Genomic DNA, 71,082 nt, shown 5'->3' with positions numbered 1-71,082 from the left:
ATGGGTCAGTGTGCTTACTAGGGGCCAAGATCTAATTTTGAGTAAGTCGCCATCTTTCCTTGCCGGAGCCCTGCGGACAGAAAAACTGTTACTTGACCATCTAAGTGAGTAGTTAGGTTTTCTGTAATTTCTCCTTTTTATTTTATCTGTTGGTGTAAATAATCTGTTTATCATCTTTTTTGTATGCACTGTGATTTTTTTATTCATAATAAATATTCCTTTATTAAGTTCTGCGTTTGTCTGGTAAAGACTCACGTTACCTGAAGAGACCGTTTTATTGGTAATTTTGAATCACATAATTATTGTGTTAAAATATACTGTGTGGGTTTTTATAGTCTGATTCATTTGGGGTACCAAGACACCCCATTTCTAAATTGTCTTGGTGGTGGCAGCGTTATTTTGATATTTGCTATATCATTATAGTTAATCGCGGGTGGTATTAAGGGTGGATATTGGTATTTTTATCGCTATTTCCGGTCTAGTGCAGACAGATAGTGAATTTTAGCCCTTTTACCACCAGAACCAAGTCACGCGCACGCTTGGAGTAGAGTGCGTTCGTGACAGATGCGACCTGAAAAATTGGCGTCCCATCTCTCTCCTGAACGTGGACTACAAGATCCTCGCCAAGGTACTAGCCACCAGGTTGAAGAAAGTCATCGGGCAGATCGTCCACCCCGACCAGACCTGCGGCATCCCAGGGCGCCGGATCGCGGACAGCCTGGCCCTCATCAGGGACACGATCTACTACATCAAGGACCGCAACGTCCGTGCCGCTCTGGTCACCCTAGACCAGGAGAAGGCATTTGATCGGCTGTCTCATGGTTTTATGGGTCAGGTACTGCGGAGGTTTGGGCTGGGGGAGATGTTCTGCTCTTACGCTAACCTGATGTACCTTGATATCCGCAGCTCGGTGCTGGTGAACGGCTGGAAGACTGACCCCTTCCCTGTCCTCTCTGGGGTCAGACAAGGCTGCCCTCTCTCACCTCTTCTTTTTGTCTGTTGTATAGAGCTCTTCGCCGAGTGCATCAGACGGAATCCAGAGATCAGAGGGATCACCGCGCCGGGCAGAGACAAGAAAGAGATAAAGTGCTCGCTCTACATGGACGACGTGACCATCTTCTGCGCGGATCGCCGGTCGGTGAGAGCGCTCGTCCAGACGTGCGAGGACTTCAGCCGAGCTTCAGGCGCAAAGGTCAACTGCGGGAAGTCGGAGACCATGCTGTTCGGGCAGTGGGACCTGACTTCTGAGCCGATACCGTTTCCCGTCAAAACCGACTTCCTAAAGATCCTGGGAGTCTGGTTCGGCAGAGATGGCGCGGCCCTGAAAATCTGGGAGGAGAGACTCAACAAGGTAAAGCAGAAATTTGGGCTGTGGAGCCTCAGAGACCTTACCATCGAAGGGAAAGTGCTGGTGCTGCGCAACGAGATTCTTCCCGTGCTGCAGTACGTGGCTCAGGCATGGCCCCTGCTGGTCACCATCCACCGAGCCATCAACCGAGCGGTTTTCCACTTCATCTGGGGCTCCAAAATGGGCAGAGTAAAGCGCGCAGTGATGTACAAGGAACCCGGCAAGGGAGGCAAAGGAGTGCCTGACATCCCTACCATGCTGAGGACCTTCTTTGTGTGCAACTGCGTGCGCAGGACTCTCAGAGACGTAGTGAAAGGCTCTGCTGGAAACTCCATGTCTCGCTTCTTCCTGCTGCCCCTGTGGAGGCAGCTCAAGTGGGAAAAGTGGGACAGCTCCATCCCTTACAATTGGACCATGCCCTGGTTCTACTCGGACGTGGGCAAATTTGTAAGGGAGCACCAACTGGAGGGAGTTAAACCAGACTTGTGGTTACCCCGTGTGATCCACAAGCTCAGAGCCAAAGACACTATCGAGAACATCCCAGGGCTCCCCGACGCCACAGCCAAGACTGTCTGGGCTAACGTGTCGTCGAGCAGGCTAACCAACAGGCATAAAGACATTGCATGGATGGCCATTCAGGGAGGCCTCCCCCTAAGGACATTTATGCATGCCAGGGGGCTGTGCAGATATAGACACTGCCCACAGTGCATTGTGGAGGAGGAGACTTCCCTTCACTTGTTCTGGCAGTGCCCGTTTGCACAGGCCTTATTCAGAGCCCTGGAGCTGGATCTCAAGGACTCTATCGAGAGAAAGTACCTGTCCTACCACTCTGTACTTTACGGACTTTTCCCAGGAACACACACGGAGAGCGCCGTTGAGGATGCTTGGCGCCTCATGTGCTGCGTAAAGGACGCTTTATGGTTTGCCAGGAACCGCCTGGTGCTGAGGAGGGAGCAGGTCACAGTCCGTGACTGCCGCAGGCTTATCCACAGCCTGCTGAGAGACTACTCTCTCAAGGACAGTCTAGAGGCTGAAGACTAGCCCCGTTCTCCTCGGCCCCCTCCCCCCCCCCATTTCCCCAGGTTATGTTCCACTAAAGTGCTAACCATATGTGCCACGTCTGGGAATGTAATTGTACACTGCTTCTACTGAGCTTTCCATAAACTGAAGTCGTACTGTAACGTGTATTGCCCTGCGCTGCGTCGCAGTACTGCTTATCGTCTATCTGTACCAATATTACCGATCTTTGTACTCCTGCTAAAACAGGTTGATGTCTGTTTTATCATAATCAGTTTTGTATAATAAACTTAAATACAAAAAAATGATTGAGGGAAGTGCTGGTCTGTGACTGCTTTCTTCGGACAGCCACAGAGTGTCCGCTTTCTGGGAGAGTGAAGGAGCTGACGGGCGGATGTGTCCAGTCTGGGGCACAGGACGATCCGTCACAGTGTTTATTTGTGTGTACTTTGTTCTGCCTCATGTCCTACCCTATCCCTGCCCCTGGACTTTTAACCCCGTATAGCCCGGACATCATCGGCCCGACCACAGCAAGGTTGCACGGAGATACCCAACGGGTGGTGGAGGCACGGACCAGGGGTGGTTCAGGGAAGAACCCTCCTATAGATTCCCAGCCGCTGGGGCTGCCAGGAGAGCTCTCCTGGCAGCCCCAGCAGCCGGGAATCTATAGGAGGTATCTCACGGTCCATCACGGGGAAACTTTGAACTGCTGCCGCTCGGGGTCCCTTTGACCGATCGCCTTACCTTTTGGACAGGATATCCTCCGGACCCTGAGCTATATATCGGCACCCCATAGTCACCGGACATACAAGACTTGGATCAACAGGTTGAAATGTTGCCGACGACAACGGGATATACAGCCTCTCAGGAACCTCGGCGGCACTGTAGTATACGGAAGTATAACTGTAATGATTAACTCATATAATGTAGTGGATACATGGAAAGATAATCCAGCAGAGGTGGTTAATTCCTTTGTGTTAGCATTCAATGGGTTAATCTAATGTTGATCTAACTCAGTTTCTTTGTACATGCCCTCCTTATCTGTTCTGGCAAGAGGTGTCATCTTCCCAGGACCCCTGTGGTGATTCATGGCCTAACTGATAAGGATCCTTAGTTATAGGAATTCCATATCTACCGTATTTGCTCGATTATTAGACGACCCTGATTATAAGACGACCCCCCCAAAATCTGAATATTAACTTAGAAAAAAAAAGAAAAAGCCTGAATATAAGACGACCCCAAAGGAAAAAAGTTTTACCAGTAAATGTTAATTCATGTAAACTATTTTTTTTAATAAAAGCTATGATTGAGAAAAATATTTTTTTTGTTTTTATTTCTTGTATTTTCCAACCTGTCCCCCAGTTACGCACATCTGCCCCCAGGCTTGCCACTCCAATATGGCACTGTGGCCCATGATATGCCTTTTAACCCTCTATATGCCACTGTGCCCCATGGTATGCCTTTTGACCCCCTATGTGCCACTCTGCCTCCAGAAATGCCTTATACCCCTATATCCCATTCTGGCATTTAGGGGGTTAAAATGCATATTATGGGGCAGAGTGGCATATAGGGAGGTATAAGGCATTTCAGGAGGCAGAGTGGCATTAAGGGAGTTAAAAGGCATTGTATAGAGCACTCTGCCTCAAGAAATGCCTTATACCCCTATATGCCACTCTGCCATTTAGGGGGTTAAAAGGCATATTAAGGGGCAGAGTGGCATATAGGGAGGTATAAGGCATTTCAGGAGGCAGAGTGCTCTATTAAATGCCCCCTTAACGCCACTCCAGAAATGCCCTATGCCCCCATTTAACACACACCCTATACCCCCATTTAACTAACACACACACACACTCACTCTCTCTCTCTCGTGAGTGAGGGTCCTGTGTTTAAGTCCCATCGTTTTAAGAACTGTTTGCCATTTTGTTTTTCTTTTGTACGTCTTGTTTTTTTTGTAATTGTGGCACTGTGTAATCTTTGTCTTTTTGTTATTAAAATATTCATAATCCAAGTCTGTCTTTGGGCTCTAGTATCGATATCCACAAACCCGAAGAGAGGATAACACGTTACCGTATTGTTATTAAGTTCTAGAGAATATATATATTATTATTATTATTATTATTATTATCCTTTATTTATATAGCGCCAACAGTTTACGCAGCGCTTAATACAATACATAAATTCAAGGGGTATGACAAGACAAGAATTGACAGACTCAGACAAACCGATACATTTGGTGGAGAGAGCCCTGCTCGCAAGCTTACAGTCTAGAGGGAAATGGGGTGACAAACATAAGGCACAGAGAAAGGGTGAGAGGTATTGTGGTGGTTGTATCGATGACAAGGAAGTTCTAGCAGCTAAGATGGTATATGCTTCTCTGAAGAAGTGGGTTTTTAGATGTTTCTTGAATGTTGGGAGGGAGGGTGAATGCTGAAGGTTCTTTGGGAGTAGATTCCAGAGATATGGGGCAGCTCGAGTGAAATCTTGTAGACGGGAAAAGGAAGAAGTGATGAGAGCCTTAGCCCATGGGAGGAACGTAGGGATCGAGTAGGAGAGTATTTGCTAATGAGGTCAGAAATGTACGGAGGAGCAGTATTATGGATGGCCTTATATGTCAGTACCAGGATCTTAAATTTAATTCTAAAGGTAATTGGAAGCCAGTGGAGGGTTTCACAGAGGGGGGAAGCAGAAGAGGAGCGACGTGCAAGGAAGATGAGCCTAGCAGCGGCATTTAGGATAGACTGTAGAGGAGAGAGTCGAGACAGTGGAGTGCCAACCAGAAGAGTGTTGCAGTAGTCAAGACGGGAAATGATAAGGGAATGAACCAGGGCTTTTGTGGATTCTTGGGTGAGGAATGGGCGGATACGAGAGATGTTTTTTAGGTGCAAGCGGCAGGATCTGGCGAGGGACTGAATGTGAGGGATGAAGGAGAGGTTTGAGTCAAGGATGACCCCAAGGCATCGGGCCCAGTTAGTAGGAGAGATAGTCGTGTTGTTAATGGTGATAGAGAATTCAGGTAGTGGAGTGGAGATGGAGCGAGGGAAGATAATGAGTTCAGTTTTGGAAAGATTAAGTTTCAGGTAGTGTTGTGACATCCATGAAGAAACAGCAGACAAGCAATTGGTAATACAGGACAGGAGAGATGGAGAGAGATCAGGAGAAGACAGGTAGATTTTGGTATCATCTGTGTGACGGCCCCGGGTTAATCGGTGCCGTCTGTGATAGTTCTTGTTTGTGATACCTGCATTTCCCAGTATATGTTGTGATTATGGTGTGTGCTTTTGTTCCCCTTGTTTGCTACCCTGTCCAGGTGCCACATGCCCTGCCCCCTCCCTCCTTACACAGACTACAGTAGAGACCCCCTACTGGGCTGAGTGCTAATACTCAGTCATATGCAAAGGAGGGCAGGATGTAATTCCCTTGTGTCTATTGGACGCAATTCCCTTGTGTCTATTGGACGCAATTCCCTTGTGCCTATAGGACGCAATTCCCTTGTGTGTCTATTGGACGTAACTCAATCCTTTGTACTGTTTAAATACCCGTGTTCCCAAATAAAGAGAGTTCCTGTTTTCACCTCAACATGAGTGTTGCCTGATGCTTGGGGTGGGCTGATATGATCCTGTATTGTCCTTTTCAGGACAATAACCACGCTGTGTAGCTAAGCTTCGGCTAGCCACAGTGCCAAGGTAGCTCCGGTGCAGCGAAGCCCCCCTTCTATCTACAACGCTGGTTCTGCCTGGCGCTGAAGGGGCTAATTGTTGGTGTCCCGGCAGGAGGAAGCAACGTTAGGCGGGAGTACCCAGTCGGGGTACAGGTCGGTCCCGTCACATTGGTGGCAGCGGTGGGATGCTTCCTCAGAACCGGGAGTAACCACCGAGGGCACCCCGGTTATACAGTATGTCTTAAAGTTCCGGGAGCGGCTGAAGGCACTCGCCGGAATGGTTCGGGAGAACCTTCAAGCCGCGCAGGGGCGGCAAAAACGGTGGTACGATCGCACCGCCCGAGACCGCACTCTGCAAGTTGGGCAAAAAGTTCTTGTCCTCAAGCCGGCTAAGTCCGATAAATTACAAGCTGCCTGGCAGGGTCCCTACCAGGTAGTGAAACAACTGTGTGACACTACCTACCTGGTAACCAAATGCTCCGATCGGAGGATTCAACGAGCCTTCCATGTAAACATGCTTAAGGCTTACCAGGAACGGCCCGACGAGGTGGCCGCTATCTGTGCCCCTGCCGCAGAGGATTCAGAGGATCTTCCGCTACCAGAGTTACCCCAACGGGGCGCAGGGCAAGCGGGCATAGAGGCTATCCGAATTGCGGATCAATTAGGGGCGACCCAGCGGGAACAGGCCCGGCATGTACTGTCTAAGCGCCATCAAATGTTCTCCACTGCCCCTGGGTACACTACTGTAGCAGTGCACCAGGTGGAGACCCCGGGGCAGCCTCCCATGCGGCAAGCAGCTTACCGGGTACCCGAGACTGTACGGGAAGGTATGCGGTCCGAAATACGAGAAATGTTAGATCTAGGAGTTATTGAGCCCTCCAGCAGCCCTTGGGCTTCCCCGGTAGTGCTAGTGCCGAAGCGGGACGGCACGACCCGCTTCTGTGTGGACTACCGTAAGTTAAACGACCGGACTACAACCGACGCTTACCCCATGCCCCGAGTAGACGAACTCTTGGACCGCATTGCTAGGGGAAATTTTCTCACTACCCTAGACCTGTGTAAGGGTTACTGGCAGATCCCCCTGGCCCCAGAAGCCATTCCGAAGTCGGCCTTCATCACCCCTTTCGGTTTATACCAGTTTAAGGTTATGCCGTTTGGGATGAAGAACGCCCCAGCGACTTTCCAACGGATGATTGACCGGCTGCTCGATGGCCTCCAGGACTTTGCGTGTGCATACCTGGACGACATCGCGATATATAGCGACAACTGGGACGAACACCTCGTTCACCTGGGAGTTGTATTAGATCGCATCAGGTCTGCGGGTCTCACCTTGAAACCAGACAAGTGTACGATAGGGGTTTCTGAGGTATCTTATCTAGGCCACCGGGTGGGCAGCGGGCGACAACGACCTGAACCTGCGAAGATAGAGGCAGTGGCTAACTGGCCCACCCCTACAACCAAGACACAGGTCTTAGCCTTTTTGGGTACAGCGGGTTACTACCGACGGTTCGTCCCCAACTACAGCGCCATTGCCAAACCCCTGACGGACCTAACCAAAAAAAAGTTACCCCGACAGGTCCTGTGGTCTCCAGAGTGCGAAGCCGCCTTCCAGCAGTTAAAGAGTGCCTTGACCTCCGCCCCAGTACTAGCCGCGCCTGACCCGTCCAAGCGTTTTTCTGTCCACACAGATGCCTCCACATTCGGGCTGGGAGCAGTTCTAAGCCAAGTAGGAACTGACGGCAGTGAGCACCCCGTAGCCTACATCAGCCGAAAGCTGCTACCCAGGGAAGTCGGGTACGCCGCCGTTGAAAAAGAGTGCCTAGCGCTGGTGTGGGCTCTAAAGAAACTCCAACCCTACCTGTACGGGCAATCTTTTACAGTGCTTACCGACCACAATCCCCTCATTTGGCTGAACCGTGTCTCCGGGGACAATGGACGCCTGCTGCGATGGAGCCTAGCCCTACAACCCTACAACTTCACGGTTCAGTATCGTCCAGGCAAACAAAACGGGAACGCTGATGGACTCTCACGGCAAACCGATCTCGTGCCCACCTAACTTCCCCGGACAGCCACACTCCAAAGACTGGGAGCAGAGACTACCTAATGCCCACCTATCTTTCCCGGACAGCCCCAAGCCAACCCGTTAAGGGTCTAGCCGGGTCTGCCGGACTATGGGTCGGGGGGGGAGATGTGACGGCCCCGGGTTAATCGGTGCCGCCTGTGATAGTTCTTGTTTGTGATACCTGCATTTCCCAGTATATGTTGTGATTATGGTGTGTGCTTTTGTTCCCCTTGTTTGCTACCCTGTCCAGGTGCCACATGCCCTGCCCCCTCCCTCCTTACACAGACTACAGTAGAGACCCCCTACTGGGCTGAGTGCTAATACTCAGTCATATGCAAAGGAGGGCAGGATGTAATTCCCTTGTGTCTATTGGACGCAATTCCCTTGTGTCTATTGGACGCAATTCCCTTGTGCCTATTGGACGCAATTCCCTTGTGTGTCTATTGGACGTAACTCAATCCTTTGTACTGTTTAAATACCCCTGTGTTCCCAAATAAAGAGAGTTCCTGTTTTCACCTCAACATGAGTGTTGCCTGATGCTTGGGGTGGGCTGATATGATCCTGTATTGTCCTTTTCAGGACAATAACCACGCTGTGTAGCTAAGCTTCGGCTAGCCACAGTGCCAAGGTAGCTCCGGTGCAGCGAAGCCCCCCTTCTATCTACAACGCTGGTTCTGCCTGGCGCTGAAGGGGCTAATTGTTGGTGTCCCGGCAGGAGGAAGCAACGTTAGGCGGGAGTACCCAGTCGGGGTACAGATCGGTCCCGTCACAATCTGCATATAGGTGATACTGGAGGCCAAATGAGTTGATTAGTTTGCCAAGAGAGGAAGTATAAAGAGAGAACAGCAGAGGGCCAAGGACTGAACCTTGGGGGACACCAACCGAAAGTGGAAGGGGTGATGAAGTCTCGCCAGAGAAGTTGACAGAGAAGGAACGGCTAGACAGATATGAAGAGATCAAGGAGAGAGCTGTACCTCGAATGCCCATAGAAGCAAGTGAGTCAAGAAGAAGGTGGTGATCAACAGTATCGAAAGCAGCAGAGAGATCCAGTAGAATTAGAATAGAGTAGTGACCTTTTGCTTTGGCAGAGAGCAAGTCATTAGAGACTTTTGTTAGAGCTGTTTCAGTAGAGTGAAGGGGTTTGAAACCAGACTGTAGAGGGTCAAGGAGGGAATTAGAGGAGAGGAAGTTAGTGAGGCGATTGTACACAATCCGTTCAAGCAGCTTAGAGGTAAAAGGAAGCAGAGAGATAGGGCGGTAGTTAGTCAAACAGACGGGATCTGAGGAAGGATTCTTTAGAATTGGTGTGATTAGAACATGCTTGAAGGCAGATGGTACAGTTCCAGAAGATAGAGAAAGATTAAATAGGTGGGTAAGTGATGGACCAAGGGATGGACATAGAGACTTTGTGAGGTGTGAAGGGATGGGGTCGAAGGGACAGGTTGTTGGGTGAGAGGAAGAAAGAAGAGTGACTATCTCTTCTTCGGTTGTAGGGGAAAAGGCAGTTAGTATAGTAGGAGTGGAGAGAGTGGTGTTGAGTGGTGTAGGAGGGAGTTGTAAGGAAGAGAGGTCTTTTCTAATAGTCTCGATCTTCTCTTTGAAGTGGGTAACAAGATCTTGGGCAGTGAGAGAGGTTTGTGGAGTGGGTGTGGAGGGACAGAGAAGGGAGTTGAAAGTAGAAAAAAGGCGTTGTGGGTTGGAAGAAAGAGAGGATATGAGAGTGGAGAAGTAGAGCTGTTTGGTGAGAGAGAGGGCAGAGGTGTAGGTGTGGAGCATGAATTTATAGTGAGTAAAGTCTTCGCTGGATTTGGATTTTCTGAAGTAGCGCTCAGCCGTGTGGCAGCACTTCTGAAGAAACCGTGTGGTTTTGGTATGCCATGGTTGGCGTTTAAATTGTGGGGGGTAACTTGTAGCAATTGGAGCTATGGTGTCGAGGGATGAAGCAAGTGTGTTGTTATAAAAAGAGGCTGCTGTGTCTGGGCAGGAAAGGGTTAACATGGAAGGTAAGAGAGGTTCAAGTGAGGCTGACAGTTGGGTAATGGTATTTTCTGGTAATGGCCTACAAGTATGAGGTGAGCGCTGTAAGTTTGTCCTGTTAGGGGTTAGCACTGGAGAAAAGGATAGAAGGTGGTGGTCAGACAGAGGGAACGGGTAGATGGAGAAGTCTGAAAGGGAGCATGATCTGGAGAAAACCAGATCAAGTGAGTGTCCCTCGGTGTGCGTAGGGGAATTGGTCCATTGAGAGAGACCAGAGGAAGATGTCAGGGAGAGGAGTTTGGAGCTAGCAGAGTTGTTAGATATATCTAGAGGAATGTTAAAGTCACCCAGAATAAGACAGGGGATATTAGGAGAGAGGAAGAAAGGGAGCCAGGCAGAAAGGTGGTCAAAGAACTGTGAGGTAAGACCTGGAGGGCGATATATAAAGAGAGAGTGGCGAGAAAAGACGGATTGTGTGAGCTTCAAAGGAACAGAATGAGAGGGAGGGAGGGCTTGGTATATTCTGGAAGGTGCAGTGAGGTGAGAGAAGGATGCCTACACCACCACCCTTTCTGCCATCAGGCCTAGGAGTGTGGCTGAAGTGTAGTCCTCCGAAGGAGAGTGCAGCAGAAGCGGTAGTGTCATGGGAGGGGATCCAGGTTTCAGTAAGAGCTAGGAGGTTAAAAGCGTGGGATAGAAAAAGGTCCTGTATACAAGCAAGTTTGTTGCATACCGAGCGGGCATTCCATAGGGCACAGTTAAAGACGGGAGGTAGCTTATGTTTGGAGATGATAGGAATAAGATTGGTTAGGTTGCGCATGTTGATTGAGTTTGCTGGTTTAGAGTGATAGGAATAGGGGGGACTATGTGGGGGCAGGGGAGGGCTGGCAGCCTAAGGCCTGGGGGGCAAGTCTAGTCAACTGGCCCATTGCACCATCAAAGCGGCTGCGAGCGACATTGAAAGCGGCCGTCGCGCGGCAGTCACTCCACCAGCGCCTAATGAAATTAAAGTGGCCGGCGTGCACACACCACATGCCTTTGGGTCTGACAGCCGCATGATGCAGGGGCGTACCTAGAGTATTTGGCACCTGTGGCAGACCCTGTATGTGGCACCCCCCCCACACACACACTTTAAAACTGCATAGTTTCTATGGTTAGGCAAACATTGACAGGGGTACAGCATATTTGTTATCATTATATACTTAGGGATTACGCAGCACCACCGTCAATGTGTGCCTATACATTGAGCCAGACACTGACAACCCCTATCACTATATACTAGGCCAAACATTGATGTGGTGTAGGCTTACCACTTTAGTGACTGGCATAGTATATAGTAGTGATGCACTGAAACTGAAAATTCAGCATTCACTTGGCCAAAACTGAAAAAAAAAACAAAAAAAAAAAACAACTTTAAAATACCGTATTTATCGGCGTATAACACACACTTTTTTAACTAAAATATGAAGCTGAAACCCTACCTGCGTGTTATACGCCGATAAATCCTAGAGCCAGTGGTCGCAGGGGTCGCAACTGCGACCGGGCCCTGGAGTTCTGCCAGTCAGGGGGGGCCCAAGGGGTGCCGAGCGGTTGCTGAAGACGCTCGGCAACTCTCGGGCCCCCCTGACTGACAGAAATCCAGGACTCCTCTGCTGGCCGCCGCCTGCCTCAGCCGCCGCCTGCCTCCGCCTGCCTCAGCGCTTCAACTCCTGTGTTGGAAGCGTGAGGCGTTTGTCTCGGGTGCCGGCGCTTCACGCTGGGCGCCGGCATATGACGTCAGACGCCGGCGCTCAGCAGTGAAGCGCCGGCACCCGAGACAAACGCCTCACGCTTCCAACACAGGAGTTGAAGGTAAGTGACCGGGGTGGGGTTAGGGAGAGAGAGGGGAGATCCTGAGAAGGGGGGTTAGGGAATGAGAGAGGAGATCCTGAGAAGGGGGGTTAGGGAGGGAGAGGGGAGATCCTGAGAAGGGGGGTTAGGGAATGAGAGAGGAGATCCTGAGAAGGGGGGTTAGGGAGGAAGAGGGGAGATCCTGAGAAGGGGGGTTAGGGAGTGTGTGTCTGAGTGTGTGTGTCTGGGTGTGTGTGTGTCTGAGTGTGTGTGTGTGTGTGTCTGAGTGTGTTTGTGTGTGTCTCTGTGTCTAAGTGTGTGTCTAAGTGTGTGTCTTAGTGTGTGTGTATGTCTTAGTGTGTGTGTGTGTCAGTGTGTGTGTTTTACTGTGTGTGTCTTAGTGTGTGTGTCTGAGTGTGAGTGTGTCTTACTGTGTGTGTGTCTGAGTTTGTGTGTGTCTGAGTGTGTGTGTGTCTTACTGTGTGTCTGAGTGTGTGTGTCTTAGCGTGTGTGTCTGAGTGTGAGTGTGTCTTACTGTGTGAGTGTGTGAGTGTGTGTGTGTGTGAGTGTGTGTCTTACTGTGTGTGTGTGTGTGGTTTCCCAGATAGCAGTGATTCTGATGAAGTTTTTTTTGTTCAGTTTTTTTATTCAAAAATGGGGGTGCGTGTTATACACCAGTGCGTGTTATATGCCGATAAATACGGTACTTTATTAAAAGTAACACCAAAATTAGACAAAAAAATCAATAACAATATTAACATATATATATATATATATATATATATATATATATATATATATATATATATATATATATATATATATATATATATATATATATATATATATATATATATATATATATATATATATATATATATATACACACACACATATATATAACAACAATCACGATCCTATCATGCCCAGGTTCTAGCATGTGCTGGCTGACTTAGCATGATAGGAGTGTGATTGCTGTTTGCAATTATATATATATATATATATATATATATATATATATTAATACTGTCATTGAATTATTTTGTCCAATAAAAGTGTTAACACACCAAAGTTGGACCAAAAAATTATTTATAACAGCAATCACACTCCTATCATGCCTAGGCAGCCACTACATGCTGGAATCTGGGCATGAAAGGAATGTGATTACGGACTCCCTATGCCAAGCTATCCCCCAACACTTACACATCCATGCAATCTGAAACCCTCATTCACAAACATTCAGCATAACACCCATCACTCTCACAAACTTACATTCAGCATAACACCCATCACTCTCACACACTTACATTAGGCATAACACCCATCACTCTCACACACTTATATTCAGCATAACACCCATCACTCTCACACACTTACATTCAGCATAACACCCATCACTCTCACACACTTACATTCAGCATAACACCCATCACTCTCACACACTTACTAATCCACTCTCTCCTACCTTTTCTTCTTTCACTCTCACTTTTCCTCCTCTTCTTCTTCTTCTTCTTCCTGTCCTGTGCACTGAGCGCGGAAGACGGTGGGCGTGGCTTCAGTGTTGTGCGCCGGCATTTGACATCAAGTCCCGGCGCACAGCCACAGTTGCTGCGCGCATCGTTTCTGAAGGCGTGCCGGCATGGTGGCAGCCCTCAGATGAGCGACAGCCGGGGCGGACCGCCCCCCCCCCCCCGCCAGGTACGCATGACAGCCGCATTCAATCCTGCTCGCGACCGCGTAGTTTTTAACTTTGCGGCCGCAGCCGCATTGAATGCTCGTCTGCCGGTCGTCCGTCTGGCCCACTGGATTTAGGGCGGCCTGGGGGGCAATTGCCCACTGGCCCAGCCCGCCCCTGTGTGGGGGACAGGAGTAGTAGAGCAAATATAGGTAGGTTTCACATATAAAGGTTTAGTGTAGAGGTACTGGGATAGCTTTGACGGCAGAGAGATGGGGAGGGATAGGATCCTGAATGCTTTAATGGGGAGTAGTGGGTAGTAAAGGGAGCTACAGTTTGGTGCCCTCTACTGGCGTGTTCCAATAGAGCTGGTACTTAACTGTCTATATATTGGAACACCACTGGGGCGGGTGGGAGAGGGGCAAGGAGCGCGGGCAAAAAACCCCAGTTGATTGTGGGGAACATGAAGGTGGGTATTGCAGAATCTTACAAGGATCCGAATCTTATAGAGATTCGAATCATTCAGAAAATATTACTGATACCATACTTTTATAAATAAATACATTAATAATGTTCACACTGCCCCCCAGGATTTAGATTCCCCTGAGTTTGCCCCCCCCTTCACCTATAACTGCACCTACAGTTAACTTTATTAAATTAATTAAATTAACCCTCAGTCATCAGCATAAAATTAACCCTTATAACCCATCAACCATAACTGCCCCTGAAATTAACCGTAAAGATCCCATTAACCATAACGGCCCCTGAAATTAACCCTAAAGACCCCATTAACCATAACGGCCCCTGAAATTAACCCTAAATACTCCATTAACCATAACTGCCCCTAAATTAATTGCATGTACTCCAGATAAATTACCTAATAAATTGGTATGGTTGATGGGGTCTTTAGTGTTAATTTAGGGGCAGTTATGCTTAATGGGGTGTTTAGGGATAATTTAGGACCTGGGAGATGGCACAGCTGGTCAGTCTCCCCAGCGGCAGCTCACAGACCCGGGAGCGGAGGAACCGGTCCTCGCTCCCCAGCGGCTGATCCCAATGATGGGAGCTGAAAGTATCGTCCCTCCTCCCCAGCGGCTGGCAGATATCCCGGGAGATGCGGCAGCCGGCCCATCTCCCCAGCGGCAGAAGGAGCACCAGGGAGGGGGTGCAGGTGGCACTCTTCCCCAGCGGCTGAGTGAGGACCCGGGAGATTGACGCTAATGAAAGGGGCGGGGCCAATCGTTAGTTTGACTGCAGGGAGGGACTGGGGAAACAGTAACTTCTATGAGTCACACTGAGTGATCCGAAGATTCGGATCACGAATCGGATCATTTCAATGATTGACTCGAAATGATCCGATTCACTTTACTGATCCGAACTTTGCATCACTACTTTGGGGTATAGGAAGGGTTAATCCCTTCTTAGCAATTAAGCTTTCAGAGGCAAGGGAGATGTCTACAGTGGAGCTACTCACGGCTCTCTCTCAGAATGATTATCAAATTCATTAATACGCTCCCCAGACCATTGCCAGCTACACGATCATCACACAGCTGAGGGATTCCCCGGCTTCTGCCACATTAATTTGCGGTAAACCACAATTTCCTATGCAATGCTGCCACCGTGTGGTAACACTTCTCCACCCACCTTTCTTGAGAACCATATTTATCCGTGTAAGTGCTGGCAGCTTTGCCTCGAATTTTAGCCCTGAAACGGGGTATGGTGTATGATGTAGCTTGTATGAATGGTGTTTAGCCACCGTTAAGCTCAGCAACTAAACATCGGGCTGAAAAACTGCAGTGGAAAGCAGTTGCCTTTAGGAAAGTTTGCAGCAAATTTATAGCAAAACAGATATAGCTTGTTCCAGAGATTATGGATGGCTCTGAAAAGAGCCTTTGGTGGTGTTGGCTAATTGCCCTGCGGTTACCGATTACCGCACTCACTTGCTCTTGGCAGGCTTGTGGCTCTCGGTCTTCTTGGGCAAGAGCACCGCCTGGATGTTGGGTAGAACACCTCCCTGAGCAATGGTGACCCCTCCGAGCAGCTTATTGAGCTCCTCGTCGTTACGAACGGCAAGTTGCAGGTGGCGAGGAATGATACGGGTCTTTTTGTTGTCGCGTGCAGCGTTACCAGCCAACTCCAATATCTCAGCAGTCAGATACTCCAACACCGCTGCCAGATACACGGGTGCGCCGGCCCCTACTCTCTCGGCATAATTACCCTTGCGAAGAAGCCTATGCACACGGCCGACAGGGAACTGCAGACCAGCTCGGGAAGAACGTGTCTTCGCCTTGGCACGAACTTTTCCGCCTTGTTTGCCTCTGCCAGACATGATATCTCTCGACAAACCACCAACCTAATAACCGACTAAGAAGCACGTTAAAATGAAACGCCGCACACTTACCCAGCTATTTGTAGCTTCACCCCGTGACGCTCTTCGTCACTGATTGGTTCCTTTTCAAAACATCCAATCGGGTGGACATAGTCTGAGACACCAATCGGTGTAGGCACTGCGGTTCATGGGCGGCCGCATCTGCACACGTGACAACCTCATCGAATCGGACGCGAGACAGCAGAACGGCCTTATTTACATGCGGTGCCTATAAAGGGAAGGGCCCAGCGCACTAACGCTTCAGTATTCATCGCTTTCTCCTGCGTTGCGGGTTGAGAGGAAAACAGACGCGATGCCTGATCCAGCGAAATCTGCACCTGCTCCGAAGAAAGGCTCTAAGAAAGCTGTTACGAAGACTCAGAAAAAAGACGGGAAGAAGCGCAAGAAGAGCAGAAAGGAAAGCTACGCGATCTATGTCTACAAGGTACTAAAGCAGGTGCATCCAGACACTGGCATTTCCTCCAAGGCCATGGGCATCATGAACTCGTTTGTCAACGATATCTTTGAGCGCATTGCCGGGGAAGCTTCACGCCTAGCCCATTACAACAAGCGCTCCACTATCACTTCTCGGGAGATTCAGACTGCTGTACGCCTCCTTCTTCCTGGAGAGCTGGCCAAGCACGCTGTGTCAGAGGGCACCAAGGCTGTTACCAAGTACACCAGCGCCAAGTAAAGTTCTCTTTGTTCTCTCTCTATAAACAAAGGCTCTTTTGAGAGCCACCCACACGGTCTGTCTCAGAGCTATGTGAATTATGTAGCCCCTTTTGTTGGACTGCTAGCTCTGGGAAGAGCATTTGTGAGCATTGAAATGTGCTCCTCACTTCTCCAGATCAGCTGGGGTATTGTGCCCATCGACCAGACTGCTTGGCAAGAGGAGCCCAAGGTGAAGGGGCTCCTGTAATGGCAACGATCTGTACTCTGATTGGGTATTCCAGCTAATCGCTGATTTCTCCTGCTGGGACCCAAGAGATGAACCCCTTCACCGTCAGACAGAACCAGCGTTGCAGAGAGAAGGGGCTGCTTTACCACTGCGGCTAGCCCAAGCTGAGCTACATCGTGGGTCTATTGTCCTGAAAACAGGATAAGACAGGAGGGGACGACAAAGTTGTAATAACAATCACACACATACTGGGACATACAGAATTCAGATAACTACCACAGACGGCGCCTATTACCCCTGGGACTTGTCAGCCCCCATTCAAGCGAGGCCAGCCTTTGGAGGACACCAGCTGCCGATCTCAGCACATGTTCTGCCAGTAGCTCAATCTATAGCCAGACCCAGACACTGTTAAGCTGGTTATTTCAAGGTGTGCATAGAAAAGCGCGGGCAGACTCTGGGACAGCATGATCATAGCCTAAGAGAGGGTGTGGGTGGCTCTGAAAAGAGCCGTTGGGTGTTTCAGGGTCACGAGTCAACAAGCTTAACCTCCGAAACCGTACAGAGTACGGCCTTGGCGTTTCAAGGCATACACCACGTCCATAGCGGTAACGGTTTTCCTCTTGGCATGCTCAGTATAAGTGACTGCGTCACGAATCACATTCTCCAAAAACACCTTGAGCACACCACGGGTCTCCTCATAGATCAGCCCAGAGATACGCTTTACACCTCCTCTGCGAGCCAAACGGCGTATAGCAGGCTTGGTGATTCCCTGAATATTATCCCGAAGCACCTTCCTGTGCCTCTTTGCACCACCTTTCCCGAGTCCCTTACCTCCTTTGCCACGGCCAGACATGCTCGCGTTTACTCCACGAGTTCCACAGCACAATACTCGCCTACGGCCGGCCCGCTTTCTTTTATGCGTACTGGACGGACCTGATGGGGAACCGCACCATGCTGCCTCAAGGGGGTGTTGCTTTTTGAATATATGCTTATCGTTGGTTGGCTGGAGAAGCTTCCAAACGTGCCTCAGCCACCGATTGGCTATTTAGGAATATCAAAAGCCCGCCCGCGGGAAACCTTAATGCTTTTGCCTCCCTCACCGCCACGTGATTGCTTTCGACGATCCCTCATTTACCACTAGGTGGCAGCATTTCGCTGTAAATAAACGCCAAACGGAGACCAAGATAAAGGCGGGCTTTTAGCTTTCGCCGTATCGCTGTTAACGGTCACCCAGTACACAACTTCACTAGGTAGGAGGCTAACCAAAAAAGAGGAGAAGAACTAAATAAAAAAAGAACCGCAGCTAACGAGCATTTAATTTAAATAAATAAAAAAAAAGATAACTCTCCACACCGAAGTCTCTTGATCAAAGGCTGGGTTTTTCAAACCATCGTCCTAGCCTATGAAAAAGAGGGGCGTGATTAAGCGTATCCAATCACATTCACCGCTACTCTATAAAGGGCTTGAGTTGGCCACAGAATCGTTACAGTTACGTTGGATTTGACGTTAAAGCAGATCTACACGCACCAGCATGGCTCGCACCAAACAGACAGCCCGTAAGTCCACCGGAGGAAAAGCTCCTCGGAAGCAGCTGGCGACCAAAGCTGCGAGGAAAAGCGCTCCAGCTACCGGCGGCGTGAAGAAGCCACATCGCTACCGCCCGGGCACCGTAGCTCTTAGGGAAATCCGCCGTTACCAGAAGTCTACGGAGTTGCTTATCCGAAAGCTGCCTTTCCAGCGGCTGGTCCGTGAGATTGCTCAAGATTTCAAAACCGATCTACGTTTCCAGAGTTCTGCTGTTATGGCTCTCCAGGAAGCCAGCGAGGCTTACCTCGTGGGGCTTTTCGAAGACACTAATTTGTGCGCTATTCACGCTAAGCGGGTTACTATCATGCCAAAAGACATTCAGCTGGCTCGTAGGATCAGAGGTGAACGTGCTTAAATAAACGTGGTGTGGGCGAACGCGATTTTCCCCTCACCCTCCCACAAAGGCTCTTTTAAGAGCCACCACATTGTCACTCTAATGAGCTTGTGTTTCCCTTCGCATGCATGAAATTAACCCTGTTCTTCGCGGCCAAGCTTGAAATATCTCACACCGTTATCCCACTACCGAGCGGGCCCTTGAGCGGCCGAGTCCCCAGCTGGGCATAACGAGTAACGGCAAAGCACAATCTTCAAGCCCGCCCTTATCTCTATTATGTTACGGACAGAGCTCCGAGCGAGCGCGCTGGCCGAATATGTGAATCCATGCACAACACACAAGTATGGGGCTAGGCTTTCAGCGGGTGGCCCACATAGCCGCGGCCGGTGATTAACCGCTTTTTCTTTTTTCGGAGGATATGATGGTTCTGAAAAGAACCTTTTGTGTGAGGAATTAAGTGGGAAAGCACACACCAGAGGCGCTGCAAAACCCACGCCCCCCCTTCTCACTTTTTGGGGGCTGCCTTTTTAGCCTTGGGCTTAGCGGGGCTTTTGGCAGGCTTGGGCTTAGCGGGGCTTTTGGCAGCCTTGGGCTTTGTGGCCTTCTTAGCTGGGCTCTTGCCAGCTTTCTTCGCTTTAACAACCTTAGGCTTCTTGGGACTCTTGGCAGCGGCCGACGGTTTCTTGATCTTTTTTGGGCTTTTCTTCACTCCTGCAGGGGCTTTCTTGGGCGACTTCACAACCTTCTTAGGGGCTACTTTTTTAGGCTTTACGGGAATTTCCTTCTTCTTTGATGTCTTCTCTCTGCTCTCCAGCTGCTTCTTGTTCAGCTTGAAAGAGCCAGAGGCACCGCTTCCTTTCAGCTGGATCAGGGTCTCTTTAGACACCAGACCCTTGAGAGCGAGCTTCAGGCGGCTGTTATTCTTTTCTACGTCGTAGCCGCCAGCAGTGAGTGCTTTTTTAAGAGCTGCGAGAGACACTCCGCTGCGCTCCTTGGACGCAGAGACCGCTTTCACAATCAGCTCGGAGACACTGGGACCGGACTTCACAGGACGGCTTTTTGCAGCTGCCGGCTTTTTCGGCTGTTTCTTCTTGGAAGAGGTTTCTGCCGGCGGAGGCGCCGGGGAAGGAGCTGTCTCGGCCATCTCACTGCCTGGATCACACCACACAACACTGGAAACCGCACGTAAACACGGGGTTAAACCGCCAGAAGTTTGGCTTTTATAGACGAGCTGCCGCACATTCATTGGTTCATGAGAGGTAGCCTGCGAGCCTATGATTGGACGCCGTTTCTGAAACCTCCCCATGCTGCCGATCGCCGGGGCATCGCTGGATTTGCATTCAGGGAGAGGGGGGTTTGAAAGGAAAATATATTTACCGTTTGCGGTAAGATCCTAACTCCAAAGCAGTTGAATGTCCTACACCGTGCAGCCCCCCCCAAAAAAAAAGAAAGAAAAAAAAAACTGCCAAGGAACAGCACCCAAGAGGTGTGAAATAATAAATAAATAAAATAATGAATACAGATAATAAAATAAATTCTTTAATACGGTATCACCTATTAAAGATTAATTTACCCTTAAACTTAATCTATAAATTTATATAACCCAATCATTTATTATTATTTAAGAATAGCCTAATATTTATACATTAAAGAATAACATTAAAAATGATGGATATTTTTAACTAATAATAATCAATTAAATAATTTAAAATAAATTGTATTTCTACTGCTAGTGCCTGGCTGCCTGCCGGTCTGATGATTGTCTTAGGACTCGTAGCTGACAAGAGTTTACTTAGGGGTTATTTATTATTAACGTATTATATTATTTATTTATTATTCAAAATAATAAAAGTAATTATTAAGATTAGGTTTAGTCTTATCAGGACGTTTTATGTGCGAGAGTGTGTTTGTGTGTATTAGCGCGTGAGCATACGTTAGTGAGGAAAGGGTTAAGCGTGAGAATGTGTTTGTGTGCATGCACCACTGTGTATTAATGATGTATATACTATTTCTTTAACGTGAGTGCGAGTGTATAGAACTAGAAAGGGAAAATAACAGGAAAGATCCTTGTGAATTGTGTGTGTGTGTGAACTCTGTAAAACACAGCTTTACATCTATGATCATATAGACTGACCTCTGTATAATAACACACAGCCTGACTTCTATACAAAAAACCCTGACCTCTGTATAAAACCACACACCATGACCTCTGTATAGTAACACACAGACTGACTTATGACTATACGTTAATATTGGGGGCCCAGAGCAGCAGAGTTGACAAGGACTAGCGTGCCCCCCTCCCCCTGCCCTGTAATCAGCCCTTCGAAGCCTGTATATTTGTGACAGGGGGAGGCGGCACCAGACTTACTTAAGAGGGCGGGGCTTCCTCTTCAGCAGCCGGCACCAATACAGAGACAGGGGAGGGACTATCTAGCCGTCTACTACCTCTCTCATTCTCCTAGCCCCTCCCCCGAGTGTCTGTTTGGATCAACCCCTTCCTTTCTTGTGTCTTCTGGAGATCCCAGATCTGCTCAAGGCAAGAAAAAGTTGGAGGAGGGAGAGAGCGGATGGACGTGAAATTACATTTTTAATATATTTTTTAAATAACATTTTAAATGGATTCCTGCCTTGAATAGGGAGCCGAGTCCCGCTCCTTAGGTATTGAGGTTCTTGTTGAGTACTTTGATGGTTTTGGCAGCAGTCCCGGTGTTCTTGTTGCGGTTTGGCAGCAGTCCCGGTGTTCTTGTTGCGGTTTGGCAGCAGTCCCGGTGTATTGATTGGTTGCGGTTTGGCAGCTGTCCAGGCGTTCATTGACTTGGTGTTGTGATAAAAGAATGCTGGCGAAGAGAGGGTGCCGAATGTTAGGTTAATTCGTACGTGTTTGTTTTATATTAAATATATAAAGAAAAATACGTTATTTTTGCAGTTGTAAAACCTTTTTTTTCTCAAGCATAATTAAGACATTCAGAACGAAAAAAATACGTTGCGAACGTTTCTTTAATTGTCACGTAACAGGAGGGGGCCCTTCTCCGTACGGATTGAGAAAGCTCGCACAGCTTCCTGACTGCCACGCGGGGGCCACTCTCCCACAGCTTCCTGACGGCCACTCGCCCCCCCCCTCCAGAAGGCCACTCGCCCCCCCCTCCAGAAGGCCACTCGGGAGCCCCCACCCACAGCTTCCAGACTGCCATTTGGGGGCCCACATCCAGGGGACCACCCCTTCAAACTGCTTCCGGACTGCCACTCGGGGCCCCCCTCCCAAGGATTCCAGACTGCCACTTGGGAGCCCCCCTCCCACAGCTTCCGGACTGCCACTCAGGGGCCCCCCTCCCACAGCTTCTGAACAGCCACTCGGGGGCCCCCTCCCACAGTTTCCTGACGGTCACTCAGGGGCCCCCCTCCCAAGGATTCCAGACTGCCACGCGGGGGCCCACCTCCCAAGGATTCCAGACTGCCACGCGGGGGCCCACCTCCCAAGGATTCCAGACTGCCACGCGGGGGCCCACCTCCCAAGGATTCCAGACTGCCACGCGGGGGCCCAACTCCCAAGGATTCAAGACTGCCACTCTGGGGGGCCCCCTCCCAAGGATTCCAGACTGCCACTGGGGGACCTCCTCCCACAGCTTCTGGACTGCCACTCATGGGCCCCCCTCCCACTGCTTCTGAACGGCCACTCGGGGGCCCCCTCCCAAGGATTCCAGACTGCCACTGGGGGACCCCCTCCCACAGCTTCCGGACTGCCACTCGGGAGGCCCCCTCCCACAGTTTCCGGACTGCCACTTGGGGTCCCCCATCCGAAACTTTTTTACACTGCCTCTCGGGGGGCCCCCCTCCCAAGGATTCCGGACTGCCACTTGGGGTTCCCCCTTCCGAAACCTTCCAGACTGCCTCTCAGGGGCCCCCCTCCCAAGGATTCCAGACTGCCACTTGGGGTCCCCCCTTCCGAAACCTTCCAGACTGCCTCTCGGGGGCCCCCCTCCCAAGGATTCTGGACTGCCACTCAGGGGCCCCCTTCCCACCGCTTCCTGGCCTCATAATGTGTATTTATACCAGCAATGTATTATATATATAAATAAAGTAAGTTCCATTTATATGTGATGGCTCAGAGTAGTAGTATTGTTCGACAACTAAGTAATGGATAATAAATTACACTGACATACTATATACAGTGCTGCAGAGTATGTTAATGTATTCTGTTACAGTATTATATAATTGTGGCATATTTGTCATATATATATTCATTGTCGCTTCCCAATGGTATTTCTTTGATTTACTGTAAAAGTTATGCCATAGTTAGTAAAGGCAGACAGATGCCCAGACTATTCTTTAATTCTCTGATCAGGCCCCAGTTACCCCTGCATTCCTGTGAAAATATTTTGTCGTTCCATGTCAGTAATGTCACAGAGCTGGCTAGTACGACCGACTACCTCCGCTGACTTGTGCTCCCTTAGCCTTGGACAACACGCCCTTCCCAGATTCCCCAGTCACTAGCAGTGTAGGGTATATAAAAATGAAGAACACTTTATTTTTTACACACATGGCTAGATATAGCCAACAAAGCGAACATTAACATAAACAGTCAGGTATTGGATTACAACGGCTACAGAACCGCCCCCTTAATCTGGGTAATTTGGACTCCCAGGGGCAATACGGCCATTAAAGTGATTAACAATACAATGGGGTCTCCACCTCCACTATATATTACTGGCCAACATTTCCAGGGAAAAGAATGGTTTGGCCGGTGTCAGACAATTTTTGCGTGGAAAGAGTTAAAATGCTAGCATGTTAAATGTCCATGGGTTGTCTAGTGTTTTTTTCAAAATGTATGATTCGATGGGTAAATTGAATTGGCCGGGTTCAACAATGTCCCAGATAACACGGGGGGCAGGGACCACACGTCACATTTCCAATATGAAAAATGCACACCTCTCAAATGTGGCCTTTTAACACCCCAGACGAGGACAACAGTCCCACTCGCCAGGGGAGGGAGGCAGGGTCCATAATCTGTGGGTAGCACTCCATCACACTGTTGAGGTGTAAATATACTAAGTATGCACTGAGTTCAGCCTTTGGAAATTGAGAAACAATTTCTTTTTAGTGCCTGGATTAACTAGCAAATCGGGTGTGACGGCCCCGGGTTAATCGGTGCCGTCTGTGATAGTTCTTGTTTGTGATACCTGCATTTCCCAGTATATGTTGTGATTATGGTGTGTGCTTTTGTTCCCCTTGTTTGCTACCCTGTCCAGGTGCCACATGTCCTGCCCCCTCCCTCCTTACACAGACTACAGTAGAGACCCCCTACTGGGCTGAGTGCTAATACTCAGTCATATGCAAAGGAGGGCAGGATGTAATTCCCTTGTGTCTATTGGACGCAATTCCCTTGTGTCTATTGGACGCAATTCCCTTGTGTGTCGATTGGACGTAACTCAATCCTTTGTACTGTTTAAATACCCCTGTGTTCCCAAATAAAGGGAGTTCCTGTTTTCACCTCAACATGAGTGTTGCCTGATGCTTGGGGTGGGCTGATATGATCCTGTATTGTCCTTTTCAGGACAATAACCACGCTGTGTAGCTAAGCTTCGGCTAGCCACAGTGCCAAGGTAGCTCCGGTGCAGCGAAGCCCCCCTTCTATCTACAACGCTGGTTCTGCCTGGCGCTGAAGGGGCTAATTGTTGGTGTCCCGGCAGGAGGAAGCAACGTTAGGCGGGAGTACCCAGTGGGGGTACAGGTCGGTCCCGTCACATTGGTGGCAGCGGTGGGATGCTTCCTCAGAACCGGGAGATCCAAACCACCACCGGGACTACACTCCAGTGAATGGAGCATCGTTACGAGGGCTTGAAGAGGCAGACGCTGAAAGACTTATTGGAAGCCCGTGGGCAGACGGCCAGCAACAAGTCAAAGGCTACCTTGATCGCGGAGCTAATGGAGGGAGACCGGAACAGCCTCGCCTCATCGGAGGGCACTGAAACTTCAGAGCTCCAGCGAGAAATCCGGTGGCGTATCAGCCTCCTGGGATCAGAACCACCACAGGCGCTCATCGCCCAGATAGTCAGCGAGGCCACCCAGCTTCGCATCACAGAGCTCCAGAGAGATAAAGAACGGGCGCCCACGACAGATCGGATTGGCCCTTCGAACAAAGCTAAACTACCCTACGACGCCATTCCCCGATTTCAAGATGGCGTAGATGAGATAGATAGATACCTTCAGATCTTTGAGCGACAATGCGATTTGCAGGGCGTGGAAGCGGCAGACTGGGTGACATTACTGGTGAGTCGGCTGTCGGGACGAGCCTTGGAGGCTTATGAGGCCACCCCAGATGCGGACAGTACCAATTACTATCGGGTAAAGGAACGCTTACTAGCTCGATATGGTATCACCCCCGAGGCCCACAGGCTGAAATTTCGGAGCCTCCGACGCGCAGATGGGCAGCCCTTCACCGAGTGGGTGCATCGCATGACCCGGGCAGCCGAAGGGTGGATCCACGGGTGCCAAGCCTCCTCCGTCACAGATGTCCTCCAGCTGATCATACTGGAGCAATTCTATGACTTGACCCCCCCTGCAGTAAGAGACTGGGTACGTGACCGACGACCCCACACAGTAGACCAGGCCGCAGTTCTAGCTGACCAGTATATTGACTCCCGGAGGACTACCCCACTGGAAGACCGATCAGGGGCCCGCTATGTACCACCCCCACTTCGGCCACCTCAGGCTCACCGCACCGCACCTCGACCCCCGGCACAACAGCGGCCCACTACCTTCCGGGACAGTCGACCTTCGGGTGTCCGGTGCTTCGGATGCAATCGAGTCGGGCACATGCATAGGGAATGCCCCGCTAACCACGCTGCTAGACCGGGAGGGTGTCTACCAGCTGGGCCCATCCGGGCAGCTGCTAATTGTCTGGAGGCTCCATCATCCTCCCCACACCACGACTGGGTCGAAGAGGATTTCGGGGTACTATACGAGGCCGACCCGGTGCAGGCCGCCGCCTCGGACAATCGACATCATCACCGACAAGTCGTATGGCTTAACGGTCGCCCTGCTCAAGGATTACGGGACAGTGGGGCTACCATTACCTTGGTACAGCCACAGATGGTCGCCGCGACCGAGCAGACCAGCCACTCGGTCGCTGTACGGGTGGCGGGAGGAAAGGTGCTCCGAATCCCAACCGCCCGGGTGCATTTGGATTGGGGAGCTGGCGCTCGCGAAGTAGTAGTAGGTGTCATGAAGAACCTACCCGCGGAAGTTCTACTGGGCAACGATCTGGGTCACCTAACTACCGCGTTTCACCCGGATGACACCGCCGAGCAGTGTGGAGCCATCACTCGCCAGCAGGCACGGAAGGCGGACCACGCCCTCGAGGACGAGACCCGGTTGAGTACTGCTAACCCTGACATCCCTCCCGACTATTCCCCGACGGCCCCTACTTTGCCCTGGGCCTCCCCCGCTGACTTTGCCCAGGAGACCTTACATGACCCGACCTTACAGGGCTATAGGGACCGGGCAGGGGCGGACCGGGCAGGGGCGGGTGGGGACAAGGAAGACAGAATTGAATGGCGCCAGGGGCTATTATACCGACTTACGGATGGGCAGGGAGAGACCCATGTGCCCAAACGCCAGCTGGTCGTGCCGCAAAAGTATCGGCAAGAGATCATGCGTATTGGACACGACATTCCCCTGGCAGGCCATTTGGGGAGGCGACGGACCCATCACCGAGTCACCCGGTCCTTTTTCTGGCCAGGGCTGTCCAAGGATATCCAGCAGTACTGTAGCACCTGCGACACCTGCCAGCGAATAGGGAAGGGGCGTGGCCAGACGAAAGCCACATTACGCCCGCTACCCATCATAGATGAACCCTTCAGCCGGATAGCGGTGGATATAGTAGGGCCCCTACCCCGGCCTAGCCCTTCGGGGAAAAGGTACATACTGACCGTGGTAGATTATGCTACCCGGTATCCCGAGGCCGTCCCCCTGTCCAATATACATGCGGAGACTGTAGCCGATGCCCTACTTCGAGTCTTTGCCAGGGTAGGCTTTCCACAGGAGATAATTTCCGACCAGGGGACCCAATTTACCGCGGAGATTACCCAGCAGCTGTGGAGGTTGTGCGGGATTAAGCCTGTGTATAGCGCCCCTTACCACCCCCAGACGAACGGGTTATGCGAGAGGTTCAATGGAACACTGAAGCAACTGCTTCGGACGTTCGCTACCTCTCACCGGGACTGGGAAAAGTACCTACCACACCTCCTGTTCGCGTACCGGGAGGTGCCCCAAGAGTCCACCGGGTATTCTCCTTTCGAGTTGGTGTACGGGAGGCAGGTACGGGGCCCCTTAGAGTTGATCCGGAGCCATTGGGAGGGGGGAGTAACCACCGAGGGGACCCCGGTTATACAGTATGTCTTAAAGTTCCGGGAGCGGCTGAAGGCACTCGCCGGAATGGTTCGGGAGAACCTTCAAGCCGCGCAGGGGCGGCAAAAACGGTGGTACGATCGCACCGCCCGAGACCGCACTCTGCAAGTTGGGCAAAAAGTTCTTGTCCTCAAGCCGGCTAAGTCCGATAAATTACAAGCTGCCTGGCAGGGTCCCTACCAGGTAGTGAAACAACTGTGTGACACTACCTACCTGGTAACCAAATGCTCCGATAGGAGGATTCAACGAGCCTTCCATGTAAACATGCTTAAGGCTTACCAGGAACGGCCCGACGAGGTGGCCGCTATCTGTGCCCCTGCCGCAGAGGATTCAGAGGATCTTCCGCTACCAGAGTTACCCCAACGGGGCGCAGGGCAAGCGGGCATAGAGGCTATCCGAATTGCGGATCAATTAGGGGCGACCCAGCGGGAACAGGCCCGGCATGTACTGTCTAAGCGCCATCAAATGTTCTCCACTGCCCCTGGGTACACTACTGTAGCAGTGCACCAGGTGGAGACCCCGGGGCAGCCTCCCATGCGGCAAGCAGCTTACCGGGTACCCGAGACTGTACGGGAAGGTATGCGGTCCGAAATACGAGAAATGTTAGATCTAGGAGTTATTGAGCCCTCCAGCAGCCCTTGGGCTTCCCCGGTAGTGCTAGTGCCGAAGCGGGACGGCACGACCCGCTTCTGTGTGGACTACCGTAAGTTAAACGACCGGACTACAACCGACGCTTACCCCATGCCCCGAGTAGACGAACTCTTGGACCGCATTGCTAGGGGAAATTTTCTCACTACCCTAGACCTGTGTAAGGGTTACTGGCAGATCCCCCTGGCCCCAGAAGCCATTCCGAAGTCGGCCTTCATCACCCCTTTCGGTTTATACCAGTTTAAGGTTATGCCGTTTGGGATGAAGAACGCCCCAGCGACTTTCCAACGGATGATTGACCGGCTGCTCGATGGCCTCCAGGACTTTGCGTGTGCATACCTGGACGACATCGCGATATATAGCGACAACTGGGACGAACACCTCGTTCACCTGGGAGTTGTATTAGATCGCATCAGGTCTGCGGGTCTCACCTTGAAACCAGACAAGTGTACGATAGGGGTTTCCGAGGTATCTTATCTAGGCCACCGGGTGGGCAGCGGGCGACAACGACCTGAACCTGCGAAGATAGAGGCAGTGGCTAACTGGCCCACCCCTACAACCAAGACACAGGTCTTAGCCTTTTTGGGTACAGCGGGTTACTACCGACGGTTCGTCCCCAACTACAGCGCCATTGCCAAACCCCTGACGGACCTAACCAAAAAAAAGTTACCCCGACAGGTCCTGTGGTCTCCAGAGTGCGAAGCCGCCTTCCAGCAGTTAAAGAGTGCCTTGACCTCCGCCCCAGTACTAGCCGCGCCTGACCCGTCCAAGCGTTTTTCTGTCCACACAGATGCCTCCACATTCGGGCTGGGAGCAGTTCTAAGCCAAGTAGGAACTGACGGCAGTGAGCACCCCGTAGCCTACATCAGCCGAAAGCTGCTACCCAGGGAAGTCGGGTACGCCGCCGTGGAAAAAGAGTGCCTAGCGCTGGTGTGGGCTCTAAAGAAACTCCAACCCTACCTGTACGGGCAATCTTTTACAGTGCTTACCGACCACAATCCCCTCATTTGGCTGAACCGTGTCTCCGGGGACAATGGACGCCTGCTGCGATGGAGCCTAGCCCTACAACCCTACAACTTCACGGTTCAGTATCGTCCAGGCAAACAAAACGGGAACGCTGATGGACTCTCACGGCAAACCGATCTCGTGCCCACCTAACTTCCCCGGACAGCCACACTCCAAAGACTGGGGAGCAGAGACAACCTAATGCCCACCTATCTTTCCCGGACAGCCCCAAGCCGACCCGTTAGGGGTCTAGTCGGGTCTGCCGGACTATGGGGGGGAGATGTGACGGCCCCGGGTTAATCGGTGCCGTCTGTGATAGTTCTTGTTTGTGATACCTGCATTTCCCAGTATATGTTGTGATTATGGTGTGTGCTTTTGTTCCCCTTGTTTGCTACCCTGTCCAGGTGCCACATGTCCTGCCCCCTCCCTCCTTACACAGACTACAGTAGAGACCCCCTACTGGGCTGAGTGCTAATACTCAGTCATATGCAAAGGAGGGCAGGATGTAATTCCCTTGTGTCTATTGGACGCAATTCCCTTGTGTCTATTGGACGCAATTCCCTTGTGTGTCGATTGGACGTAACTCAATCCTTTGTACTGTTTAAATACCCCTGTGTTCCCAAATAAAGGGAGTTCCTGTTTTCACCTCAACATGAGTGTTGCCTGATGCTTGGGGTGGGCTGATATGATCCTGTATTGTCCTTTTCAGGACAATAACCACGCTGTGTAGCTAAGCTTCGGCTAGCCACAGTGCCAAGGTAGCTCCGGTGCAGCGAAGCCCCCCTTCTATCTACAACGCTGGTTCTGCCTGGCGCTGAAGGGGCTAATTGTTGGTGTCCCGGCAGGAGGAAGCAACGTTAGGCGGGAGTACCCAGTGGGGGTACAGGTCGGTCCCGTCACACCTTCATCCTACCTGGCCGTCAACTCAGGGTTTGGGGAATGGATTTCTTCACTGGCTTGAGACGAGTCCAACCTATCGTCTGGACCCCCCTTTGTACCCAGACTTAATGAGTGACTACCAGCAAGTGGTGTTACCTTCTTACAGTGCGACTGATGTATCCAACAACTCCTCTCAGCTATCCATTGTTTCTTTCTACCAACCCTGCTGACTGAGGATGATAGGCACAATGATTCTTTAATTGTATACCAAATACTTGTGCAAATCTGGAGATTAGTTGATTGACAAAATGACTGTATATTCTATTCTTTCTGGTGTTCCAAATCTAGGAATGATTTCTTTTATCATGAAGACAATTAGCACACAAAAAATTTTTTTAGAGTAATTTTGGAACACCTTATCTATCTATTACCATCCCTCCTGTTGAGACATGGCTCAGACCATGACTCAATAAGGCTGCATAGCGAACCAATGATTTTGGCAATATTGGTTTGTTGTTAATGTGAAAAATTTTCTTACATAGAGTCACTTTTTTAAACTGCCATTATAGCTACTTCTTCTGGTAGATTTATAATCGTTAATAGTTCTTTCATCAGGGCTTTATGGTTTATCGGTTTCCCTGTGGAGGTAGTCATATCTCTATTTTTCCATTATTGTGCAAACACATGTATAGTAGAAAATACATATTGACTGTCGGTATAGATATTTACCCGTTTGTCTACTGCCCATTTGCAGGCCTCTATGAGAGCCGTTAATTCAGCCGCCTGGGCTGATAAATGATTAGATAATTTACCTCTCTTACTTCAGTATTGCATTGAATATCTCCTTTATCTCTTTTCCACGAGTGATTAATCTCACATCGCAACACCATATCTCCCACAGACTTCCACTGATCAGTTTGCTGTTTACACAGAGACAAAGTGGTATTTACACAGAGACAAATGTGTGGTTATTCGGGGTGTTAATATACCAGATAATGCCCCTTGTCCTTTGTCCAGTAAAAGTATTCTGTCTGTATTACAGTACTTTGTTCATCTTTTAGATTCATAATACTCATCTCCTCCTGCTGTTCTCTTAACATACATTGTACAATGAAAATCATTTGAATGCTGAACTTGTAAATCATCACAGGTCTCAGATGTATTATGTACAAGTTCTAAAGCCTGTATTATATTTCCCTTATTTAAATTAATTCTGAAAAAAGCATCTGAATAAAAGCATTAGAATAAAAAGATAAAAAGGCTTTTCTAATGTCGACTCTACATATAATTTATGATCGATCACAGATAACAGACAAGACATACATTTCACAGATTCTGGAACCAGCTGGAAACATGGTATAGAATTTGGAATGTTATAATTTAGTCACTACGTAGTTTCTTTTAAATCCACACGTTCACCGGGATGGTCCAACCATCCGAAACCTGAGGGATCCGCCCTCTATTTTTAAGTACTTATACCTAAACATTTTCTTGATTAAGTTTATACATAAACTGTTTGTCTCCTTTCAGTGGTTTCTTCTTTATCCACAAGAAAACACTCTCATCCTTTTGTTTCTTTCCCTTACTGTGGGATTTCCCCATGATACAATCTCACCGCAAAGCAGAAACCAAGGAAAATCTTTCGGTATTTATAAGATACCACGTCTAGACAGGGTTAAACAAAGGACCTCGGTATTTATAAGATACCACATATGGACAGGGTTAAACAGAGGGTTCTTGGTATTTATAAGATACCACATCTGGACAGGGTTAAACAAAGAGCTCTTGGTATTTATAAGATACCGTTCCTAGACAGTAAAGACAGATAAATCACTCTCGCAGCGAAGTTGTTCACTTGCAATCCCAGCACTTGATCACAGAGGGCTTCTCACAAATGCCGGGGGGCGTATTAACAACAACCTTATTAACTGTTCGTTCGCCGTAAAGGACTCCTGAACAGTCATTCACACAGATAGATTCATTCAGACAAGATTTGTGACATGGGTTGGTATAGCTGTCCCTGGACCATAAGAGCTTTTCTCTTTAAGGTCTTGTGATACTCATTCACAATAATACAAGCCGCAACCAACCCCAACAGTATTGTCACAATCACAAACAACAATTCGTTATCACAAAAATAATGACTAACTACCTGTGCACATTTCTCCTGATCAGCCTCAGTACTCCAAGTACTATTCCTTATTATCGAATGCATACGCAGTTATTTATTTCAGTAGTCCCTGACAGACTTTGACCTCTTATAATATTTCCCAGAAATATTTTTCCTACTCACATTTCTGAAGAGAAGACCGTAATAAATCTTCGGGAGGACGCTGCCGGTTTCAGGGACGATGTCGCAAAGTGCCTCTGGTTAACAGCAATCTTAGCTGGAGGACTTATATTACCCCAGATGCAGATTCTCGAGGTTCAGTTCCTCAGGACCGTCGTCCCTGTCTCCGGTCAGGACCTCCTCACACGGGGCACCAAAATGTTGGTTGAAATAATGGTCGAATTCTCCTCAGAAAGAGTTTCCTTTAATTAGATCATGCGCATAATCGAGACAAGGCACACAACACACAAAAGTCGAAGCGTTGTCTAATTACACGTTTGAATTACATGGTTTATATAGCATCTTATCTACTTCTAATAGCATGCATTATTATGATTGGTTACTTTTCAAGCAAGTTACACCTCTTTAAGCTGCATAATTAAGAATGGCCTAGACTTGACCCTTTGCACATATATATAGAACAACATAGAGTAGGCGTGTTGGCGGGAACTCGTGCATATATCATAGACTAGACATTCTCTGCTTTCTTATGTCTTTGTCAGGAATAATATTTACGATAACATAAGCATTTTTCTAACATATCCTTCGATGTCCCCCTCCGCCTCGATGAAGGATTTGAAAGCTGCATAGGGGAGCATTCGGCGGTTACTCGCCTCAAAGTGAGAAATCTCATCACTTTCCCCTGAAGAACGTGCTTGTTGGGGATACCTTAGCGCAGTCACCTCTGCTATCACCCGGTTCACTATCTCTGCGGGTGGATGGGGCCCGTAGCAGGACAGGCGGAACAGAAAATCCCTCTGGAACTCATCCTGGTCTGCTGGGGTAACAGGGCCAGCTTTGGCCTGGTTGTCCTCGATAAGTTCCGCAATGAGGGTATCCCTGGTTTTGTTGCTGGCAACCTTTCCACGAGCATCCAGGAGCTCTTTCAAAGTATTCTGCTTACGTTTTAGTACCGCTGGTCCATACCCTCGTAGGGTGCTCTCCGTCTCGGCTTCTTGGTCCTGGTAGTGGTTTGGATGTCCCGCTTAGCTAGGAGCAAATCCCAAATCACGGAGCTGGCTAGTCTGACCGACTACCTCCGCTGTCTTGTGCTCCCTTAGCCTGGGACACCACACACTTTCCCCGGTTCCCCAGTCACTAGCCAAGACTCAGTGTAGGGTATAACATTAAGAACACTTTATTGGACACAGACACAGGTATATATATCCATATAATCACATCAACACACAGAATGAGATGTCTGAGTAACATAACCGCCCCCTTAGGTCTCCCAGGAACAATAGGGGAGATAACGGGATTAGCCTCTGATATCTTCCACCGATAGTCAGGCTGGAGCCCTGGCTGGGCACCCTGTGGAGATAATCCTGTCTGGTACACATAGTGGGGCAGGAGGCTATTCTAGCCGCCCAGCAGTTCCAAAAGTAAAACCTGGTATGTCCTGGTACTGGGCCTGGCGGTGTGGGGGTAAACATAGAAACTGGGTTCCAGGGGAACGGGTGGTTGGGCTGTATAATATCCACAGCGGTGTGCCTGAAGGGACGAGTCCGTCACATAGATCAAATGAATTAGACATATAAACCTTGTGTTTGAAGGTATTAATAAATAACACACAAAACAGCATTGCAGGTATAGATCAACTGACAAATCACAAGCAAACTCAGCAGTGAAGGTTTAGATCAAATAAATAATGCATGGCAACCCTAAATTACAGACATAGATAACAGGTTACATACTCCAAAGGCCAGCGCTGGCACCCAGATTACATTCACAGGACCTACCCAGGACCCAGATTGGACGCATAGGGCTTGCCATCTTCCTCCCCAAACAGCCTGCCTGTGCTATCTTTGCCCCAAACAGCCTCCCTGTGCAATCTTTGGCCTAAACAGCCTCCCTGTGCCATCTTTACGACAAACAGCCTCCCTGTGTTATCTTTGCCCTAAACAGCTTCCCTGTGTCATCTTTACCCCAAACAGCCTCTATGTGCCATCTTTGCGTTGCTCTCCCACTCTGAGAACAAGTTCTCTTTTACCACCTGGGGAACCAGGAACCCAGCAGGGTCACGTGACGTGACATAACTTAACATGACCCTACTGCGTTTCTACTTCCTCTGTGCGGTACAAGACAGCAACACAGAGGTAAGGTGCCAGCCAGTGCAGAAGTAATTGCAGGGGTCGTCCGGGTCTTCTAAAGAGGCAGGCCTGGTCGTAGTTTCTGCTGGCTCAAAGGGCAGCTGTTATGGACTCCCCTGGAATAACTGGGCCCTGTTTCTGCAAAATGGTCCCAGTAACTGATCACAGTGTGGATATCAATATGATTCGGCTAGGGAGATAACACTGGAGCTGTAGCTTAAGTCTCACAAGTCTCTGTACAGTAGGATTTGCTCAGACATAAGAACATACAGCAGAGTGAGACATACAAAGTCTTGTGTCTGACCCAATCCTACGGCACAGAAAGCCCCCTCAGAGCTGAGCTATAGCTCGTATTTATACCCCAAACTGAAACAGAAAGCCATGGTGCAGCCATTAGCATACCGTATTTTCCGGCGGCGACTTTTTAACCCGTGAAAATCTTCTCAAAAGTCGGGGTCGTCTTATACGCCGGGTACTAAAACTTACCGAGCCGGACTGGAGAATCTGCAGAGAATCTGCGGCGCGGTGCCCAGAAATACACGCCTCTTTCATCCATCTGGCCCGTCCCTGTATCCTATTACCTCCTTCTCTGCCTCTCAGATCCTGTACATGCGCGCCTGCGCCGCTTCACTGCGTTCCTCAGGAGGACAACAACCAGCCAATCACCGGTAAGGTACATCGCTTGCCGTGATTGGCTGGTTGTTTACAACTTTAAGTTTGAAACTGGCTTCCTATTTCTTTCTTCTTGGAGCCATGATGGGGTCTTGACTGTTGATTTGTATACTGTATGTACTGGGGCTGCACTGTATGAACTGGTACAGATACTGGTGCTTGTGACGGGACCGACCTGTACCACGACTGGGTACGCCCGTCGAACGTTGCTTCCTTCGCCCCATGGCCACCGGGGCACCAGAGATTAACCCCTTCACTGTCTGTGGCTAGCCACACAGCTACACAGGGTGGCTATCGTCCTGAAAAGGACAATACGCGATCATAGCAGAGAACACAGCTCTTCAGGGAACCTCGGCCGTACTGTAGTATACCGAAGTATAGCAATACAGCACCCTACCGCCCTAATAAGGGCAGCACCGAGGCTTACCTCAATAACAAGACAGGACTCGTAGTGAGGTAAAACAGGAACTCTCTTTATTTGGGAACAAAGGGGCATTTAAACAGTACAAGGGATTGAGTTACGTCCAATAGACACACAAGGGAATTGCGTCCAATAGACACAAGGGAATTACATCCTGCCCTCCTTTGCATATGACTGAGTATTAGCACTCAGCACAGTAGGGGGTCTCTACTGTAGTCTGTGTAAGGAGGGAGGGGGCAGGACATGTGGCACCTGGACAGGGTAGCAAACAAGGGGAACAAAAGCACACACCATAATCACAACATATACTGGGAAATGCAGGTATCACAAACAATAATTATTACAGATGGTACCGATTAACCCGTCACAGTGCTGTACTGTATGTACCCAGTATACAACAACCAGCCAATCACGGCAAGCGATGTACCTTACCAGTGATTGGCTGGTTGTTGTATACTGGGTAGATACAGTACAGCACCAGTATCTGTACCAGTTCATACAGTGCAGCACCAGTACATATAGTACAGTATACAAATGTCCAACAGTCAAGACCCCATCATGGCTCCACCAGATAGAAGAAAGAAATAGGAAGCCAGTTTCGAACTTAAAGTTGTAAACTTTGCCATGGAACAGAATAATTGCGCTGCTGCAAGACAATATGGAGTAACAGAAAAGAAGGTTCGGGACTGGAAGGCAAATGAAAAAGCATTAAAGAATATGCCAAGGGGTAGGTGTGCATTAAGAAGAGGCACCCCACATTGGCCAGAACTTGAAAAACATGTAGCAGACATGATGAATGAGCATCGCCAAAACGGTTATGTAGTGACACGAAATAAAATATGTTTGCACTTCAGTGGGCCAAATCTAACCCAGATCACAGCAACAGATTTAAGGCCACTGTATCCTGGTGTACTAGATTCTTGGGAAGGCATAATATGGTACGGAGGCAAAAGACGAAAATTGCACAAAAATTACCTGCAGATCTTGAAAGCAAAATAAATAGTTTCCATCGATACGTAATACAACAGCGCACTAAACATGGCCTCCTCCATCTCGGTCTAGCCCCCTCCAAACAAAGCGGAAAATCTCCGCCTGGAAAAGGTCAAAGTCCCGGACACCAAGGGGACCGGGAGCGAGCGGAAAAGGTACAGTATTTTAGGAAGGAGAGACATCTTGACACTATAAACCCTCCCAAGAAGAGATATGTTATAGGGCATCCACCTACGAAGGTCTCCCTTCAAACGCTGCAGCAACGGAAGATAATTAGCTTTATAGAGATCAGAGAGGTGAACAGTCAAAAAAAACCCCAAATAGCAGAGGCGGTGGGGTTGCCACTTAAAATCAAAATTGAGGTCCAGTAGTTTAACCGTATGGGGCGGGAGGGAAATATTCAGGGCCTCACATTTCGAAGCATTGATTTTATAGCCCGATATGTCGGAGAAGCGGGAGAGGAGGGCATACAAATTGGGCAGAGACACCAGGGGGGACGTGATGGAAAGAAGCACGTCGTCCGCGAAGAGGCTGACTTTGTATTGGGAATCCCCTACTTGCACCCCCCTGATGTCTGGGTGCAGATGAATAGAGGCAGCCAGTGGTTCAATGCAGAGTGCAAATAAAAGGGGAGAGAGGGGGCAGCCTTGACGCGTACCGTTTCGTACGGGGAACGGAGAGGACACGGTCCCCCCGGTGTCCACCACCGCGCTAGGGGAGGAATAGAGACCACGCAGAGCTGACAGTATATTCCCAGTAAAGCCAAAGGCCCCGAGCGCCGCCCACATATATTCCCAATCAACCCAGTCAAACGCTTTCTCCGCGTCAAGGGAGAGCAGAAGAGCTGGAGACCGGGCCAACCGGGAAGCATGGACGACACCCAAGGTGCGGCGAATGTTATCGGGGGCCTCCCTACCCAACACAAATCCCACCTGGTCAGGATGGATCAGTCGTGGTAAACAGGGGGCGAGGCGCAACGCCAAAACCTTGGCGTATAGCTTAATGTCCACATTAATGAGGGAAATAGGACGATAGTTGGAGCAAAAGGAAGCGTCCTTCCCTTCCTTAGGGATCACAACGATTTTGGCCGAAAGCATCTCAGGAGGAATCTGAGAACCCGATAAAAAACTAGTAAACAGCGCGGCCAAGTGAGGGGACAAAATATGCTTATAACGTTTATAGTAAGATGCCGTGAATCCGTCAAGACCGGGCGCCTTGGCGCCTTTCATGGTGCTGAGGGCAAGGTCAATCTCCTCTGGAGTAACCTCGGCGGATAACGACAGCACCTCACCCGGAGAGAGGGTCGGCAACCGAGAATTCCTCAGGAACTCTTGCGTGCATTGGGCAACATGCGGTGTATGGGAGGCTTTATGACCGTCATAAAGGGAGGTATAATAGTTAGTAAATTGTTGACAAATGACATCAGGATGGGAGGACGCATGACCGGAGGAGGTGTGAATTTGTCTAATAGCATGGGACTTCGTGGCGAGGCGGAGACGCCTCGCCAGCATGGTATCAGGCTTATTGCCCTTTTCAAAAAATTTTTGGTTCGTCCAATGAAGGGCCTTCAAAACCTCGGCAGATAGAATCAGATTTAGCTCGCCCTTTTTGATGATCAAAGAGCGGAGAGCCTGGGGGTCCCCCGTGGATTTGTGCATGCGATCGCGGATCTCGGCCCGTAAGAGGCGCTCCTGACGGAGCTTCTCGCGTTTCTTATAGGAAGCTAACCTAATGAGATTGCCGCGAATAACGGCCTTGTGGGCCTGCCACAACATCCCTGCTGCCAGGTCAGGGGAGGAATTCAGGGTGAAATATTCCTCCAGGGCCTCAGCCACAGAGGTGGCTATGACCGGATCCGCCAACAAGGATTCATTCAGTTTCCAAGTGCAGGCTGGGGGGCGCGGGGAAAGACCAGAAAATAAGCACTCGACTATCCCGTGGTCTGACCAAGTGATTTCATATATACGAGAAGACAGCAGAGAGGGTAGTGAAGGTTGTGAAATAAAAATATGGTCAATACGGGAGTAGCTATTGTGCGGGTTAGAGTAGAAAGAGTAATCCCTATCTCTGGGATGTACCGTGCGCCAGGAATCAAACAAATGCATGCGTTGCAAAAAAAGTTGAAGAGGTTTGTAGGAGGCCCGGGGTGTCGTGGTGCGTCGGAAGTCTGATCTGTCCAAGTACGGGTCAGGAGTGGCGTTAAAGTCCCCCCCCACAATCAGGCCGGTAGACCTGGGAACATCAATCAAAGCTTCCAACTGAGAATAGAAGCCCGAGAGGTTGGGAGAAGGGGCGTAAACATTAAGAAAGCATATTGCACGCCCAGACAAAGTGCCGCACAATCGGACGTATCTACCTGCCGGGTCCTTGGTCAAGCTGATGAATTGAAAGTCTAGGCGTTTGTGTAGGAGAATCGAGACTCCATTGTGTTTTGTGGGATGAGTGGCATGAAAATAATGGAGGAAATGTTTGCCCCAATACTTGGGAGCATGATCATGTTTAAAGTGGGTCTCCTGTAAGAAGACCACATCTGCACGAAGTGCAACATAGTTCTTGATAGCTTTAAGACGTTTGTGTGGGGAATTGAGGCCGTGTGTGTTGTGAGTAATTACCTTAAGTGCAGACCCCCCAGAAGCCTCCAGCGCAGCCATCAGGCCCAACAATGCGGAACACGAGCAGAAGTCACGAGAGGCTCCTGCAAAAAAGAATACAAAATGAGAAAAAGAAAAAAAAAAAAAAAAGGGGGGGGTTGTACAAAAGGGGAGGGGGGAAAGGAAGAATCCAAGAGAGGTCCCCAAGAGCTGAGGAGAAAAGGTAAGTAGGGAAAAGAAGAGGAAAGGTAGGGAACTGGACCCACAGGGGCAAAAAAAAAAAACGGGATCCGCCCACGGGTACCAACCGAGGTGCAACAGGTGACGATCTCAGAACGAAAGCGACAAATAGGGGCGAACCGTATGAGTCGCGGGATAAGCACCCAAATCCCAGAAGGGAGATGGGAATGCCTATAACTTGAGATCAGAAACGAAGAGCAGTACTCTCACCGATATCGGTGAGGCTGCGCTATAGGGGGACCTGGGAGACCAGATGGGACTCCCCACCGAGATCAAACGAAGAGTACAACCTGATAACCATTATGGTAACTCAGACAGAACAACCTATGTAGCATACCGTGTATGAGCATATATATGTAAATAAAATAAAATAATTAAAAAAAAAAAAAAAAAAAGTTGTAAGTGAGCGTGCGTGGGGCCAAAACCAGTGACGTGCACCCCAATGACGAAGCCAACAGGGGCAACAAGAGAAGGCAACAGAAGACTTCATGTAGTAATAGCAAGAAGTCCGCATAAGAAAACAGTGGAGGAGTGCGATCATCAGCCGAGTCGGCAGCTCTAGAAGAGACAGCAGGTAATGTAAGTGCGATGGACGCCTGACCCCACCGTATCATCCCCACTTGGAGCGGGATTGCCATGGCATAAGCCAAGGCAATATAGTATAGGAATATGAAAATTAAAAAAAAAAAAAAAAAAACCCATGTGTAAGTGTGAGTGCGTGGGGTCAGGGGGGCCAAAACAAGAGACCTGTACCCTTAAGACGAAGCCAACAGGGGCAACAATAGAAAGCAACAAAAGACCGCCTGTAGCAATAGCGAAAGGCCCGCTGGAGAAAAAGTGGGACCCTCAGCAGCCTCGACAGCTCAAGAAGCAACGACATGGAATGTGTGCGAGGAGTACAACTGACCCCGCCATGTCATGCCCACGTGGAGCGTGAGTGCCACGACATAGGCCAAGGCAAAATAGTATAGGAGAGGAAGAGGAAAAATAAAAAAAAATGTATGTGCGAGCAGCAAACCCCACAGGAACAACAGGAACTCCTACAGGGGTAACGAGGTTAGGTAACACAAAAAGGTATAATAGACAACAACTCTATTTAGTCCCTTTGAGAAAGTAGTGGCGGAGCAGGGTCAACAGCATCATCAACATCCCCCGAAGCCGCCTCCAGAAGTGGCGAAGGCGAGGCAGCCCGACCGGGGTGAGGACGAGGATCCATCAGGGTTTGCAGGTGAAGCACTTCGCGGGTAATCGGGATACCCAGGTGTTTCAAAAAGTCTGGTCCATCCGAGGGGACCCGAAGTACGTGCTGAGCAGAGCCGTGGAAAGCAATGAGGCGAAATGGGAAGCCCCATCGGTATTTAATTCCATGAGAGCGAAGGAGCACTGTAATGGGTTTGAGTACCTTCCGCTTCTGCAGTGTGGATGGCGCAACATCCGAGTAGAGGTGAGGTGTGATACCGTCCAAGGATGGTGAAACATTGCGAACCGCGCGAAAGATAGCTTCTTTGGTCGTGTAATGGTGGCATTTTATGATGATATCCCTCGGGTTGTCCGACGGTGCAGGTCGAGGCATTAGGGCCCGGTGAACCCTGTCTAGATGGAGATCCTCGGCCGAGGCCTCAGGCAGTAGGAGGCGAAAGTAGTGTTCAATGAAATCAGGCAAGGGAGCCGTTTCGGGCACATTACGTACCCTGATGTTGCAACGTCGCGAGCGGTTGTCCATGTCTTCAACCTGCTCCTGTAGGCTCCGGTACTTAGCTAGGGTACCATCCCAGTCCGCCCTGGCGGCTTGGTGCTCCTCGGCCATCACCACGTGGTTTTGCTCGAGAATGGTAGTTCGGGACTGCAGATCTCGTACCTCCGTCGCCAGGGTCGCCAGACCACGCCGGACAATACGGTAATTATAGTGTTAAAGCGCCACGCAGGCAGACAGTTCCCCTACAGTCCAAAAACCAGCCAATAGAGACCCCATGCTCTGTTACCTGCTCTTTCATGGCTCAGCTCAGAATCTCCAGAATCTCAGCCATTGCTGAATGGTGCAGCTGTAAGCTAGATCTTTCACTCTTATATCCAGTGAATGCAGTGAGAGGTGTATGGGAAACATGGCGGACAGATAACATGATATAAAGGTGTGGAGGAGGGGGATTGATGTTAGTTACATTTCATTAATACGAGATCCCACCACTGCCACAGTGTAACCAGCGCTGTCGCTACCACCTACCCTGTGCCAAAGCAGGCAACAAGATTGGTAGTCACTCTGGGTTCTCAGAGTAAATGTGCTATACCGGGGAAGAAGGATCTCATAAAGAACCATACCATCAGTCACGGCACACCAGTCAGGATGCAAGAGGAAACTTTGTTGGGACTGGGCAGAGTTTATATAGGGGATACTGACAAAACACAGGAAACTAGAAATGATTCGCATAGTTAACACATAACACAATTCCAGGGATTATGCAGACAACATCAGCACCAGGCTACTCCCCTTACACATTTACCGATGGTGAATATGAACCTTCCCGGCAGCTTGGCACACCGGCAACAACGCCCTGGTCTGGCTAGATTTCTAGGAGCAATGGTAGACGTTTGCAATGAAGCCAGGTGGTTTAACAAGGAAAACAGAAGTGCTGATAGACTCTCCTGGTTAGAGGGCTAGGCCACGCTGAATGTTTTGGTCAGAGTGTCCATGCAGGCAACTCTGATCTACTTGGGACTGGAAAGGGGAGGGTTGGTGTTAACAGGACAAGTAGATCACGTACACTCACAGAGCGGGGCAGCGGAGTGCTGAAGCTTGTACAAATTGCCTGTACTCTGTAGCATTGCTCAATTCAGAGTTCTAATCTGCCTCTGGAAGGAACATCAGCACAAACGCTGTGTGTCTGTGCTTTATGAAATGGGTCCCCATGGCCAAGCAGCTCCACACTAGCCGAGGATTACTGGGTGAGGTTTGATGGACGGATTTGGGTTGGATTGTCAGGAGAACGCTACCTACCGAAATGCAAAGTGCCTACTGTAACGTTTGATGGGGGAGGGATAATGTTCTGGGGCTGTTTTCCAGCAAAGGGTAATGTTAATGATACAGCATTCAAAGACATTTTAGACAATTGTTTGATTCCAACTTTGTGGGAACAGTTTGGGAAAGACCCTTTTCTATTCCAGTATGACTGTCTCTCAGCTCACAAAGCAAACGTGGTTGGATGAGTTTGGTGAGGAGTAACGTAACTGGCTACACAGAGCCCTGACCTCAACCCCATCAAACACCTTTGGTGTGTGTATAAAATATATCTGTATGTGTACCTATGTGTGTGTATAAAATATATCTGTATGTGTATCTATTGTGTATAAAATATATCTGTATGTCTACCTATGTGTGTGTATAAAATATATCTGTATGTGTATCTATTGTGTATAAAATATATCTGTATGTGTATCTATTTGTGTATAAAATATATCTGTATGTGTACCTATGTGTGTGTATAAAATATATCTGTATGTGTATCTATTGTGTATAAAATATATCTGTATGTGTATCTATTTGTGTATAAAATATATCTGTATGTGTACCTATGTGTGTGTATAAAATATCTGTATGTGTATCTATTGTGTATAAAATATATCTGTATGTGTATCTATTTGTGTATATAATCTATCTGTATGTGTATCTATGTGTATATATAATATGCCTGTATGTGTATCTATGTGTATGTATAATATATATCTGTATGTGGATCTATGAGTATGCACATATATAATATATCTGTATGTGGATCAATGTGTGTGTATATATAATATATCTGTATGTGTATCTATGTGTGTATATAATATATCTGTATGTGTATCTATGTGTATATATAATATATCTGTATGTGTATCTATGTGTATATATAATATATCTGTATGTGTATCTATGTATATATATATAATATATCTGTATGTGTAATTATGTGTGTGTATATATATATATATATATATATATATATCTGTATGTGTATCTATGTGTATGTGTATATATATATATATATATATAATATATGTGTATGTGTGTTATAACGTAATGATGCAATGACCATTCCAATATGTAACTGATGCTTTTATTATACTGTCTAACTGTTACAAAGAAAAACAACCGTCAACTGTCTTTTCATGTACCTGCCAGCCCCGCCCAGGTGATGACATCATGCTGGTACAGAAGCCAGCGTCATCCATCCAAGCAGGCAGCAACAAACACTACATATATCTATGTGTGTATATATATATGCGTATCTATGTGTATATATATATAAATATATATATATATGTATATATGTGTGTGTATATAAAGCTTATAGAAATATATATTTGTTGGTGATAGAAAGCTGTAGATATAATAAAGAGCATTTAAACAAGATACCTTTATGCACTTTATTGGATCCATGAGAAAGAAACCCCCTTGTTTGTGTAATAATATAATACATTAATGGGGGTGACATTTATAATTATGATTAAAGAAAACACAATTCCATCAGACTTCTCTTTTAAGGTATAGGTGATGATGCCACAAAGTGGTGAAGATTCTGGATGTGTCTAGTGATGATCATAAAGACATTTGAAGCTCTCAGCTGTGCTTTGTAATACTGTCACAGAGATTTGAAGATTCTGGCTGTGCCTAGTGATGATGTCACAAAGACATGAAGATTCTGGCTGTGCCTAGTGATTATGTCACAATGACATGTGAAGCTATGATGTCACAATGGGGCACAGGCTATATGAACACAACATTCTGAGAGTAAGCCAGACACACGGATACTCACAGGTAAGTCACATCACCCTGAACGTAAGGCTGGGGAGTCAATGAAGGTTTAAGGTCATAGAGCAAGAGAAAAATGTGCCGGCCCCTCTCACCTTTTATTTGTACATACCTCACCTTTCTTTGTATTTTGTATTTTATTTTGACTTCTGAATCTCGCTTCCAAGGCAGCTGCTTTTTGGGCAAGAAATTTGAATTTCATTATTTGTGAGCCTCTATATAGATAGAGCAGCTGCTAGATCAGCCGTGCCCCTGTGTAACATTATTGTCTATGGAGAACCAACATCCTGAATTCATTGTTTCTTTCTTTATAGAGTTGTCCGTGTATCACACGACGTACAAAACGTCAGCGACGATTTTACTCACCTTGGTGAAGTAGAAGCCAAAGACAACATTATGTCAGAGATGACAAACAGAGACGTGGAGGGAAATATCCCAGCGCTCTCACAGGAAGTTCCTGAAGCTCCTGAACAGCTAAAGCTGGATCCCGAGAGACGGGAATTTTTTATTACCCACATGCGGGAGATGATTCGAAGTGGCTCGGTGATTCCTTCTCCTCCCAACCTCAATGATGAACGCGTACAGGAGAGACGTAAATCATCCAGAGGTAAACCTGCTATACAGGAGAGACTGGAGACCCTCCCCCGAAGACCAACTTTACAGCAGCAGAGTGGGGAGAAATTGACACATAAATCATCCAGAGGTAAACCTGCTATATCTCAGCAGCCTTACCCTGTGAAGAAACACCTACGAGATCTCCCTGTGGAGCCCTCACCCAGCACAGACAGTGGGGTGCTTCTCAAACAACAGAGTGGGCGTGGGAAGAAAAATAGGGATGCGTTACCCAGAGAGGAACCTGTTATATCTCAGGAGCCTTCCCCTCTGGAGGAACATCTTCAAAAGCTCCCTAGGGAACGCTTAAAGAGATTAGACAGCCGTCAATCTTCAAGCAAGAAAATCCCAGCGTTCTCACAGGAAGTTCCTGAAGCTAAAGAACAGCTAAAGCTGGATCCCGAGACGAGGGAATGTTTTAATACCCACATGCGGGAGATGATTCGAAGTGGCTCGGAGATTCCTTCTCCTCCCAACCTCAATGATGAACATGTACAGGAGAAACTGCAGATCCTCCACCGAAGACTAGGTTTACTGCACCAGAGTGAGGAGAAATTGGGACACAAATTATCCAGAGGTAAACCTGCTATATCTCAGCAGCCTACCCCTCTGAAGAAACACCTACGAGATCTGCCTGTGGAGCCCTCAACCAGCGCAGACAGTGGGGTGCTTCTGAAACAACAGAGTGGGCGTGGGAAGAAAAATGGGGATGCATTACCCAGAGAGGAACCTGTTATGTCTCAGGAGCCTTCCCCTCTGGAGGAACATCTTCAAAAGCTCCCTAGGGAAAGCTTAAAGAGCTTAGACAGCCGTGAATCTTCACGCAAGACACATATGAGGTTCCACCCAACTCCATTATTGGATCCCGAGACGGGGGAATATATTCATAGCCACATGCGAGAGATGCTTCATAGTTGCTCAGATCGGCCACTTCTGGTCCAGAACTCTATAAATGCAACTGTAGTGCCCCCTGAGATACCTTCCCCTCCAGCAACACGTTCCATCAGCAGAGAACAACCCAACCCCAATGATGAACGTGTACGGGAGAGTGGGAAGAAATTGAGGCATAAATCATCCAGAGGTAAACCTGCTATATCTCAGCAGCCTTACCCTCTGAAGAAACATCTGCGAGATCTACCTGTGGAGCCCTCAACCAGCACAGACAGTGGGGTGCATCTCAAACAACAGAGTGGGCGTGGGAAGAAAAATAGGGATGTGTTACCCAGAGAGGAACCTGTTATGTCTCAGGAGCCTTCCCCTCTGGAGGAACATTTTCAAAAGCTGCCTGGAGAAAGCTTAAAGAGCTTAGACAGCGGTGAATCTTCACGCAAGACTTCACGGGCAGGACTGATGAAAACATCCCCGTCTCCTAATACCCACATGCGGGAGATGATTCGAAGTGGCTCGGAGATTCCTTCTCCTCCCAACCTCAATGATGAACGTGTACAGGAGAGACATAAATCATCCAGAGGTAAACCTGCCATATCTCAGCAGCCTAACCCTCTGAAGAAACATCTACGAGATCTCCCTGTGGAGCACTCAACCAGCACAGACAATCGGGTGCATCTCAAACAACAGAGTGGGCTTCGGAAGGAAAATAAGGATGTGTTACCCAGAGAGGAACCTGTTAAATCTCAGGAGCCTCTGGAGGGACATCTTCAAAAGCTTCCTAGAGAAAGCTTAATGAGCTTAGACAGAGGGGAATCATCAAGCAAGACTTCCCAGGCAGAGCCATTGAAAACATCTTCTCAAACGTCTTCCGAAACGTCTTCTGAAACGTCTTCCAAAACGTCTTCTCAAACGTCTTCCGAAAGGTCTTCTCAAATCAGTGAGTCCCTGACATCCAGACTCCTGCTTTGTCTGACGGACACCATGTCGACGATGTGCTACTGCTGTTGCACTGCACTGTTTGGATTTGGATCATCAAACAGTTCTGAGTGTTCAGAGGAAGATGGATTTTGAGAACAGACGGATGAAAAATATCTACCCTGTGCATGTTTCATTTTGGTTGTTGTATTCTGCTGAGAGGCTGTTCCAGTCATCCGCTCAGTAATCCAGAACCATCCAAAGCACAGAAAGTATGGCAGTTTTTCTGGATTTTCTGCCACTATTTACACTGCTATGTATATCTGTTAATAAACTGTAAATAGCATTTGAAATTCTGTTATGTGTGTTTGTAGTGCATCGGTGGCTTCACAGAACTGCCGCACCACCCAATAGGTGTCCCTTTTCATACCCTGCTCCAGGCACTCGCCCTCTGTCTATTCAGACATCCCAGACACTCCAGGTCCTTATCTTCTCTGAGGTCCTGACTCAAAAATACAAAAAACCCATGCCTGATATAAAACTAAAAACAGAGACCACGGAGATACATTTCTCTAATCAAAATAGCAATTCGTCGACACCCACCTATCATCCCCAGTTTTGATTCGTCCTTCACTGTGCCAAATGCTCTTTTCTTTCCTCATGTAATTCACGTATTGAGCAAATAAACAACAAATTAAAACACAGCATTGCAGGTATAGATCAAATGAAAAAGAAATACAAACCTTGTGTTTGAAGGTATTAATAAGTAACACATGAAACAGGTATGATGCAGGTATAGATCAACTGAAAAATCACAAGCAAACTCAGCAATGAAGGTTTAGGGCAAATCTATAATGCATGGTAACCCAAATTGCAGACATAGATCACAGGTCGCTCACCTCAAAGGCCAGCTCTGGCACGGAGAATACATCCACAGGACATGCCCAGAACCCAGATTGGATGTATAGGATTGGCCAATCTTCTCCCCAAACAGCCTGCCTGTGCTATAGACAAAAACAGAAATTAGAGACCATGGAGATACATTTCTTTAATCAAAATAAGAGTTTGTCGTCCCCCCGTCCCCCCATTAATCACCCCTAATGTCCCTTTGTCCCCTCTTTCACTGTGCCACACTTTTTTCTGTCCTAATGTAGCTCATGTATAGATCATACCAACAAAAAAATGGAAACACAGAATTGCCGGTATAGATTGTCATGGAGCTGGCTAGTCCGACCGACTACCTCCGGTGTCTTGTGCTCCCTTAACCTGGGACACCACACACTTTCCCCGGTTCCCCAGTCACTAGCCGAGACTCAGTGTAGGGTATAACATTAAGAACACTTTATTGGACACAGACACAGGTATATATATCCATATAATCACATCAACACACAGAATGAGATGTCTGAGTAACATAACCGCCCCCTTAAGATGGAACAAGGTCTCCCAGGAACAATAGGGGAGATAACGGGATTAGCCTCTGATATCTTCCACCGATAGTCAGGCTGGAGCCCTGGCTGGGCACCCTGTGGAGATAATCCTGTCTGGTACACATAGTGGGGCAGGTGGCTATTCTAGCCGCCCAGCAGTTCCAAAAGTAAAACCTGTATGTCCTGGTACTGGGCCTGGCGGTGTGGGCGGCAGAGGGCAGCTTCTGGGCAATAGGAAAAAGGGGTAAACATAGAAACTGGGTTCCAGGGGAATGGGTGTTTGGGCTGTATAATATCCACAGCGGTGTGCCTGAAGGGACGAGTCCGTCACAATGCTCCCCCTTGTGGAACACCTCGTCCTACCCAGCGCGCCCCCAATCGGGTCCGCTTGGGATCGTTCGAAGCCCTGGCACCCATCGCCTCCCAAACACAATCACCCCGTTAGCTCCGTTTGTCTGGACAGCCCATCCGCATTCCCGTTGAGCCTCCCTGGACGATACTGAATGGTGAAGTTGAAGAGCTGTAGGGCTAGGCTCCACCGTAATAACCTGCCATTGTCCCCGGCTACCCTGTTCAGCCATACTAAGGGGTTATGATCCGTAAGGACGGTGAAGGATCGCCCGTACAAATAGGGTTGAAACTTGCGGAGAGCCCAAACCAAAGCCAGGCATTCTTTTTCAATGGCGGCGTAGCTCACCTCCCGGGGAAGTAGTTTGCTGCTGATGTATGCCACTGGGTGTTCGTCGCCATCGTCTCTGACCTGGTTTAGTAGTGCTCCCAACCCGAACGTAGAAGCGTCTGTATGGACGACAAAGCCTTTGGATGCGTCTGGTGCAGCTAGTACAGGAGCTTGCACTAAAGCCTGTTTGAGTTGTCTGAACGCCGCCTCGCACTCCGGAGACCACAGGACTTGTCGGGGCAAACTCTTTTTGGTCAGGTCAGGGGTTTTGCAATAGTGCTATAGTTGGGGACAAACTTACGGTAATAACCCGCAGTCCCTAGGAACGCTAGGACCTGTGTTTTAGTACGTGGTACTGGCCAGTTGGCAACCGCCTCTACTTTAGCGGGCTCTGGTCTCTGTCTCCCACACCCCACCCGGTGTCCTAGATATTGGACTTCAGACAGACCAATGTGGCACTTGTCTGGCTTAATTGTCAGCCCTGCATCGCGGATTCTGTCTAGCACTGTCCGTAGATGTTCGAGATGTTCCCCCCAGGTGGCACTATGGATGGCTATGTCATCTAGATAGGCGCAGGCATACTCCTGCAACCCATCCAGCAGGCGGTCTATCATCCGCTGGAAGGTAGCCGGTGCATTCTTCATCCCAAACGGCATGACTTTAAACTGGTACAAGCCGTATGGGGTGATGAATGCAGACTTCGGCCTAGCCTCCGCGTCCAGAGGTATCTGCCAATAGCCCTTGCATAGGTCTATAGTGGTGAGGAACCTTCCCCCTACGATCCGGTCTAATAAGTCGTCTACCCGGGGCGTCGGGTACGCATCAGTCACGGTGCGGTCATTCAGTCGCCTATAGTCAACACAGAATCTGGCGGTGCCATCCTTCTTAGGGACGAGAACGACTGGGGAAGCCCAAGGGCTTACGGAGGGTTCGATGACCCCGAGATTTAGCATCTCCCTGATCTCCTGACGCATGCTTTCTCGGACAGCATCAGGGACGCGGTAAGCGGGTTGCCTTAAGGGATGGGGGTCTGTGGTCTCCACTTTATGAACCGCTGGGTGTAGCCAGGTAGAGATGAAAACATGGCTCGTCGTTCCTCTAAGATCTGGGTGACCTGGTCCTTTTCTGAGGGGGCCAGCCCTTCTCCTAGCCTAACACTTTCTAACTTTTCTGGGTTTCAATATCCCCTGGTAAGCCGGGCAGGGGCAGACCCTCCCATTCCCCTACAGCGGGGCCGCATATGGCGACCACCGCCTCCTCCCTTTCCAAGTACGGCTTCAGCATGTTCACATGGAAGGTCCGCTGGACCCGCTCATCTGAACATCTGGCCACAATATAGGTGGTGTCACAGAGTCGTTGCGTTATCTTGTAAGGACCCTGCCAGGCTGCCTGCAGTTTGTTTTGCTTGACCGGATGGAGAGCCAATACTTTTTGCCCTATCTGGAAGGTGCGATCCCTAGCCGTCCTGTCATACCACCTCTTCTGTCTGCCCTGAGCTCTCTGGAGATTGTCCTTCACTAGGGTCGTGTATCTCTGGAGCCTATCTCGGAGCCCCAATACATAGGTAACTACGGACGGGTCGTCTGTTGGTACCGTGCCTTCCCAGTGTTCCCGTAGGAGGTCTAAGGGGCCTCGAACCCTCCGGCCGTATAACAGCTCAAAGGGGGAGAACCCTGTGGATTCCTGTGGGACTTCCCGGTAGGCAAACAAGAGATGGGGCAGGTGGCGCTCCCAGTGCTTGTGCTCTGCAGGCAAAGGTCCGAAGCATCTGCTTCAGAGTGCCATTAAATCTCTTGCATAACCCATTGGTTTGCGGAGCAATAAAGGGGTTTAATGCCGCACAACTTCCAGAGCTGTTGGGTTACCTCTGCGGTGAACTGTGTCCCTTGATCGGACAGCAGCTCCTGGGGAAACCCCACCCGGGAGAATATTTGCAACAGCGCCTCCGCTATGGTTTTGGCTTGGATGTTGCTTCATGCTACAGCCTCAGGGTACCGGGTGGCATAGTCCACCACGGTAAGTATATATTTCTTCCCCGTGGGGCTTGGCTTAGCTAACGGGCCAATAAGATCGACTGCAACCCGGCTGAAGGGTTCTTGCACTATGGGCAGGGGTCTTAATTTAGCTTTCAGATGATCCCCTCTCTTGCCTACCCGCTGGCAGATCTCGCAAGTGCGCCAGTAGTCCCTAATGTCCCCGGAGATACCAGGCCAAAAAAAGTTCTGGGTGATTCTATACCTCGTTTTTCTCTGTCCTAAATGTCCGGCCAAGGGAATGACATGTCCGATGCGTAGTATGTCTGCCCTATATTTCTGGGGTATCACTAGCTGCGGCCTGGGCGCTTTACCAGTCTGTTTCCCCCCATCCTCTGCACTACGATAGAGTCTGTCCCCTTCCCAATGGAACCAGTAGTCGTCCATCCCCCCAGGCTTACTGAGAGCCTTCTGTCGGTACACTGCTAGGGTGTCGTCCTGTTGTACTTCCTTACTGGAGTCTGTCGGGGAGTCCCAGGTGAGGAGGTCGGGGCCAGAGTCAAGGTCAGTGGGTCTTACCTGGGTCTCTTCGGAGGGAGGTGGCTTGGTTTGTTGGGCTTGTAGCCGGGTGGTTACAGGGTGTGCTTCCGCAGGCTTGGAGGGGCCAAATGTGGAGGTGAGATGGCCTAAGTCGTTGCCCAGTAGAATTTCCTCTGGAAGCCCAGTCATGAGTCCAGATGCACCTGAGCCGTGGGGATTCGATATACTTTGCCCCCTGCGACTCGTACTGCCACAAATTTTCCAGTTGTTACCGGGTACTGGTACCCTCTGGGGATCCACCATGGTTAAGGTGGCTCCGGAATCACGGAGCCCCCTGGCCGCTTTTCCATTGAGTAACACAGGCTGGCAGTGATGATGGCGGTTGACCCCCGCAATGGCTTGTACGATGTCAGCCTCGTGGAAAATTCCCCAGTCTTCTTCCTGACCAACACCTTGAACCACTTTGCGCCGGGGCCTTCCTCGATATGGTCCCGATGGCTGGGGTTGCTGGGACAGTTCAACATAATGTGTCCCGTTTGGTTGCACGAGAAACACCTCTGGGGAATGGGCTGGCAGATACCGAGGGGCTGGCCGGGTGTTGGTCGATTTAGCCCGGCGCGTGTCCTGGTACTCATCTGCCTAGCTAGCGGCTTGGGCTAGGTCTCGGGGGTGACGGTCCTGGACATCAGGGGGAGTGTAGTTAAAAAACTGCTCCAGAAGGAACAACTGAGTCACCTCTTGGGCAGTCACTTCTCGGCTCCCTGTGAGCCAGTTTTGCACTGCTTTCTGCATCCGATGCCCCCATTCTTGGTACGTGTCTTTCTCCATCCTCCGCAGGCTATGGAACTTGAGTCTTTGTGCCTCCGGGGTGATGGCGAAACGAGCTAGTAATTGTTCTCGCACTCGCTCATAGCTGTTACAGTCCTCGTCGGCCACTGCTCGGTAGGCTTCAGCCGCCCGGCCAGTGAGCTTGCTGGCAAGGATGGTTACTTTATCTGCGTCTCTCACTTGTTGCAACAGACATTGCCGCTCGAAGTCTTGGAGATATCCTTCGATGTCCCCTCCGCCTCGATGAAGGATTTGAAAGCTGCATAGGGGAGCATTCGGCGGTTACTCGCCTCAAAGTGAGAAATCTCATCACTTTTCCCTGAAGAACGTGTTTGTTGGGGATACCTTAGCGCAGTCACCTCTGCTATCACCCGGTTCACTATCTCTGCGGGTGGATGGGGCCCGTAGCAGGACAGGCGGAACAGAACATCCCTCTGGAACTCATCCTGGTCTCCTGGGGTAACAGGGCCGGCTTTAGACTGGTTGTCCATAAGTTCCGCAATGAGGGTATCCCTGGTTTTGTTGCTGGCAACCTTTCCACGAGCATCCAGGAGGTCTTTCAAAGTATTCTGCTTATGTTTTAGTACCGCTGGTCCATACCCTCGTAGGGTGCTCTCCGTCTCGGCTTCTTGGTCTTGGTAGTGGTTTGGATGTCCCGCTTAGCTAGGAGCAAATCCCAAATCACGGAGCTGGCTAGTCCGACCGACTACCTCCGCTGTCTTGTGCTCCCTTAGCCTGGGACACCACACACTTTCCCCGGTTCCCCAGTCACTAGCCGAGACTCAGTGTAGGGTATAACATTAAGAACACTTTATTGGACACAGACACAGGTATATATATCCATATAATCACATCAACACACAGAATGAGACGTCTGAGTAACATAACCGCCCCCTTAAACTGGGGGATTCAGGTCTCCCAGGAACAATAGGGGAGATAACGGGATTAGCCTCTGATATCTTCCACCGATAGTCAGGCTGGAGCCCTGTGGAGATAATCCTGTCTGGTACACATAGTGGGGCAGGAGGCTATTCTAGCCGCCCAGCAGTTCCAAAAGTAAAACCTGTATGTCCTGGTACTGGGCCTGGCGGTGTGGGGGTAAACATAGAAACTGGGTTCCAGGGGAACGGGTGGTTGGGCTGTATAATATCCACAGCGGTGTGCCTGAAGGGACGAGTCCGTCACATAGATCAAATGAATTAGACATATAAACCTTGTGTTTGAAGGTATTAATAAATAACACACAAAACAGCATTGCAGGTATAGATCAACTGACAAATCACAAGCAAACTCAGCAGTGAAGGTTTAGATCAAATAAATAATGCATGGCAACCCTAAATTACAGACATAGATAACAGGTTACATACTCCAAAGGCCATTGCTGGCACCCAGATTACATTCACAGCACCTACCCAGGACCCAGATTGGACGCATAGGGCTTGCCATCTTCCTCCCCAAACAGCCTGCCTGTGCTATCTTTGCCCCAAACAGCCTCCCTGTGCAATCTTTGGCCTAAACAGCCTCCCTGTGCCATCTTTACGACAAACAGCCTCCCTGTGTCATCTTTACCCCAAACAGCCTCTATGTGCCATCTTTGCGTTGCTCTCCCACTCTGAGAACAAGTTCTCTTTTACCACCTGGGGAACCAGGAACCCAGCAGGGTCACGTGACGTGACATAACTTAACATGACCCTACTGCGTTTCTACTTCCTCTGTGCGGTACAAGACAGCAACACAGAGGTAAGGTGCCAGCCAGTGCAGAAGTAATTGCAGGGGTCGTCCGGGTCTTCAAAAGTGGCAGGCCTGGTCGTAGATTCTGCTGGCTCAAAGGGCAGCTGTTATGGACTCCCCTGGAATAACTGGGCCCTGTTTCTGCAAAATGGTCCCAGTAACTGATCACAGTGTGGATATCAATATGATTCGGCTAGGGAGATAACACTGGAGCTGTAGCTTAAGTCTCACAAGTCTCTGTACAGTAGGATTTGCTCAGACATAAGAACATACAGCAGAGTGAGACATACAAAGTCTTGTGTCTGACCCAATCCTACGGCACAGAAAGCCCCCTCAGAGCTGAGCTATAGCTCGTATTTATACCCCAAACTGAAACAGAAAGCCATGGTGCAGCCATTAGTATAATTATAGTGTTAAAGCGCCACGCATGCAGACAGTTCCCCTAAAGTCCAAATTAGGATCTCCTTTACCAGCCTATTCTCCCCTCTGCCCGCAAAAGCGGGGCAGTTACTTGGGACAACACCCTACAAATAGAGACTACCCTGAGAAAAGTTGGGACTCTTGGGTGGTATGCAGCAAGAGAGACACTCAAAAGTCAGGACAATCCAGTGAAACAAGCTTTAACAATAATATAATATATGGGTTTCTATGTATATATACTGTATATATATATATATATATATATATATATATATATTTATATATATAAATAAAGACTTCACCCCATCAACCATAACTGCCCCTAAATTAACCCTAAACACCCCATCAAGCGTAACTGCCCCTAAATTAACCATAAAGACCGCTTCATCCATAACTGCCCCTAAATTAACCCTAAACACCCCATCAGCCATAACTGCCTCTAAATTAACCCTTAACACCACATCAACCACAACTGCCCCTGAATTAACACTAAAGAACCCATCAACCATATCAATTTATTAGGTGATTTATCTGGAGTACATGCAATTAATTTGCACGTCACTGCTGACACTCACCGTAACCGTAATCTATAGATTCCTTAATACAATCCCTTAATAAAGTTATTTAAAAAAAAAAATAAAAAAAAAAAGCTCTTGCATCCCGTCCTACCACTTCATTTATGGTTGAAACTAGTTCCTATCCGGTAGAAGGACCATGTCCTTTACAGGGATAGGAAATAGCTTGCTCAGTGTGTGTGAGCTATTTTCTATCCAGCTAAATTACCTTTTGCCCCCTAGTGGTCAGGTCCTGTACAGCGATAGGAACTATCCAACTCATGAAAAGAGAGCTAGTTTCTATCCCTGTAAAGGACCTTTTGCTCCATCGTGGCCAGGTCCTGTTAATGGATAGGAACTAGATGGTTCATGGTGAGAAATCTAGTTACCATCCAGCTTAAGGACCCTTATCTCTCCAGCTCACACAGGTCCCTTACAGGGATAGGAACTAGACGGTTCATAGTAAGAAATCTAGTTTCCATCCAGCTAAAGGACTTTTATACCATCAGGTAACAATGGTCCTTTACAAGGATAACAATCCCTAGTTCCTATACTGCAAAGGGACTCATATCTCCAGCTCACACAGGTCCCTTACAGGGATAGGAACTAGACGGTTCATAGTGAGAAATCTAGTTTCCATCCAGCTAAAGGACTTTTATACCTTCAGCTAACAATGGTCCTTTACAAGGATAACAATCCCTAGTTCCTATACTGCAAAGGGACTCATATCTCCAGCTCACGCAGGTCCCTTACAGGGATAGGAACTAGACGGTTCATAGTGAGAAATCTAGTTCCCATCCAGCTAAAGGACTTTCATACCAAGGATAACAATCCCTAGTTCTTATACTGCAAAGGAACTCATATCTCTTGCTCACACAGGTCCCTTACAGGGATAGAAACTAGACGGTTTACGGTGAAAAATCTAGTTTCTATCCACACAGGTCCCTTACAGGAATAGGAACTAGACAGTTCATAGTGAGAAATCTTGTTTCCATGGTCAAAAAGGCAAGAAACAAAAAGGCAGAAACATTGTCTATTAGATTTTATTTAATCTAACCCGGTTTCATAACATACCCATGGATATTCCTAATAATAATTGTTGTGTTAATGGGTACCGACGTGTCCTTTTTATGACTCCAATTGTCTTCCATCTGTCCTGGATTAACACCTTAACCCTGTGTGGTCCCTAATCACCTGAGCAGGAGAAAGACACAGCCAATGGAGCCTTTCTTGGATATTCTCCCTTGTGTATGGCGGTCCGACGCACACAGCTGAGCTGTTCCCACTAGCTTTGCACTTGTCCGCTGCACAATACTCGGTGGGCAACAGCTTATGCCTGGCTCCTATTCCAAAAAGCCACCACCATGAGGACGTAATCTATTAATCTACCCACGTCACTAAAAAGTTAATGTTTTGTGAGTGGTTGAGATAGACTGTAGAAGAAGAAAACAGTGTTGTGACGGGACCGACCTGTACCCCGACTGGGTACTCCCGCCTAACGTTGCTTCCTCCTGCCGGGACACCAACAATTAGCCCCTTCAGCGCCAGGCAGAACCAGCGTTGTAGATAGAAGGGGGGCTTCGCTGCACCGGAGCTACCTTGGCACTGTGGCTAGCCGAAGCTTAGCTACACAGCGTGGTTATTGTCCTGAAAAGGACAATACAGGATCATATCAGCCCACCCCAAGCATCAGGCAACACTCATGTTGAGGTGAAAACAGGAACTCTCTTTATTTGGGAACAAAGGGGCATTTAAACAGTACAAGGGATTGAGTTACGTCCAATAGACACACAAGGGAATTGCGTCCAATAGACACAAGGGAATTGCGTCCAATAGACACAAGGGAATTACATCCTGCCCTCCTTTGCATATGACTGAGCATTAGCACTCAGCACAGTAGGGGGTCTCTACTGTAGTCTGTGTAAGGAGGGAGGGGGCAGGACATGTGGCACCTGGACAGGGTAGCAAACAAGGGGAACAAAAGCACACACCATAATCACAACATATACTGGGAGATGCAGGTATCACAAACAATAATTATTACAGACGGTACCGATTAACCCGGGGCCGTCACAAGTGTAAACATCTAGTTAAAGATAAAAAAAAAACAAAAAAAAAACCTGATTTTTAATTGCAATTCCAGATATATTACATGCGTTATGTTCATTTAATTATTCGTGAACATATATTATTATTATTACTATTATTTTGAAACATATACAGCTGTTGCTTTATTTTATCACATTCTCATATACATCGTGAAGGTCTCAATTACAGACATGGCATTTAGTCTATAACAAATGTGTCTATTCACTAAAAAATGATGTGCAGGAGAGTTGAGCGGAGGCGCGAGAGACGCACTCACTGAAACAGAGAGAGACAAAGCGAGACACACTCGCTGGCACAGAGAGAGACAGCGAGACACACTCACTGGCACAGAGAGAGAGACAGTCTGAGACACTCACTGGCACAGAGAGAGAGAGTCTGAGACACTCACTGGCACAGAGAGAGAGAGTCTGAGACACTCACTGGCACAGAGAGAGAGAGAGAGTCTGAGACACTCACTGGCACAGAGAGAGAGTCTGAGACACTCACTGGCACAGAGAGAGAGAGTCTGAGACACTCACTGGCACAGAGAGAGAGAGTCTGAGACACTCACTGGCACAGAGAGAGAGAGAGTCTGAGACACTCACTGGCACAGAGAGAGACACTCACTGGCACAGAGAGAGAGTCTGAGACACTCACTGGCACAGAGAGAATCTGAGACACTCACTGGCACAGAGAGAGAGAGACACTCACTGGCACAGAGAGAGAGAGACACTCACTGGCACAGAGAGAGTCTGAGACACTCACTGGCACAGAGAGAGTCTGAGACACTCACTGGCACAGAGAGAGTCTGAGACACTCACTGGCACAGAGAGAGAGAGACACTCACTGGCACAGAGAGAGAGAGACACTCACTGGCACAGAGAGAGAGAGAGACACTCACTGGCACAGAGAGAGAGAGACACTCACTGGCACAGAGAGAGTCTGAGACACTCACTGGCACAGAGAGAGAGAGAGACACTCACTGGCACAGAGAGAGAGACACTCACTGGCACAGAGAGAGAGACAGAGAGAGAGACACACACACACTCTGACACAGAGAGAGACACACGCTGACACAGAGAGAGAGACACGCTGACACAGAGAGACAGAGACACACGCTGACACAGAGAGAGACACTCGCTGACACAGAGAGAGACACTCGCTGACACAGAGAGAGAGACACACAATGAGAGAGAGAGAATTATTTCACGGATTCAAGTTTTCTTCTGCCTCCATAATATTCTGTATTTGCAGGAGTTCTGTTAAAGCTTCATCCTCACATCCCATGTTATTGAAAAAGAAACAGCAGCCCAGCACAGCTCATTTGCAGTCATTTGCACGTCCCGCGTTGCTGCTGCCGCTTCTTCTTCTTCCTGTAGTTCTTTGTACCATGTGACCAAACAGTCACATGGTCTGCTGACATCACCAGAGTCCTTCTACTGGGTAGGAACTAGCCGCTACCCTTCATTTATAACTTCCTATAACTCCGCTTACAACCCCCAGGGCAGGTGTATTAAAAACACTACCTCAATGCGATAAAATTGTAAAAAAATATATATATTATTTTAGTATAGCTTGTTTACATGCTATTATTCTTCGCAATGTCTAAATGAAAACACTATTTTTTTATTTAAAAAATAAAAAAAAATATTTGTGTGGGTTTATGAAACACAGAAAAGGGGAATCTGAGAAATCTTATGGTGTTTGGGCTACTAAACCCTTAGAGCCTGAGAGGGTTAATATCTGGCGCCGTTTTCGGTGCCGCTCAGAGAGGAAAGCGGAACCTTTTGTGCTGCTCGTGTTTCCCGGGGGAAGCATTTAGCGGACGGTATTCGGTGCATTTTTTTGTTTCTATACATGTGTTATTCTCGGTGCAGTTTAGGGTCGGAATGAGGCTGTCGCTGCTGCTCCGCCAGGGCTTTGACTTCTCCGGCCGGGAGGTGGCTCACTGGTTCCCGGGGCACATGGCCAGAGGTGAGCCTGGCTGGAGGGGACTTCACTGCTTATAGCATACCTGCTAACAGTCCCAAGGCAGTCCTGAGTCCCCCCTCCCCCGTGATTAATTCAATCAATATTTAAATTTATACAAACTCCTTATCAGCAAATACACTATGTATTGAAAAATATTTTTATTATTATGGAAAATAAGATGCATTTTATGTCACCAAATGTATGTGATTATTATTTATATAGCGTGTGTGTGTGTTTGTGTAATCAGTCATTGGCCTCGTCTTAGATTCAGGAGCCGTATGCCTATCCTGTGCATGTTTAAATCCCCGCGCTGTATTAGCCTCTACCACCTCTGCTGGGTGGCTGCTGAGAAGTTTCAGAGCTGTTGGTGCAGCTGCCCTCCCTCCCTAGTCTGATTTGCTGTTTGAAGCAGCCAATCAATAGCAGGAATGCGCTCCATGGGATACGCTTGCCACGCTTGTTGCCAGGGGTCTGAAGAGACCCCCCTAACGGCAGCTGGCGGCAAGTATTGGGGAAAGGGGGTACATGGGGGCCGTGGATACTCCAGACCCCCCTCTCCCTGTGTATTTGCAGATACACCCTATGTGATGTCATCACGCACATGTGCATGGTGTCCCCCCCCCCCGCGTCAGTGCTTGACCTTTGACAAGGGTGGGGGGAGGGGCAAAGGGTATATGGGGGATTTGTATAGGGACAAATTTAAAGGGGCCGCACAGCTATCATATGCATTGGTGGGCTGCAGTGTCCCTTTAAACCTCTTAGGGGTGCCACTGGGTTGGAGAACCCAGAAAGTGATTGTAATAGCATACCTACCAACACCTGAAATGGTTAATGGGGCGGGGGTATTTGTCTTAGGGGGTGTGGCCAGAGGGGAAGCTTTACACCCTTTTTAGTTATGTGACTTTTGATAGCTATCTGTGCAACTGAGTGGGATATTTAGAAGAAGAATCATGGGTTATTTACCCCGTTTAATGAATAAAGCCCCTTCCTGCTGTTTCTATACACATTATCGGGGCTTTTAGGGCTGTAGAACCCTGCGATCCCCTCATACCCAGCAAACATTCTGACCTCTTAGAAAAGAGGGGCATCAAGGGATTAAAGAGGGGCCATCAGGGATTTGAGGGTCCTATGAGGGACTGACCAAGCGAAACAGGGACACTTGGCAGGGGTGGGAAGGGTCAGATGGGTCCCTGCACCACAATACTCGCTAACTACTTTTCGATGCTTGGTCTGCAGGTCTCAAACAGATGAAGGCCAGACTCCGGAGCGTCGATTGTATAATGGAAGTCCATGATGCCAGAATATCCTTTTTTTATTGCAAAAAAGCACTGATGTAGAAGCTGCAGCTTCCCCTCCTCCGTAGTCTGATTCTTGCCGCTGCTTGAATCAGTGGCAGGAAAGTGCTCCTGTTGAAATCAATGGCATCGATTTCCACACATGCGGTCAGGGGTCTGAGCAAACTCCCACCCAACAGCAGGAGTAAGGGTAAGGGGCCAGGGTGGCCCATGCGGCCACTTGTTTGCCCCTTTTAAAGCAGCTAGGTGTGGTTAATACTGATGAACTCTCACACACACTCTGATTGATCCCGCATGCAGGAAGTGACATCACATCCACTTCCTGCACGCTGGATCAAGCTGCACACAGCAAGGAGGAAGAGACGCACCTGCACGTGTGGTTTGCTCTGGGACAAAGACAGCAGAGAGACGTTTGGGGCATTGATAAGCTGTTTGGGGGATAAAGATGGCACGGACAAACTGTGTTGGGTTCACTGACTGGGACAAGGGTGGTGTAGACCAGCTATTTGAGGACAAAGATGGCACAGACATGTTTGGGGCATTGATAAGCTGTTTGGGGGATAAAGATGGCACAGATAATGCTTTTTGGGAGACCAGTAATTCCCAGGTTCTCCGTGACACCATGGGAAGCTCCCGGATAAACGCGTATAGAAGTTATCTCTGTTAATTCAACAAAGCACCTTATCCAGCATTCCTTCTACCAGTTCGGTCCATCTACGTCACCAGTATGGCGTCTGTTGGGTCCAAAATGGTGTATTTTCCTTGACTTGCTAACATCCCTTTGTCTGGACGGAACCCCATTTTCCGGGAGAGTTTGGGAGTGAAACCTCATCTGCTCGTACTCAACAAAATGGACCTGGCGGATCTCGCCCGGCAAAACGTAAGCGCCCGGCCACAAAAATTAGGTTCATATTTGGTGACCCTGTTACAGTAGAGGGCACTGGAAGTCATACTGAAGAAGAAGGTCCTGCTCCTACGAGCTTACGTTCTATGAAGAGGTTAAACGGGGGGTATTGAGCGAGGGTGGCTTGATTGTAGTGGGGGTAACAAGGAGAGCTCGGTGGTGTTGAGATCTTGCTGATGGGGAGGATGGTTTCTTTAGCATGCATGTTGTATGCTTCTTAGTGGGAGCCTCCCATGTGGGGGGGCCAGTGAACGTCTTCCTCTTCCATCACTCCAGTTGGCTTAAGGGACAGTTTAATGTCCTATGCATCCTCCAGCCGTTGAAAAGCAATATATTACTTTTGGGCAACAACCACCCCGTGCTCCTGTTTTCTTGCTACCGATTGGCAAAGAACTGGAATGTTCTTCGCTCTTGTTGACCGAGTGCTGGAGCTGACTGGTGGCGAGGCAGCAGGGCACGTTGGGCTACAAAAAAAAAAAAATCCTGCAATGTACAGAAATAGTTTAATGTCACTGGCAACCCTACTATAGAACCACGCATATTAGAGTACTCTGATGCAGAAGAACTGCCCTTCTCCAAGGTCTAACAGTTCATGCCACTGATTGGCTGCTTGAAAGAAAGTTCTGGCGCTGATTGGGCGTGGGTATATTGCATGTATATTCTACATAATCCCCTCCCCCCTTTACAGTGCATATGATGTCTGGGGTGTCCCTTTAAGTAGATGGGAGAGGAGGCTAATGCATATGGAGAGATTCTGCATGAATTAAACCCGTTAAGAACGCCGTATTGTCTGCTTCTGCTAATGTGTGTCTGGTCGGGGCTTTATTGTAACGGTGCTGTTCTCTAGTGTAATGTGCAATGTCATCAGTGTAGCCGTTGCGAGCATTCTATTGCCCCGGTCTACCTAACGTCGTGACTTGGTCTCTCTATCAGGAGGTCTATGGACAGCTGAAGAAACAAGGAGTAGAGAAGATCATTTACACCGACTGCACCAAGGACGAGAACGTTAGGCAGGTGACTTTCGTTTGTCCTTTTTATACATCAACCTACCAGATTAAAATAAAAAATGTAATGCATAATAGCTCCGTCGTCCCTTTAATTTTTGGTGGCGTCTCCCTTTGCCCCATCCACCACCACTCAGCTTCCCCCCCCCCGCACACAAGATGTGTTCGGCCCGATCAGATGCGCGTGGTCTACTCCTAGTCGGTTGTTGTTTTTAACTTCCTGTTCTCGGGATCGTAGCTCACTTTCTAATCTTGTTTAATGCCATGACATGGCAGGTACGTCATTGGTCATTAACGTGCCTGGCACGTCGTTGGTCGTTATGGGGTTAAAAACTGCCCCGTTTAGGGTTTTTTTTTATGCTCTACCGATGAGCTTAGTCTCGTTGAGACAGGGACATTGTTCAGTGTGATGCTCGGGTTAATGTTATGATGAAAGCCAAATCTCCGCTTCTTTTGTGTTCCAGATTGTGCCAGCAATCACAGAGCTGATTGGATCGGGACCCAGGTTCCAGAGAACAGAGGTACATAGTTGGGTTTGGATTGTGCACAAACCTGGCCCCCCCGAAAGTACTTAAGTTCTGAATACTTAGTATGAGATAAAAGATCATAAGAAAACCCCTTTTTGGGGCATTTCGGACGAGGAAAGCTGACTGAGATCCCTTAGTCCGCAAACCATTAACCATTTTAGCCGTCCTCTTCTGAACTCTCTCCAACATGTCGATATCGTTCGGAAGATGACGTTTCTAGAGCGGTACACCAAACACAGTGATTGTGCTTACAGATTAAAATTATATATATGTGAAATAATGTCTAAAAATCTACAAGGTCTTAGTAAAGCCATGGCCCCTAGCCATGCCTCCACCTACACTCCCTAAAGCAAGAGGTTCCCCTTGTGGCCGTTGAAAATGTTGGGAGGTACAGAGTAACTCTTATTACTGTATTTGTGGAAGTATTGGCGCCGTAACACGGCACAGGAGGCAGAAAGTCCTGAGGTCGGTTCTGGTGCTTGTCTGTTTCAGAACCTAGAGTCCTCCATTTTGGTTGTTGGCGTCCCCAATGTGGGAAAATCGTCCCTGATAAACTCTTTGCGAAGGCTCCATCTTAAGAAAGGTATGTGTCCGTTTCCCAAAATCTTACGAAAGTCCATTAACCCCCAATAATGCCGTCTTTCTGTGTACTGTATAGACCCCCGGCGCGTTTCTCATATACTATGTTCTCCAGGTAAAGCTTCCCGAGTTGGGGCAGAGCCAGGGATCACCCGCGCCGTCCTTTCCAGAATTCAGGTTAGAATCAGGTCCAAGGAACAGGTCCAAGATTTGGTACGGCCTCCACGCCTGCTCTATTGAATCGTATTGATTTGTTCCCGTAGGTGTCAGAGGAGCCTCTCCTGTACCTCCTGGACACGCCCGGTGTTTTGTCCCCCCGCATTGAGTCCGTTGAGGCAGGGATGAAGCTTGCATTATGTGGTAACAAGATTTAAGTGGTTCTGTCACTATTCCCTCATTCTTGTATTTGTGTTTACAGATTAAATAAGCTATATAACTTGTTCTCAGGATCAGCAACTAGTTATCCCTCATCTGTTGTTAAGTTGGCCTCTGTAAGGCTGTAGAGCAGTAGAAGTGAGAGAACTTATGAGGGCAACGTTTTAAATGGTTATAATTCCCATAATAAGTGGCTTCATGTTTCCTGTCCAGGTACAATTCTTGACCATTTGGTTGGAGAAGACATAATGGCTGATTATCTTCTCTACACACTAAACAAACATGAGCAGTACAGGTAAGGGGGGGGGATGTCTATACCCAACTATACTACCAGCGCTTCCTCTCCACCAACATGCTCTGTAGCACAGTACAAAATGGTAGCATGTAAATAAATGTTCTGCTGCTAGTACTTTGTCATTGTGGCGTTCTTTTTAGGTACGTTGAAAAGTACAGCCTGGACGGCCCGTGCCCTGACGTTGAGACTCTACTTAAAAGGATAGCCCTGAAATTAGGCAAGACCCAGAAGGTGAAGGCCATCACTGGGGTTGGTAGGTACTCCAGAACTTCTGAAATATGTAGCCATTCCTCATAACTCGCCAACAACTGAAACGCCAGGATTTTAGGGTTTATTAACCCCTTCCAGAACTTTAATGTAGGGGGGGAGGGAATCGTCATAAAAAATGGTCCTTAAAAACCAAGGACATATCTCCTACGTCATAGCGTAGTAGCTTTACAGAGGTTCCGCTAGAAACAATCTCTGGAGCTTAGAGGCTCATGCGCAGTCTGCCAAAACCATGGGGAGGGGGAGCCCAGGAAGTGATTTACAACTTCCTGCTTGGGCTGCACAGAGGGATCATGGGCAATGGAGGGACATTTGCAGGAGATGCCCTGGCTACACCTTCGGTTGATCTCGGAGATGGAAAATAGAAAGGCCTGGGGCGATGGTTTATAGTGGTGGGTTAAGTGATATTTTATGTGGGATGTGAGAGTTCCCCTTCAAGTTTCAAAGATCTTAAGAATACGTCTCGGCCGGTTCTGTGTCTTGAAGACAAGTCCTCCGAATGCTCAGCGCAGATTAAGATTTTCCACCCCCAACACCACGTTTTTCAAGCCTTCATTCTGTCTCTTCAAGGTGACGTGACTATGACCGTGCCGAATTACCACGCGGCCGCTTACGACTTCATACGATCGTTCCGAAGAGGTGAACTTGGAAGAGTGACTCTGGACTGAAATAATGGCCGGGCGTCTCTAACGCGAGAAGACGACTCGACTACCAAGATGGTCCTCTGTCTGCACCATTGTCTTCCAGGACTTCAGTGCTTCATTTTTCACCCCTTTGCTCCATTTCTATAATATTTTTCCCAGGATTGACTGAGTATGGATGGTAAATCACATCGTGAAGGTACCTGGTATGGTGGTGGCATTTGATTTATAGTCCGATCTCAAGATAATCGCTTGAGAATGCACAGGAGCAGACCCCGACCAACATTCTACGGCAACTGTTCTAGAACGACTATTCTCTGAAAGCTTGTTCTAGTGGTTCTGGGTTAAAGATTTTTAACCAAATCTAGAAAAAATAATTTATATATATTTTGTACTAACCTCCTGCCAAAAGAACCTGCGGTTTCTGACGCAAACGTCGGGTTGTTTTGTTACCTTGTAAAGAATAGCACGCATTTATGGGCCCATGTTTGATTGCAGATAAATAAACCTTAAATTTATGGTGTGTATTTTTTTTGGAAATATTTATAATGATGTATATTCAAGATCGTGAGAATAGGCCCAGGTGGATCTTGGATCCGGTTAGAAGATGATTCGCGTCACACCGTAGATCGTGTAGTGGTGGCTATGGCCAATGACTCAAGGCTAGGGCGGCACATATTTACCTTGGGTCGGTTGTCCCTTCATAGCCGTCCTTGCTGCACAGCGGCAGAATATGATGTCATAGCGCATCGTGACACAAAGCCCCTTTTAAAGCGGTGTAAGCGGGCCGGTTAGCGGGGCCAGAGATCTCCTTTGTGTACGGAGAGGCCGATTTGCCCCCTCGTTTGTGATGGTGGGGATGGGATCTGACAGGTGAGTGCAGTCCTGTGTTCCAATCAATCTTTCAGTTGAGGTGACATTTAATAAATCATCATAGGTTAACTGAGTTCATATCATCCTCGAAGAAGGAAGTTAGGTAGTGGACTCCAATGGAAACCAGGGGTCTACCAGATTCAAAGTAACGGGTAACATTTATTGGGGGGGGTTAAAGAAAACAGGACATGGCGACACAATTGTACTGTACAGGACACCATAATTATTAATATTATCTTTATATATAGTGCCAACAATTTACGTAGGACCCAAATAGGTCCACTTGTTATTTTCTAGAGCCTATGGGGCTTCAGACATGGCAGGTGAGCGTTTGCTATGGCCAAAACATTTGAACATGAGGAAGTTAACACATGGGGACCAACCATAAAGATTCACGTGGTTATTATTACAGAAACACAACTGCCAATGGGCTATGATACACGATACAACTATAATAGAACATAACAATAGAGGCAATATAACAGTAACAGGAGCGAGTCCTGATATATGGACATTGTGAAAACGCTAGGCCGGGGGTCCAGGGAAAAGAAAAAATGTCGGTGCGCTAAGCTAGTCACAGGCTCAAATAATACAAATGTATAATACGAGGCCTACCCAACAGGTGTAAGCATGCTGCAAAAACAGTGTATTGGCTGTACAATGTATACAAGAAACAAAAACTGTCTGCGCTTCTTACCCTAATAAAGTTGGCAACAAATCTATAAACATAATATAAATAAGAGGTTTTGGTTATATGAATTGGCCAAAGCATAATTAAGCTCACCCGCCACGTCAAGGCACACTCTCAATAGGGTGAGAACCTACTCTCACCTCCTACATAGTGGGCACACAAAGCAGTTTATACTGCTACCAAAACCTTATTAATGTGTTGGGGGAGGTGCAATTAAACCTCCTCCCTATTAACCCCTGGACAGCAAGCTGCAACCAGACTGATGAGGAGCCAACAACCTCAAATATGTGCAAACAGGGAAAAGAAAAAATGTTGGTGCGCTAAGCTAGTCACAGGGGTCCAGGGCACAATATGAGCCCCATAAGCCACCACAATGAAGTGGTCATGGTCATCTACAGCCAAAGCAGTGCCCTCAACACTGGGTGTGCAGCATTTTATTTTACAGGGCTGCTGAGAGCCTTTCGGGGGCCATGGATCTTCTAGGACCCATAATTTAATAATGGGAGGAGGAATTTGGGGGGCCCCAAAAACAGGTGGCCCTTTTCACATTTCCCCTTGAGATGCGTTGACGACATATTGTCATTGAAAAGCAATCTCAGAGGCAGTACACAGCCGTACTTTCCACCAATGTATTTTTCAGATTACTATTGTACAAGTCTAAAAGCTCTAAAAAAAAAAAAACAGGAAAATTGTCAATTTAACAATTAATACAAATAAAAATGCATTTAATTTGTTCAAAGAGTTTGTTCGGTAAAGAGGCTTTAAGCTGAATGTCTCATTCATTGGGATGTACTTCAGCTGAATGACCAGAAGGGGGCAGTCAAACTCCACAGTTTTCCTGCTCTTACATGATACAGTTTTAAAAAACTGGGATAACGCTACATTTCACCCAAACAATACTACTTTACTAACAAACAATAGCACCATTCACCGGGTGTTTTTAACAATTTCGTTAAAAGCTGCGATAGCGTCAGTGACTTTTACGACAGTCACCCTACCAAAACTGGGAGGCAGACCGTCCCGCTTCTCAGTGGTCAAGTGAACAAGATACCTGATATAACACTTGTGTTGTATTATGACATCATTGAAACCCCTCCCCATCTGCTTAATACCATAGTATATTAATAAAAAAAATGATTATCATATACCCATGTTGATTGGTTGCCCCAGGACCGAGACGCATTCTATTAAATACAGATATAGCCATAATGGTGTAAAAAAGATGGATTCTTAATTGGAAGCGGGAAAATATTAAACCTGGTTTTATCTCATCTTGGGCCGTTTTGGAGGTCATGTGATATTTCAGTGATTAAGACAGAGCAATTCTATTATTTACCACAGGCAGTGTGATTGTAAGAAATGAGTAAATTGGAATCCCTAATGCAGAAGGACAGGAAAGCGAGGGTCAGGCCAGGTTCTAAAGTTGAGGACAACAGTCACCAAATCATGGATGTTAGAGGGCAATATCACAAAACCTGGCAGGTCAGAACGAGAGTCTAAAGCCAAATAGAAAACCTGGGTCAGAACAAGCTGAGTCAGGAAAAAATCACCAAACGTCACGGAAACAACACCAACAAAGTGCAACAAGACACCCGAGGCCCAAGGTTGAAATAGGAAGTCTGGACAATTGTGATTCCACAATCACGTGGTTTCGCTCGGCAAGATGGGCTCCGGTGTGACCTACCAGAAGAGGCCCATTAACCATTCGAGGTAGCGGGCATGCGCTGCAGTGACCCACTACTTCAAAAGACACATTGGCTGGGGGACGTCGGGGAGACCATCAGACGGCTTCTCCTCCACCATGGAAGCGTGAGACGATTGAGAGAGTTTGGTGTGGAGGAACTTGACCTAAACCCCATTAAACTCTTTTCTACTTTCAAATCCAAAGAGAAGTCTGACTATTGATACATTTTTTGGCCAACTCGCTAAAATGTCATTTCCACATACACCTTGTGTCCTAAAGCGCAAAAAGTCTTAAAAGCTTTTGAGGACCCTTCAGAAAATTCCTAAACTTGGAACACTCATTACAGAACGTATTTTTAACTCTGACTTTACCAGAGACCTCTTTAACCCCTTAATGACAAAGCCCATACATGTACGGGCTCAAAATGCATTGTTTTCAATGGGTTTAGGGACCGCCCATTGTCCTTAAGGGGTTAACAGTGGAAAAAAATAATAATTATATATTACATGACATGATACTAATTTATACAGCACTAGCAAATTCTGAACTGGCCATGTGACATAGTCAGCCGTCGGCCAGGCTTACACCACCGGGTGGCCCTTACTGAGCAGGTGGCGTCAGTGAAGGAAGGTGATTGACTCATGTTGAAGGACCCAACTGGATTGCCGCTTTGTGGAACAGGTGATCAGTGTGAACCATTAGAATGCTGGGGCCCTGGAGCAATTAGTACACAACGGGGGAGGGGGGGAAGGAGGTAGGCACTCATTTAATTGATTTTAATTGTAATTGAGCAGTGGATACATCAGTGAAGCCCAAAGCCCGTAGAGGAACATACCAGTGGGTGGTAAACACATGAAGACTTTACGCGTTTCACACCTTGATCTGGCTCTCAAAGCTGAATGCTTATAAGTAAGCCCCAAATCAAGGGGCCAAACGTGTAAAAAAACATTTGTTTCACAGAATGCCTTCGATGGAGCACCAAAAGCCTGACGGGGCCTGAATAAAACGTACCCACGTGTCTTCCAACTGGAAGTAGTAGACCGGTGTAGTTTTCAGAGCAATTGGTGCATGGCCACTCAGATCGTTGGTGGAAGGGGCTGTCGGGATCCATTGCTCTGTGTGCTCTGTCATTAATTCGGCCCTGTGTGAAGGGTTAGGAGAGAAGATGTAGATTAGAGTGTCATCCACGTAACGGTGGTACTGGAAAGGAAGATCTTTGTCATCCAAGAGAAGAAGTGTAGATGAAGAAGAGTAGAGACCCTAGAACCGAGCCCTGAAGAACACCAACAGATATTGCAGGGGAGAGGAACAGGTTCCAGACAAGGAGACACTAAAGATGCGGTCAGAGAGGTACGATTTAAAAAAAGAGTAGACAGCCATGTCCTGCCTGGATGCTTTGGGTGTTTGGAGAAGGAGTGGGTAGTCATCTGATAATACTGTAACACCATAAGGAAGGGATCACTAAGGGTATCAGCGCCATCATGCGTCAGAGCAGGCTAGTGGTGGCAGGGACAACTCGGCTGGGTGAGACCCCTTGGCAGACCCCTAATGTAGATCCATGACTTAACATGTTCAACTCCACTGCAGATCCCCCGTTTGTTTAGTGAATACACCCCAGAGATGAATGCTATGTAGAATTCATGTTCAGCCACTTTTGAAATCTTAAGCATTCTATATCATCGTCACCCAGAGTCCAGGACTGGCCACCTGGTAAACCTGGAAAATACCTGGTGGGCCAATGCCAGATGGCGCAGGTCACTTACTCACTGATCTGTCCTAAAATCCACGGCCCAGGCCTGGATACACTTGGCCACAGAATGTTTATGAAAGTAGAGTATATTCAGTAAGCGGCTGCCTATGGGTTTTAGGTCCCCATCCCAAACTTTGTGATAACTATCTGGTCATTGACGTCATAAATCTTCTTACGCAATAACGACATATAACATATAACATACGGTACTTCAAAACCCATAGCAAGAAATGCGTATCCTAAACCAAAGACATACTTTCATGACAAGCTTCCATATAAGCACCATGAGGCTCTCAACTGGCCATTTTAAGAGTTAATGCTCATTACAAAAATCAATTATCAGAAACCGTGATCTAATCAGCCCAGAGGCCACTAAATCATGTATGGTTTGATCCTCATATTATTTTTATTCTGGCTGGATACTCCAACCATATACTTCTGAACCTGGTCCTCCTCAGGAGCAGCACTGTCGGGGAGTATGAGGAGATACAGGCCCACCAGACATGATCGGTGTTCCAGATGACCAGTCCGGACCTGGGGTGACTGCATTAATAAGCACATTTTGGGATTTATAGAAGTATTTCAAATTTTTTCGCGTTTGCTGGAGATAACGGTGAAGTCCACCTATGAGCCCTGGAGGAACCAATGGTAACCAAACATGAAAGGTGCTGTCCTCTACTATGTTTGCAGAATTAGAAGCTTCATTCCCATCAGAAGTGGCAGAGGCTATTAATAATAATTTAAACACGCATGGGATAGGCTCCAGAATCTAAGACGAGACCCGCGACTGATTAAGGTCTGAGTCTTTACAGCACAAAAATTAGGGATTGTCCCGTGAAAACCGTAAATCTTGGCAGCACAAATAGTTTGGCTTTTCTGGTTTCACTTAATGAAATTAAGCTTCTCTGTATTGGAATTCATGAAGCGATCTTACAATGTAAGTGGGTTTTTTTGTTGACTATACTATTAATTACTATTACTTCTTGTAACGGTAATAAATGGCCCCCCCGACGGTCTGAGGTCAGTTAAGAAGATGAAGAAGATGCGCTTTCACAAGTAAATCTTTTTAATGGCCTCTTTGTCTATTTTCATTAGACTCTGGTATTTCAATTGATTTCAGATAACTTCACGTATGTTAATCAGGTAGCAATTTAACCCGGTGCACTTTTGTGAAATGAACACAGCGCTTACTGGAGACATTACGTCTATGGAGGAAGGACCTGGATCTTGGGCAAAAATGTTGCCTCCTACGATGGTTTAATACAAGTCAGGAATCAATTATTTTACTCGTCATAATTATTATTATTATTATTAATTTATGAAGCGCTTATCATTCCAAGCATCCTTGTTTTCGGGGCACTGTCCTGTGTAGCTGCCCCATTGACCCAAATTGGTGGACAATGGCGGACATAGACTTGCTGATGAGATCCTCTGGTCTGACTGGCTCAGGGAGTTATAAAGCCAACGGAGGTCGGTGCTATTCATCATGTAGAGATGCCTTGGTGCCGTGAGGTGGTTCTTTGGGTTAGGTGGGTAGGTGGTCCAAGCCCTCCTCCCTTCAGCCCTGCTTCCTCTCTGAAACGCATCATGGGAGTTTCACCGTGGCAAACTTTGGATCTCTTTGGCAAAATGCTTTGGTAGATCCCGTTGAAGCCGGGAGACCCAGGTATGTTTTCGTTAGATAGTCAGGGGCAGAAGTTCTGGATGTTCTAGAATGAGACCCCTATACCGGTATAGATGGTTCTTTTGGG

At 48.2% G+C, this 71,082-nt stretch overlaps 6 protein-coding genes across 6 annotated transcripts; 3 read left to right on the top strand and 3 right to left on the bottom strand.

Moving 5' to 3' along the window:
- Nucleotides 1-15,413: 15,413 nt before the first annotated feature.
- Nucleotides 15,414-15,918, bottom strand: LOC128469438 (histone H2A type 2-B-like). Its single transcript, XM_053451260.1, has one exon. It carries the CDS (start codon nt 15,894-15,896, stop codon nt 15,504-15,506), a length of 393 nt encoding a protein of 130 aa, XP_053307235.1. The 5' UTR covers nt 15,897-15,918; the 3' UTR covers nt 15,414-15,503.
- A 266-nt stretch (nt 15,919-16,184) lies between these two features.
- On the top strand, nt 16,185-16,644 carry LOC128469439 (histone H2B 1.1-like). Its single transcript, XM_053451261.1, has one exon. It carries the CDS (start codon nt 16,249-16,251, stop codon nt 16,627-16,629), a length of 381 nt encoding a protein of 126 aa, XP_053307236.1. The 5' UTR covers nt 16,185-16,248; the 3' UTR covers nt 16,630-16,644.
- Nucleotides 16,645-17,334: 690 nt separating this feature from the next.
- LOC128469440 (histone H4) lies at nt 17,335-17,717 on the bottom strand. The gene has a single exon (XM_053451262.1). The coding sequence runs from the start codon at nt 17,687-17,689 to the stop codon at nt 17,378-17,380; it is 312 nt and encodes a 103-aa protein (XP_053307237.1). The 5' UTR covers nt 17,690-17,717; the 3' UTR covers nt 17,335-17,377.
- A 650-nt stretch (nt 17,718-18,367) lies between these two features.
- LOC128469436 (histone H3) lies at nt 18,368-18,840 on the top strand. Its single transcript, XM_053451258.1, has one exon. The coding sequence runs from the start codon at nt 18,368-18,370 to the stop codon at nt 18,776-18,778; it is 411 nt and encodes a 136-aa protein (XP_053307233.1). The 3' UTR covers nt 18,779-18,840.
- A 336-nt stretch (nt 18,841-19,176) lies between these two features.
- Nucleotides 19,177-19,947, bottom strand: LOC128469435 (histone H1B-like). The gene has a single exon (XM_053451257.1). It carries the CDS (start codon nt 19,899-19,901, stop codon nt 19,263-19,265), a length of 639 nt encoding a protein of 212 aa, XP_053307232.1. The 5' UTR covers nt 19,902-19,947; the 3' UTR covers nt 19,177-19,262.
- Nucleotides 19,948-58,338: 38,391 nt separating this feature from the next.
- Nucleotides 58,339-64,440, top strand: MTG1 (mitochondrial ribosome associated GTPase 1). Its single transcript, XM_053451244.1, has 11 exons — nt 58,339-58,449; nt 59,683-59,749; nt 60,519-60,621; nt 61,579-61,659; nt 62,114-62,170; nt 62,669-62,759; nt 62,871-62,932; nt 63,019-63,115; nt 63,344-63,425; nt 63,566-63,678; nt 64,263-64,440. Exons 1-11 carry the CDS (start codon nt 58,365-58,367, stop codon nt 64,358-64,360), a joined length of 936 nt encoding a protein of 311 aa, XP_053307219.1. The 5' UTR covers nt 58,339-58,364; the 3' UTR covers nt 64,361-64,440.
- Nucleotides 64,441-71,082: the final 6,642 nt, after the last annotated feature.

Source organism: Spea bombifrons, chromosome 11 (assembly GCF_027358695.1).
Source record: "Spea bombifrons isolate aSpeBom1 chromosome 11, aSpeBom1.2.pri, whole genome shotgun sequence".
Classification (NCBI taxonomy): Eukaryota; Metazoa; Chordata; class Amphibia; order Anura; family Pelobatidae; genus Spea; species Spea bombifrons.
The sequence above is the reverse complement of the archived record's forward strand: the minus strand, read 5'-3'. Positions and strand labels throughout refer to the sequence as shown.

Bases quoted from the DNA above. Each gene is read 5' to 3' on its own strand.
- LOC128469438 (XM_053451260.1), bottom strand. From the start codon at position 15,896: ATGTCTGGCAGAGGCAAACAAGGCGGAAAAGTTCGTGCCAAGGCGAAG.
- LOC128469435 (XM_053451257.1), bottom strand. From the start codon at position 19,901: ATGGCCGAGACAGCTCCTTCCCCGGCGCCTCCGCCGGCAGAAACCTCT.
- LOC128469439 (XM_053451261.1), top strand. From the start codon at position 16,249: ATGCCTGATCCAGCGAAATCTGCACCTGCTCCGAAGAAAGGCTCTAAG.
- MTG1 (XM_053451244.1), top strand. From the start codon at position 58,365: ATGAGGCTGTCGCTGCTGCTCCGCCAGGGCTTTGACTTCTCCGGCCGG. The intron at 60,622-61,578 runs GTAAGCGCCCGG...TCTCTCTATCAG, and splicing joins CGGATCTCGCCCGGCAAAAC to GAGGTCTATGGACAGCTGAA. The intron at 63,426-63,565 runs GTAAGGGGGGGG...CGTTCTTTTTAG, and splicing joins AACAAACATGAGCAGTACAG to GTACGTTGAAAAGTACAGCC.
- LOC128469436 (XM_053451258.1), top strand. From the start codon at position 18,368: ATGGCTCGCACCAAACAGACAGCCCGTAAGTCCACCGGAGGAAAAGCT.
- LOC128469440 (XM_053451262.1), bottom strand. From the start codon at position 17,689: ATGTCTGGCCGTGGCAAAGGAGGTAAGGGACTCGGGAAAGGTGGTGCA.